The sequence below is a fragment of the Triticum dicoccoides genome, chromosome 5B (genome assembly GCF_002162155.2).
Source record: "Triticum dicoccoides isolate Atlit2015 ecotype Zavitan chromosome 5B, WEW_v2.0, whole genome shotgun sequence".
In the NCBI taxonomy this organism is placed as follows: domain Eukaryota; kingdom Viridiplantae; phylum Streptophyta; class Magnoliopsida; order Poales; family Poaceae; genus Triticum; species Triticum dicoccoides.
The window spans coordinates 200,870,651-200,942,739 of record NC_041389.1 but is presented as its reverse complement, the minus strand read 5'-3'; positions in this window follow the sequence as shown (position 1 = coordinate 200,942,739).

Genomic DNA, 72,089 nt, shown 5'->3' with positions numbered 1-72,089 from the left:
GGAATCATCCCAAATCAGTCATGCATACGTGCGAAGTATTCTGTGGTTTGGAGACTTGCAACCTTCATTCCATATGTATCCCTAGCACACCAAGTCACTAACTGATTTGTTCAAGGAGAAGAAGTTCCTTCATAAGAGCTAATCATATGACTTATGCAAGGACTTCGTTATCCGCGGTGATGGTTCCCAACCAGAACTCGGTAGCATTTTATTGTAAGACTACCCCATGGTCATGCTTGTCTAGGACATCGTGTTCACATGTGTGTAGCAGAACCATCTCATGCCTCGGAGTTTGCTATCGTAGTTCATTTTCCGAGAATCTCGCAACGTCATCTCATCGCTTTGTGTTGCAAACTTTCTTTTCTAGACTTGATGAGTCTGGAATATCCTGACGCCAACCAGATCTGAATCTCAGGCAGATATGATGGTTGGAACGTGTCCCAAGAACTATAAAATTGTTCTCTCTGTAACTCGGTAAAATGGATGTCGTGGCCAACACACCCAACCGGAAGACCCATTGTTGTAGTATCTTGATTGAGGAAGTTGGCCACCTCCCCATAAGGATTTCGTAGGGTTTTACTCCCTAGTTGCTCCTTATGGATCCTTGAGCTCCCGAAGTCCGACCTTTTACTTGATGTTCTAGATACCAAACCAGATGAATGGGTTACGCTAGTACATCAGGGAAAACATTAGAAGCGGAGTGCTCAATGTCTCTCGGTCAATCATCCAGATTTTGTTTCCTTGGCCTCGCTAAGGTGAAATCTGAGAAGCTGTTATCTTCCTATGCATCTGGATCGTCCACCACTATTCATCATGGTAGTAAGATGTGTTGCCAGGATCCTTGACACGGATGTTGGTAGAACTATGATGATTATGGAAATGCTCAAGTTCTTAAGAGCATACACAAACGCTAAGTGTTATCTTCGGCACTAACTGGGTTTGCTCTCAGTTTCCTTGATTATGCTATAACTTTTCAAAACAGTGGACTCACTCTCTACTGTTGAGCTTCTCCCCAGTTACTAAAATCGTCCTTTGTGTTGTTTTCAACAAGGTAATCCACATCATCCCTTCTAATCTGGGTATGCCATTCCTTTGCACCCCGCAAATCGATTGTTGGTGAATTGCCTTAGGCTGGTATGAAGAGTTTCGATGATTTTTAAATCAAAGGTAATTCTTTTTACCACCTAAGGGGATATATCTACGAGTCACCATCCCTAAGGTGTCTCGTTTTGGTATCATGACAACTCAACTCCTCCCTACGTTGACAACTGTTCACCACCCTCTTAAATGTGGAATTGTTGTCTACCTAGTGAACCGTCAACATCTGTTCCACTCCATTCGTTTGGATGAATGTTCGTGTCTCAACTCGAAAGAGGTTGCTATGTCTCATTCTTTGAGTTAATTCTGAGTTGTTCGATATTCGAGAAGATCGACCCTTCTAGAGTCTCCTTTCTTCTCTCCATGTCATGTTGGCAGGAGTTCTCAGAGCAAGACTTCAAGACAATGATGGTGATCGAATCAACTCCCCTATGAAGTGCAACCTGGATCGTGAAGATTGTGTTAGTTGCGTCCCCCCTTCATCTTACCCTACGCTTGAATCTCGAGACGAGATTCTTGTTTAGTGGGGGTGAGTTGTCACATCCCTAGCTTTGCTATGCACTTGGGATAGCTTGGTTGCTGCATCATGTCTAAATTTCTTTTAAACTTGAAATGGGGATGACAAACCCTAGCACTAAATAAAATGCAATTAGGATCAAAATAAAAATATTTTAAATGAACCCAGAATACCCTTTAGAGAAGTTCATTATTTTTGTTAATGGTGAAAACCTCTGCCAAAAATGATGCACATATTTCTAGGCCATTCTGGATTTTTGAATTAAATCTTATTGTATTTGACTTTGGGCATTTAAATACTATAAACAATTTAAATGTTCAAATAAATGTTGGAAATTGTTAAGGGTCACTGAAATAATTCAGAAAGCACCCATAATTGTTTGCAGGATTTTATGAAATGGTTTGGTATTATTACTAAATCAAAACAAATAGCAAAAACTAGAAAACAGAAATAAATAGAAAAAACAGAGAGAGAGATAGTACCTGGGCCACTTACCTGTGCGTCCCAGGAGCCGCCTAGCCCACCTGGCTGTGGCCAGTCGTCTCCCACCTCTGCCAGTAGGCAGAGGCAGAGACAACGCACGGGCGTGCGCGAGCGCCACGCCACCAGGCTGCCTGCCTGCGTCCGAGGACAGCGCGACACCGCGAATCTCCTCCTCGGTGTCGTCCCAGTCCGTCCAACTCGCTCACTCGATCCCCTGTTCTGTCCCTCGCCCTCCAGTCCCTTCCTCGAGCGCGACCGAACGTTGCCGTCGCTGCCACCGACGATCACCGTAGCCATCGTGCACCCTAGGCCTCGCCCCGTGTCCAGCTGCTGAGAGAAGGTCGTCCTCATCTGCGCGCTCAAGATCAGAAGCCCGGGGCGCACTACATCGCCGTCAGCATAATCGTCTTCCTCGCCGGCAACCATGGATCCCCGCCGTCGATTCGCGCCAAAGAGAGCCTCCCCGAGCCGTCCGAGCTGCTCAACGACTCCGCTGTGAGGACTCCTTCGTTTTCCCCCTCCTCTCCTGCTCGTTCCCGTGTCGTAGCTGCCATCCCCGCAAGCACCGAGCTCCGGCCATCGCCATTGCCGGCGAACCTCGCGCCTCGGAGCTCTTCCGCTCACTTTAGTAGCTCCCGCGTGCTCGCCCAGTCCCTAGGATCCCGATGCGCCTCTCTGCTTTCTGGCTAATGCGCTGCAGCCCTCGCGCCCGTGCAGTCGTAGCTCCGGCAGCCACCCGGCTTGTCACCACCGCCCCTACACGCTGCCCCAGCACACACCGCGGTCACCACTGGATGCGCCGCATCGCGGGCTTTCTAGCGCGCCCAGCCGCTCGTCCAGCCGACGCCAGAGATGGCCGGACGAGGAGCGCCGCCGCGTCTGCCTACCGCCGGCGATTAGTCGCCGGATTAGATGACGTGGCCCAGGCTTAATTAGCGCTAACCACCGATTAGTTAACCCCTAGAGTCATTGACAGACGGGCCCCACCCGTTAAATATCCACAGGGTTATTCCCTATTTAATTTAAGCTAATGCCCGTGGCCCCACAGGTCAGTTTGACCTGGCCACGTCACCGGTTGACCTGACCCCACAAGTTTGTGACCCAGACAGCACTGTTCACTGACCAGTGGTCCCCACTGGTCAGGTTGACCCGAGGCAGCCTTGTTCACTCTGCTGAGGTCAGCATGACGGCATGCTGACGCAATATTCCTTTTCTGGAATTTAGTTTATTTTATAAATAACCAGGAAATTCCAGAAAATAGCTGAAACTTCAATAAATCATAGAAATTCAACCGTAACTCCAAATCAAATAATTTATATATGAAAAATGATCAGAAAAATCCAATTTATCCATCTGTACTATTTTCATGCATGTTAGAACAACTTTTGTTCCTGTTTGGGTCAAATCAATTAAATGGCATTTGAATAATTACATATGGAGTTTGAATTTGAACCTAGGGTTCAAACCAACTCCATTTAACTTGCTGCTAGTTGCATTAGCTCAAACCACAGCAAATTGCCATGTCACATTCATGCATCATATTGTTGCATTGCATTGATTGTGTTTCTTCTTTATTTGCCGGTAATTGTTCCCTCTCAGTAGACGTGGTTCCGACGATGAGTTCGATGACACCGATGAAGAACTATATTATCTTAAGAAGTGCTAGGCAAGCAAAACCCCCTTGTCATACTGATACAATCCCACTCTCTCGCTCCTGCTCTATGTTACTGCATTAGGACAACAACGATACAACTGTTATTTGCCGCGGTAGTTGAACCCCTTTATCCTCTGCATGACCTGTCATTGCCACAGTAAATAGATGAAACCCACTAGCATGAGTAGGAGTTGTTTGAGCCCTGATGTGCCTACTCATTCATGGTTGTTTGTCATGCCTGCTATTTCTTAGAGTTGTGTCAGGTCTGATTCATCAGGGATGAATCGGAGGTGTGTGAACATGTCCTACTGTGTGTGAGCTAAGTGTGTGAACACGATTTGGTAAAGGTAGCGGTGAGAGGCCATGTAGGAGTACATGGTGGGTTGTCTCATTGCAGCCGTCCTCAGGAACTGAGTTCTGTGTTTGTGATCCATGATCAGTTACTACCACACATTGGGCTCCAGGCGCTCCAAGCTCTCTCAACTTATTAATCAACATGATCTCTGTCCAGGAGTTGCAACTAGTTTCTGGTGTTTGTAGGTAATGTTAGTAGTCTACCAAGTGGCATTCGGTACAGGTGGGCTTGGGACAGACTAGGCACAGTGGCACGGTGTACCAAGTGGCACCCGGATGGTGGGCTTGGGAACCCTGCTCACATCGTTTGGGGCCGTGAGCGACACCCCGGCCGGATCTCCTTGCGGATGGAACCCGAATAGGTGATAAACCTGGACGAGAGACTTGTGTGGTTAGTCAGGTCGTGGACGACACCCTCGCTGGGCTTCCGCTTGAAGGTTGCCGAGTACATGTCGTGTAAACGGCGGTAAGTGGTGAGAGCGTGTGTGAAGAAGTACACCCCTGCAGGGTTAATATGATCTATTCGAATAGCCATGTCCGCGGTAAAGGACTTCTGGGTTGCCTGTACAGTTCATAGACAAGTGAAAGTGGATACTCTAAAATGCGCAAGATAAGCGTGAGTGCTATGAATGGCATTCTCGTAGGGAGACGGGAGCAGATCCATAGTGGTGTATTGATATGGTGAATATGTGGACTCGTGTGCGCCACCTTAAAGAGTTAGATTGCAGTCGTAGTTCAAGATAGCCACCGAGTCAAAGCTGGCTTGCTGCAGTTAAACTCCACCATCCCCTTTGTTGACAATGATGCATATGTAGTTAGTTCTGATGTAAGTCTTGCTGGGTACATTTGTACTCACGTTTGCCTATTTTATGTTTTTGCAGAGAGACTTCAGTCTCGCTAGTAGTTCCACATGGACTTCGATGTTTAGCTTGTTACCTCAGCTACGATCTTGTGCCCTCGGCACGATCGGGTAGATAGTCAGGCTTCTCAGCCTTTTTCATTTATAGATGTCTGTACTCAGACATGATAGCTTCCGCTTGTGCTTTGACTTGTATGCTCTGAATGTAGGGTCATGAGACCCATGTTTGTAATATCTTGCTCCTCGGAGCCTAATGAATAAAATACTTGAGTCGTAGAGTCATGTTGTGATGCCATGTTGTATTTGCACATATCGAGCATATTGTGTGTATGATATTGAAATGCTTGGTATGTATGGGATCTGACTATCTAGTTGTCTATCCTTGGTAGCCTTTCTTACCGGGAAATGTCTCCTATTGTTTCCACTGAGCCATGGTAGCTTGCTACTGCTCCGGAACACTTAGGCTGGCCGGCATGTGTCCTTGTTCGTTCCTGTGTCTGTCCCCTCGGGGAAATGTCACGCGATGAATACCGGAGTCCTGTTAGCCCGCTACAGCCCGGTTCACCGGAGTCCTGCTAGACAGTGCTATAGCCTGGATTCACTCGCTGATGACCGACACGTTCGATGCTGGGTCATGGATGCCTGTCCCTATAAGTTTGTGCCACTTTGGGTTTACGACTAGCCATGTCAGCCCGGGCTCCTTATCATATGGATGCTAGCGACACTGTCATATACGTGTGCCAAAAGGCACAAACGGTCTCAGGCAAAGGTAAGGCGACACCCGTGGGATACCGTGCGTGAGGCCGCAAAGTGATATGAGGTGTTACATGCTAGATCGATGTGGCATTGAGTCGGGGTCCTCACACCCAAACCTGGGTAAAACTACCTGTGTGATCTTTGCTGTGCTGCATCACGCTCGTCTGCTCTCTGTGCAAGGCAACGTCCCTCTGCCAAACCAGCAAGGGGCCTCCTGGTCCCATAGGTGGCTGTGGTTTATCGCGACACCTCGTAGATGAGGTTGAGGCCGCTGCCCCCGTCCATCACCACTTTAGTCAGCCGAAAACCATCGACAATGGGGCCGAGGACCAATGCGGCCGGTGCGTGATTGCTATGAGGACTTGGCTCGTCCTTCTGATTGAAGGTAATAGGCGGGGCTGCCCACAGTTGTGCGTCCATCACTTGATAAATTTGGTTGAGCTCTCATAGAGCCTTTTTCCTTTTATTGTTTGAGGAGAACGTCTCGTATATCGTAAGGACATTATGGTCCCGTGGTGAAGTCGCGGACTGCATATCTGGAGGTGTAAGTCCCAAGATTGGCTCGCCATATTTGGCCACTTGTCTTACCACCCAACAGGATCGAAGTTTGTGGGTCGGGTTTGCGTCTAGCAACACCGAGTGTGTTGGGCATGGTTTATCCAGCAACTCGTCCATCACTAATCTAGGTATTGTTTTCTTTTTTTCGAGCTCTGTCGGTGTACCAAAGTAGGGGAGCTCCTTTGTACTGCTTATTTGTGCACGGGCAGTCAGAGCTGCGCCCAATGACGCACTTAAGTAGGGGCAGAGATAGGAAATCAAAGCCACGGGATGGCCAAAGCAACGCCAAGACAGAGGCATAAGGAGCAAGAATGCGAAGTGGTTTCCCCCGGCAACACCCTTGCCGGGGCGGCCTCCACAGCCCCGACAAGGACCTTGCCGGGGCTGCCTACCTGACGCCAGCAGGGCGCGCCACCCTTGGGCCCTAGTTTCTCCAGCGTCCCCAACCGCGTTGGGACCGGGCCTCGGGAGGCGCCTCCGTGATGGCATGCAGATCTTTCTGAAGACAAGGGCATTCCAAATCAGAACAGGATTAGAAGACGACGAAACTCGGCGAGATCCTTGCCGAGGAAACCGACAAGACCCCCGGCAAGATCCTTGCCGGGGACGACCGCAACGCCACGGCAAGACCCTTGCCGGAGCCCCGGCAAGTCCCTTGCCAAGGACGTCGACGAGGCCACAGCCAGGCCCGCACCCGCCAAGCTTCTGTCACCGCTCCCATGCAGCTGCCAACCCACTAGCTGGGCAGGCACCTGCGTGTCGGCATGAGGCTTCTCGGCCAACTCAGCGCATGCCTACATGGAGGCATGCAAATCTTCGTGAAGGCCCTATCACCGTGCCACCTCAGCAGCCTGCCAACCTACATGGTGCTGACCGCCTCGCTGGCCCAGGCGCATGTCGAGGCAGGGCGAAGCGGCGGTAAAGTGGAGGGGACACGTCAGGGGCACATTAAATGCGCCTTGTCCCGTAATGGCAAGCGATAGGCTTAATCACAGTACCCCGATGCCACCTCTTGTGTGCCACTGTGGCGATCCCCATGCCTATAAAAGGAGACCCAAGGCATCCAGGAGAAGGATTCGTACCTTTGGACAAGATACGCTCATTGTAGCTAGCTCAAGAACTCCAAGAACACAGATATACACATCAAAGCAGGACTAGGGTATTACGCATTCTCGCAGCCTGAACCTGGGTAACGACCCGCGTGCTCGTACTGACTGCTAATCCCGATCTTCTCACCACCCCGCGCCCCGCAATCGTAGTAGGGATTCTTGTGATCCCATAGGTGTCATTTCCCACTGGCATATTTGGCGCACCAGGTAGGAGGGTCTCAGTAGTGAGAATTTGGTTTAGCAGCTGGTAGCATAGTTCTTCGTCGCCATGGCTCCCAAGAAGAAAACGACCACGGCGATCGGTTCATCCGGGACCGAAGTTCTGTACCAGTGCGAACCAGTAGCGGGCCAGTCGCGGAAAGAACCCGTGGTGCGGCCCGCGAACATCCACACCACCCTGGCAGCCCGGGCATGGTGAGCGGCGCCGTTCGTACGCCAGGTGACGAGCCACACGCCACAAACTCCAGAGACGGAGTTGGGCCCCCCGCAGGCGGCGCAGGGCCCTCCAGCAGCGTCGTTGTGCCGCCAAATGGTGGTGCAGCGACCTCCAAGACACCAACACCAGCACCCACAGCGCGCTCTTCTCAGGTTGTGTGCGATGAGCAGTGCCGCCCTGGTGGTGACCCTGGGCGCCGCCCCGGGAAGAGTCACGTGCGCCCTTCACATGACGAGGAGGGCCAGCATGCACGCCGAGGTGCTGGTGAAAATGGCGGACAGCCGCAAGGCCGTGATAGGGCTCCTTCTAACGTGCTTGGAAGTCGAAGCGCATCACGGTCCACGCAGGTTTTGCTGCCGCTCACACCAGAAGAAGCTCTGGCGCGCGCAGTTGCTCCTCGACTTCCCTCCTGCTGCGTATAAGCTCGACAAATGGAGCGTCTGGAGCCTCGTCGGCATCGCCAACAAAGATGACCCGCGACTAGCGGGGCCCGTAGGCCATCGCTCCGTCTAGCCACCGCATGCCAGCGGTGGACGGGCCAGGGGCGATGCAGCCACGGTGCACTCTCCTCCTCCACACCGGCCACCACGGGTGTCGACCCATCGCGGCGACGCTCGTGATGATATCTCCATAGCGTCGTCCGATCCGCGGACCCACTGCAACCAACGTCAAGTTCTTCAGGAGCGAGCCCATGAAGACGCCCGAACCACCATCGAGCGCCGGCGTGATGCGCGCCACCAGTCGGACAGGCGGGCAGGGCCCGCTGTGGACCACCCAGCACTGGGAGGCTACGGTGGCCTACCCTACAAGGTGGGTTGTCCGGCATTCACCCGTGAGCTACGGTAGTTCCAGTGGCCCTCCCACCACACGTTCAAGCCCGATGTTGGCGAGAAGTACAACGGCAAGACTCACCCGTCGGAGTTCCTTAGCATCTACACCATCGCGATGCAAGTTGCTGGGGGCCTTGACGATAAGGTGCTTGCCAATTACTTCCCGTTGGCACTCAAGCCTAATGTTATGTCATGGTTGATGCACTTGCTGGTGGACTCCATTTCTTCCTGGTCGGAGCTATGTCATGAGTTTGTTGGCGCCTTTACTGGAGGCCACCAAGCTCATGGCCAAGCGAGTGATTTGCATATCATCCCCCAGATGGGAGGAGAAAACTTGCGCAAGTACATCCAGAGGTTCAGCCGAGTGCAGTACAACATCCCAGACGTTCATCCTGCCGCCGTGATCAGTGCATTCCATCAGAATGTGCGCAACCGCAAGATGCACGAGGAGCTGGCGATGAACAAAGTCAAGGATGTGGCCGAACTTTATGTTCTGGCCGATCGGTGCACTCGAGCTAAAGAGGGGAGGAAGTACCCCGGTAAGGATGCCGGCGCGGAAACCGACTCCATGGATGACACCGCCGCCCCAGCAAAGAATGGTCGGCGCCGTAACAGGAAATGCAAGGGCAAGATCGTGCTTGCCGTTGAGGGTTCCGACAACACCGGCACTGCCAAGAAGGCCAAGGCAAGTGACCCCGGCAAGGAGGTTGCCAGGTGTGCCGATTGCCGGACCTTGGCGGCTGCCGACAAGTCAGGGGGCTCCGACAAGTAGTATTGCAAGATCCACCGCGCCAATGGCCACGACCTCCAAAACTGCCGGCAAGTTGAGCTGCTCGCTGAGAAGCAGAAAGCCGAGTATGACTGGGGGACAAGGAGAAGGGCCAAGAGGGTGCCGAAGGATCCGGCAAGAAGCGTGGCGGCCAAGGAGGCCGCTGCGGAAAGGATAATCAGTAGGAGAGGCCCGCCCGGGGCCGCGACAAGAAGTAGGTGATAACCCACAAGTGTTGGGGATCAGTTGTAGCCTTTTTCGATAAGTAAGAGTGTCGAACCCAACGAGGAGCTAAAGGTAGAACAAATATTCCCTCAAGTTCTATCGACCACCGATACAACTCTACACACGCTTAACGTTCGCTTTACCTAAAACAAGTCTGAAACTAGAAGTACTTTGTAGGTGTAATATGATAGGTTTGCAAGATAATAAATAACACGTAAATAAAAAGTAGAGGCTGTTTAGATAAAGAAGTAATAAAGTAAATATAGCGAGTGTGGAAAAGGGGTGGTAGGAGTTGTGAAATTGTCCCTAAGCAATTGACTACTTTACTAGACCGATAGCAAGTTTTATGTGGGAGAGTCATAAGCTAACATACTTTCTCTTCTTGGATCATATGCACTCATGATTGGAACTCTAGCAAGCATCCGCAACTACTAAAGATCATTAAGGTAAAACCCGACCATAGAATTAAAGCATCAAGTCCCCTTTATCCCATACGCCACAACCCCTTACTCGAGTTTATGCTTCTGTCACTCAAGCAACCCACTATAAGCGAATCATGAACGTATTGCAACACCGTACAGCGGGAATCCCTCACGCTTGTGCGACACGGAGGGCACAATAGGATAGCAACATAACCACAAGCAAATTAAACCAATCATAGCAATTCATCAATCACCGGTAGGACAACGAAAATCTACTCAGACATCATAGGATGGCAACACATCATTGGATAATAATTGAAGGATAAAGCACCATGTTCAAGTAGAGCGTACAGCGAGTTGCGGGAGAGTGGACCGCTGAATATAGATGGGGGAAGGTGATGGAGATGTTGGTGGAGATGATGGAGGTGTTGGTGTAGATCGTGGTGATGATGATGGCCCCCGGTGGCGTTCCAGCGCCACCGGAAGCAAGGGGGAGAGAGAGAGCCCCTTCTTCTTCTTCTTCCTTGACCTTCTCCCTAGATGGGAGAAGGGCTTCCCCTCTGGTCCTTGGCTCCCATGGCTTGAGAGGGGAGAGAGCCCCTCCGAGATTAGATCTGTCTCTCTGTCTCTCTCTGTTTCTGCGTTCCCAGATTCTGCCCTTTCACCATTTCTTTTATAACGAGAGATCCGTAACTCTGATTGGACTGAAACTTTCACCCAGATTTTTCTCCGAAAATTAGCTTTCTTGCGGCAAAAGAAGTGTGTCAACCGCCTTATGGGGTCCCCACGAGGGTCAGGGGCGCGCCCCCTGCATCGTGGCCCCCTCGGGCACCGTCTCGCATTGGCTTTTCTTCCCAAAAATCATAAATATTCCAAAAAATAATCTCCGTCCATTTTTATCCCGTGTGATCTTCGTTTGATATTGGGTTTCTGCGAAACATAAAACATGCAACAAACAGGAACTGGCACTGGGCACTGGATCAATATGTTAGTCCCAAAAATAGTATAAAAAGTTGCCAAAAGTATATGAAAGTTGAATAATATTGGCATGGAACAACCAAAAATTATAGATACGACGGAGACGTATCAGCATCCCCAAGCTTAATTCCTGCTCGTCCTCGAGTAGGTAAATGATAAAAAGAGATAATTTTTGATGTGGAATGCTACCTAGCATAATCTTGATGATATATCTAGTAATGGCATGAATATTAAGACATGAGTGATTCAAAGCAATAGTCTATCATTTGACATAATAACAATAATACTTTGAGCGTACTAATAAAGCAACCATGTCTTTTCAAAACAACATGGCCAAAGAAATTTATCCCTACAAAATCATATAGTCTGGCTATGCTCCATCTTCATCACACAAAATATTCAAATCATGCACAACCCCGATGACAAGCCAAGCAATTGTTTCATACTTTTGACGTTCTCAAACCTTTTCAACTTTCACGCAATACATGAGCGTGAGCCATGGATATAACACTATGGGTGGAATAGAATATGATGGTGGGGGTTATGTGGAGAAGACAAAAAGGGAGAAAGTCTCACATCAACGCGGCTCATCAACGGGCTATGGAGATGCCCATCAATTGATGTCAATGCGAGGAGTAGAGATTGCCATGCAACAGATGCACTAAGAGCTATAAGTGTATGAAAGCTCAAACTGAAACTAAGTGGGTGTGCATCCAACTTGCTTGCTCATGAAGACCTAGGGCATTTGAGGAAGCCCATCATCGCAATATACAAGCCAAGTTCTATAATGAAAATTCCCACTAGTATATGAAAGTGAAAGCATAGGAGACTCTCTCTATGAAGAACATGGTGCTACTTCGAAGCACAAGTGTGGTAAAAGGATAGTAACATTGCCCCTTCCCTCCTTTTCTCTCATTTTTTTTATTTTCTCTTTTTTGGTGGGCTTCTTTGGCCTCTTTTTTTTTATTTGGGCTTCTTTGCCCTCTTTTATTTTTCATAAAGTCCGGAGTCTCATTCCGACTTGTGGGGGAATCATAGTCTCCATCATCCATTCCTCACCGGGGCAATCCTCTAATAATGATGATCATCACACTTTTATTTACTTACAACTCAATATTACAACTCGATACTAGAACAAAGATATGACTATATGAATGCGTCCGGCGGTGTACTGGGATGTGCAATGATCTAGCGTAGCAATGACATCAAAAAATGGACAAGCCATGAAAACATCATGCTAGCTATCTTACGATCATGCAAACCAATATGACAATGAATGCTCAAGTCATGTATATGATGATGATGGAAGTTGCATGGCAATATAAGTCGGAATGGCTATGGAAATGCCATGATAGGTAGGTATGATGGCTGTTTTGAGGAAGATATAAGGAGGCTTATGTGTGATAGAGTGTATTGTATCACGGGGTTTGGATGCACCGGCGAAGTTTGCACCAACTCTCGAGGTGAGAAACGGCAATGCACGGTACCGAAGAGGCTAGCAATGATGGAAGGGTGAGAGTGCGTATAATCCATGGACTCAACATTAGTCATAAAGAACTCACATACTTATTGCAAAAATCTATTAGTCATCAAAACAAATTACTACGTGCATGCTCCTAGGGGGATAGATTGGTAGGAAAAGACCATCGCTCGTCCCCGACCACCACTCATAAGGATGACAATCAATAAATACCTCATGCTCCAACTTTGTTACATAACGGTTCACCATACGTGCATGCTACGAGAATCACAAACTTCAACACAAGTATTTCTACAATCCAGAGTCACTCACTAGCATGACTGTAATATCACCACCTTTATATCGCCAAACTATTGCAAGGAATCAATCATATCATATTCGGTGATCTACAAGTTTTATGTAGGATTTTATGACTAACCATGTGAGCGGTCAATTCCTGTCATCTCTCTAAATAGATATAAGTGAAGCAAGAGAGTTTAATTATTTCTACAAAAGATATGCCCACGCTCCAACAAATATAAGTGAAGCAAAAGAGCATTCTACAAATGGCGGTTTTCTATGTGAAGAGAAACAGGCAATCCAAACTTCAAATGATATAAGTGAAGCACATGAAGCATTCTATAAACCCATACTCAAAAAGATTTAAGTTAGGTGCAATGAGCATTCTATAAATCAACCAAGGACTATCTCATACCAGCATGGTGCATAAAATAAAAGTGAAAACTAAATGCAGAAGACGCTCCAGGACTTGCACATATCGCATGAACGAAACAAATCCAAAAACATATCGATACTTGTTGAAGAAAGAGGGGATGCCTTCTGAGGCATCCCCAAGCTTAGACGGTTGAGTCTCCTTGAATATTTACTTGGGGTGACTTGGGCATCCCCAAGCTTGAGCTCTTGCCTCTCCTCCTTTTCCTCATATCGAGACTTTCTCGATCAAACACTTCATCCACACAAAACTTCAACAGAAAACACGGTAAGATCCGTTAGTATAATAAAACAAATCACTACTCTAAGTACTATTGCAAACCAATTCATATTTTGTTTTTGCTGCAATATAACTTTTTCATTGTTTAATCCACAGATATAAATTGATAGTTTCATCAAAACAAGTAAACTACGCATCAGAAACAGAATCTGTCAAAAACAGAACAGTCTGTAGCAATATGAACATTCACCATACTTCTGTTACCCCAAAATTTCCACCAAAATTAGGAAAAATAAACAATTTGTATATCAAGACAGTGCAAAAAGAATCATAACCGTTTGACGTTCCAGTAAAAAATTGTAAAATCGCGCACTACAGCCAAAGTTTTTGTTCAGCACCGTACAAACCAACAAGCGTTGTAAACATGCCAAAGGAAAACCTTGGCACATTATTTTTATAATAAAATGGAATAGCACAAGGGGATAATTATTTGTTATGAAAAGTTTCTGTAATTAAGATTCACAAAGTTTTTGTGAGCACGAAAAAAGTTCAAGGAGCTCCCCCACTTCAACAATGCTTGTCCCTCTCACTTTCACTTTCCTTTTTGAAAAGTTTTGTGTTCCCCTCTTTATTTTGTGTTTTTAAACTGTATAAAAGCACTTCAACAGAAATAAATGACTCTCTAAAACTTCCGGGTTGTCTCCCTGGCAGCGCTTTCTTTCAAAACCATTAAGCTAGGCATAAAGTGCTCAAGTAATGGATCCACCCGGATCCCAAGGTATATCAAAGCCAATTTTAATTAACAATGATTTGTGATTTAGTAGTGAGCACAAAGTAACATATATCATGCAACAATGAAGTCTAACTCTCTTCCTATGCATCGGCATGTCATAGAAGAACAATTCATGCACACCAAGTAAAGGCCAATGCATAATATAAGCAGTTTCTTGCAATTTTATCATGTTGGAAACATAGAGAGGTGAAGATATAGTTCCTCTCTCATAATAATTGCAAGTAGGGGCAGCAAGCACATGCATATCACATTCATCAAAATTATCATGTGCAATGGTAAAAGGCAACCCATCAATAAAATCCTTAATAAGCACAAACTTCTCTGATATAGTGTAGTCGGGAGAATTCAAAAAGATAATAGGACTATCCTGCGTGGGTGCAATAGCAACAATTTCATGTTTAACATAAGGAACTATAGCAAGTTCATCTCCATAAGCATAATTCATATTGGTATCTTGGCACAAGCATAGCAAGCATCATCAAAAAGGGGTATTTCAAGAGAATCTACGGGATCATAACAATCATCATAGCAATCATCCTTCGGTAAGCATGAAGGGAAATTAAACAATGTATGAGTTGAAGAGTTACTGTCACTAGAAGCTGGGCATGGGTAGCTAATCCGCTCTTCCTCCTTTTGTTCTTCGCTCTCCTCTTCATCTTTTTAATCCAATGAGCTCACAGTTTCATCAATTTCTTCTTCCATAGACTCCTGCAAAATATTAGTCTCTTCTTGGACAGCGGAGGAGTCCTCAATATATGGTTTAACATAGGCATTAGAAGCATAATTATCATAACAATATTTAAATGTGGCAAAATTTTCAGATTTGTAGAGAGTAGCATCATAATTTTCAATCAAAGAAGCAATTTCATAAGCACCCTTAAAAGCAACAGATTCTTCAATTTGTTAAACATCATAGTAATTATAAACACCCTTAGCATACGAAGATACAATTCCATTATCACTAAACTCACATTGGGAGGGAAGGTGTTTCTTAGGGTTTTCAGAACAACAAGTAAAATCATATATTTCACATAAATTCCAAGCATAGCATTGCAAACGATGACTTTGATCCAGTAAAAGTTACCCTTTTTCAGATATACGGTGTTGCACATAACAAGGATGCTCATCTAAAGATTTGCCCTCAACTAAGCTAGTGGGGGTTTCAGCACGAGCACAAAGGGATCGAAGATGATCCAAGTAAAAAGCTTTAGGAGTGTGATAGATTTTGAGTGGTTCTTCAACCAATGGTTCAGTAGGTACAACTAATTTTTTTTGGTATTTTGCGTTTCCTACCCATAACTAAAGATAGAAAACAACTAAGAACAGCAAATAAAAATTACTTAGTGATAAAGAAAACAAGCACACACGAGAATATTCACCCCACGCTATGACTCCCCGGCAACGGCGCCAGAAAAAGGTCTTGATAACCCACAAGTGTAGGCTATCAGTTGTAGCCTTTTTTGATAAGTAAGAGTGTCGAACCCAACGAGGAGCTAAAGGTAGAACAAATATTCCCTCAAGTTCTATCGACCACCGATACAACTCTACACACGCTTAACGTTCGCTTTACCTAAAACAAGTATGAAACTAGAAGTACTTTGTAGGTGTAATATGATAGGTTTGCAAGATAATAAATAACACGTAAATAAAAAGTAGGGGCTGTTTAGATAAAGAAGTAATAAAGTAAATATAGCGAGTGTGGAAAAGTGGTGGTAGGAGTTGTGAAACTGCCCCTAAGCAATTGACTACTTTACTAGACCGATAGCAAGTTTTATGTGGGAGAGGCATAAGCTAACATACTTTCTCTTCTTGGATCATATGCAGTTATGATTGGAACTCTAGCAAGCATCCGCAACTAATAAAGATCATTAAGGTAAAACCCAACCATAGCATTAAAGCATCAAGTCCCCTTTATCCCATACGCCACAACCCCCTTACTCGAGTTTATGCTTCTGTCACTCAAGCAGCCCACTATAAGCGAATCATGAACGTATTGCAACACCCTACAGCGGGAATCGCTCACGCTTGCGCGACACGGAGGGCACAATAGGACAGCAACATAACCACAAGCAAATTAAACCAATGATAGCAATTCATCATTCACCGGTAGGACAACGAAAATTTACTCAGACATCATAGGATGGAAACACATCATTGGATAATAATATGAAGCATAAAGCACCATGTTCAAGTAGAGGGTACAGCGGGTTGCGGGAGAGTGGACCGCTGAATATAGATGGGGGAAGGTGACGGAGATGTTTGTGGAGATGATGGAGGTGTTGGTGGAGATCGCGGTGATGATGATGGCCCCTGGCGGTGTTCCGGCACCACCGGAAGCAAGGGGGAGAGGGGCCCCCTTCTTCTTCTTCTTCCTTGACCTTCTCCCTAGATGGGAGAAGGGTTTCCCCTCTGGTCCTTAGCTCCCATGGCTTGGGAGGGATGAGAGCCACTCCCAGATTGTATATGTCTCTCTGTCTCCCTCTGTTTCTGCGTTCCCAGATTCCGCCCTTTCACCGTTTCTTTTATAACCGGAGATCTGTAACTCCGATTGGACTAAAACTTTCACTAAGATTATTCTTCAGAAATTAGCTTTCTTGCGGCAAAAGAAGGGCATCAACCGCCTTACGGGGTGCCCACGAGGGTCAGGGGCGCGCCTGCCCACGTGGGGCGCGCCCCCTGCCTCGTGGCCCCCTCTGACACCGTCTCACGTTGGTTTTTCTTACCAAAAATCATAAATATTCCAAAAATAATCTCCGTCCGTTTTTATCCCGTTTGGACTCCGTTTGATATTGGGTTTCTGCGAAACTTAAAACATGCAACAAACAGGAACTGGCACTGGGCACTGGATCAATATGTTAGTCCCAAAAATAGTATAAAAAGTTGCCAAAAGTATATGAAAGTTGAATAATATTGGCATGGAACAATCAAAAATTGTAGAAATGATGGAGACGTATCAGCAGGAAGACGATGATCATGACAAGGACGATGAGTACGGTGACCACGAGTTCCAGAAATCTACAGAGGCCATGTGCGTCGATGCTGGCGCCTTGCTACATATATCCCACCGCAAGCTCAAGCAATGGGCGCGTGAGATCACAGCGGTGGAGCCGTCACTCGACGCATGGAAGCCACTGAAGTGGTCCAGCACGCCTATCATCTTTGACACCGAGGACCACCCTGACCGCACTACTGCGGTCGGGTGCTTGCCATTGTTGGTTTCGCTAACAATCCGCAACCTGAAGGTGATAAAGATGCTGGTTGACGGCGGGGCCAGTCTAAACTTGATCTCGCCTATTCTTATTAAGAGGCTATAGATCCCTGATGGGGACCTTGAGAAGATGGGCACGTTTCAAGGGGTCAACCTGGGGAGGAGCCAGGCAAAGGGAAAGGTCACGCTGCCCGTGATGTTTGGGGGTGAGTTGAACTACAGGACGGAGAGGATCGTCTTTGATGTAGCCGAGATCACTTTGCCTTACAATGGGATCCTCGGCCGACCGGTGCTGGCCAAGTTCATGGAGGCTTCTCTCTATGCCTACAACACACTGAAGATGCCCGGGCCGATGAACATCATCATTGTCCCCTCCGACAAGAAAGATGCGCTGATTTGCGTTGACCAACTCTACTGGGAAGCATTTGCAGCAGCTGCCGCCAAGGCACCTGCTCCTGCCGTTGAATCCCCGGGAGGAAAGAAGACCGGTGAGACTCCTCGCACCCACTTCGGCAAGCGCACCTCTTCGGGGTGTTGCGCTCCCATTGAGGCCATTGAGGACGTGCCAGAGAGATCCACCGGCAAGAGCAAGAACTCCAGAGATGCACCACCAGAGACCAAGAAGGTGTCCGCCAAGGAGGACGGCACGGGAGGAGGTTTTACCGTAAGCTCCACCCTCCACGGCAAATAGGAAAACGAGCTCGTCACTTTCCTATGGGCGAACGTCGATGTGTTTGCATGGCAAGCATCCGACATCCCCGGCGTTCCCAGGGAAGTGATTGAGCACCATCTTGATGTTTGTCCTCATGCACAGCCCGTCAAGAAAAAGGTCAGGAAGCAAGCTCTGCAGAGGCACGAGTTCATCACGGAAGAGATCAGAAAGCTAGAGGCGGCAGGCTTGGTAAGACGGGTGCTCCATCTGACGTGGCTGGCCAATCCGTTAGTGGTGCACAAGGCAAACAGGAAGTGGAGGCTGTGTATTGATTACACAGATATCAATAAATCTTGTCCAAGAGATCCTTTCCCGTTGCCGCGCATCGACCAGATTGTTGACTCCAGGCCGGGTGTGACCTGCTATCATTCCTCGACGCCTACTTAGGGTACCATCAGATCTTCATGATAAGAGAAGTTAAGGAGAAGACATCATTCATCACCCCATGTGGTACGTATTGCTTTTTACGGATGCCTTTCGGGTTGAAGAGTGCTGGCTCGACTTTTACAAGAGCAGTGCAAATTGGTTTTGAGCCCCAGCTACATAGAAATATGGAAGCTTATATGGATGACATAGTGGTCAAAACCAAGGACAAAGCGACATTTGTGCAAGATCTAGAGGAGACATTTGCAAACCAGCGCAAGATCAGCCTCAAGCTGAACCCTGAGAAGTTTGTCTTCGGTGTCCCATCCGACAAACTTCTTGGGTTCTTTGTGTCACAATGTGGGATTGAGGCAAACCCATACAAGATCGAGGCCACCGAGTAGATTGAGGCACCTAAGCGGATCAAAGACATGCGTCGGCTCACTGGCTGCATTGTCACCATGAGCAGATTCATCTCCAAGTCCGCTGAGCGTGCCCTTCCCTTTTTCAAGATCTTAAAGAAGGCGGGCCCAATGGAGTGGACCCCGGAGGCCGAGGCAGCGCTGCAGGATTCGAAGAAATACCTCTCCTCTACCCTAGTGCTGGTTGCGCCTAAACCACAAGAACTGTTGTTGCTGTACCTAGTGGCAACGAATTAAGTGGTTAGCGCCCCACTGGTGGCGCAGAGAGAGGTCGACGAAGATGTTGGATTTCGGGTTCCGGCAGACCCTTGAGGTTCGAACTCTGGGGTGCGCACGAAGATCTTTCCCCTACCAGCTCACGTCTCGAAGCCTCGCAAGGGATCTAAGCTAGAAAGAAGAACACACAAGGGACACGAGGTTTATACTTGTTCAGGCCACCATTGTGGTGTAATAACCTACTCCAGTGTGTGGTGTGGTGGTTGCCTCAGGGGCTCATGATGAACAATACAAAGGGAGAACAGCCTCGTGAGGGGCTATTCTTGAGCTGGTGCGATGAACTGCTTGGGTGAGTTCAGTCGCCTCTATCTCTCTAGTCTACCCGAAAACTCTCTCTCCCTCACTCTGTGGTGGCTATCTCTATTTATAGAGGGAGGCCCTGGGCCTCTTCCCAAATAATGAGTGGGAAGGGCACCAACAATTGGCAATTTTGAAGGGGAACATCTAGTACACTTATCCTGACTAAAGTTGGTCTCCGACTGCCAAAGACTTTGATGGTGACGCTGTCCTGGGCTCCACGATGACCTCCATCCTGCCGTTCTGCTGGTCTTGGTCTTGTTGCACCAAAACGGTAACCTTTGTCTGATGCCTTGGCCTGTGCTTGCCCCCTTTGCACCGAAGGGGAAGCAAGGACACTACGCAGGCCGACGCCCGCCTGGCGCCCGCTTGGTCTCGACCGACATGGCTTGTGTCACGGGCACCTCGCGAGGTACCCTCCCTTGATCTCTCTACCTCCTCGCGGGCCCGCCTGATGAGGCTGCTCCTGAGGAAGCTTTCTGTCATCCGCCCCGCGAGGCTTGGCCCCTCGCGAGGGTCTTGAGCTTGAGCTGATCAAGCTGGGCTGCACTGGGCCTCCGCTTGTGCCACGCCGCAGGCTGCAGGCAGGCAAGTTTGGGGACCCCCGTTCCCAGAACATCGACAGTAGCCCCCGGGCCCAAGGCGCGCCCGGACTTGGCTTAGCATAGAAGCGAAGGGGCAAGTGCGAAGCGCCGTGGGCCCCAATAGCCTGCGGCCTTGGGTGCCGCGTGGCGATTGATGGGATGTGGGCGTCTCCGCTTCCCCATGATGCCTCATTACGAGCCCGGCTAGATGGACCCGTGGTTGCACACAGTTGTTCCCCTTTCGCCACTCGCAGGCTTCCTACCCTTCCTTCTTCCTCGGGCTCCAACCTCCGCCTCCAATCCAGCTTGAAGTCTCCCCCCTTTCCATCGCCATGGCGGCAACAAAGAAGGAAAGGGGGAAGAAGCCCGCGCCATCGCCCCGCTCATCTCCGGTGGCGGCCCCTGCCGTTGATCGATCAATCATACTCAACCCGAAGCCTTGAACAAGGTCCGCTCTGCTCTTGCCTCCATCTTCAACGAGTGCGGCAGGACCACGGTCTGGCCTGCGTCCCATGACTCCTTTGATAGGGTCGTCACGGAGGTCCGGTTCTTCCCCGATGCCCTGTGGGCGGGCCTAGTTCCTCCCTTTTCCACTTTCTTCAATGTGGTGCTCTCCCATTATCAGATCCACATGATGCACTTGGGGCCTGAGTCCATTACCCTCCTGGCTGTTTTCGCCTTTGTTTGCGAGGCAATGGTGGGCATTCATCCTTCCGTCGCCCTCCTACGCCACTTCTTCTCTTTGCGCCTGAGCGACCCTACTCAATGCTCGGGGTGTGTGAGCTTCCTTATCGTGCCAGAGATGGTTGCTTCGGGGATCGAGTTCGTCCTTCCTCCTTATGAGGCCTGGTTCAGAGAGCGGTGGCTGTATGTGGATGTCGGAGTGCCCAGTCCCCTGCTCTCGCACCCAACCTTGCCCGTTGTTCCCAACTCAGGCTGGGATCATGAGATGCTCGCGAGCCCTTGGCTCGCCTTCGTCTGGCGTCACTTCCAGAGTTTGAGGGCGCTCGACGTGACGGCGCCCAAGGTGGTGATGGAGTTCCTCCAACGTTGCATTGCTCCTCTCCAGCGCAACTCCCGGCGGATGTGGGCCTTTGCGGGGCACAAAGACCGCATGCGGCTCCTAGAGGAGGATCTGGCGCATGAAGTGCTGAGGACGGTGCTCAGGGTCCTCACTGGCGATCCTTCCCCAGGCAGCCTTCGACACGATGCTGCCCTCTTGTATCTTTGCTCGGGCAGGGCCGATTTTGTGAGGCAAATGACCAGCTTTGACGAGTGGGGGCTACATCCGGTTGGCCTCACGGGGCCCCGCGAGAACCCAGTTGCTGTGGTTGCTCTTTCGGTCGCCCACGGCGGTTCTGCCTCAAGTGATGGAGCGGGGAGATGAGAACCGCCGAGAGCTGAAGGGGCCGATGTCGAGATGCTGACGCCGCGCGGAGCCCCGAAGGCGGCATCTCCCGAAGCCTATCCTGGAGCAGTGGCAGGCGAGGAGTTGCGACCTATGGCTCCCGAGGCTGGGGCTTCCGAGGCCCCGGCTGTTCCTCACGAGGCGGCGCCTGGCGATGTCCCCCAGACCGGTCCCCTTGGCGCTGATCACCTTGACACATCCTCCATGCCGTAGGCTAACCCTTGCACCGAGCGCTTAGGCCGGTTCCATGTAGACTTCGAGACCCTCCGCAAGAGGGAGGAGGCCTTGGGTGGCAATGATTGCCCTTGCCGCCTGTTGAAGCGCAGAAAGTACTTTGTCGTGGATGAGTAAGTCGTCCTCTCTATCTGCTCCTTTACCTCACTGTTCTTGTAGCTGATCGCGGCCTTTCAGCGCCCTTCCTGCCGAATTCGCGGAGACGGCCAAGGAGCCACCCACCCAAGCTTTGTCTTCACCACTGACCCTGGGCGCGCCGAGCTCGAGCAGCGCCCCGCCGCCGGGCCGGTCGGAGAAGTGGTCCGTCCCGCTGGGCACCTCGAGCCTGCGCGCCTACTGTCCTCCCTTCACGAGCTCTCCTGGGGCACAACTAGCTTGCCCCGTGCTCCTTCCTGATCGTGGATGGTTCCTGGCATAAGTCATACTTGAGTTCCTCCTCTGGGGACGGACCGGCGCCAGGCCGGATTCCCGGCAAGGTCCGTCCGGCGATTGCTGGGGCGCCAGCCCCCAGTCCCACGCCGGGAGGGGGCGTGCCACCTTAGGGCCCTCCGCATGCACCAGTGGCAGAGGGTGATGCGAAAGACGTGCTCAGGCACGCTCGGGAGTGTCGCGCCCTTTGTCAAGAGTTCCTCCAGGGGGCGGCGGATGCGGTGAGCCGGATCGGCGCGGAGCTTGTTGGCGAGGATGCGCGCCTTGAGGCCGAAGGCCTCCGCCTCGCTGAGGAGAGGTGCAAGCTGAAGGTAGCCGTCGCCCTTGCGCGTCACCAGCGTGATCTTGATAACGCAAAGGCTGAAGCGTCGCTGGAGCCTCGCGAGAGGCCTGCTCCCAAGCCATCAAGAAGGCCCAGGAAGCAGACCAACGTCGCAAGGATGCGGAGGAGCGAGCGTGGGAGCTCCAAGCCTGGAGAAGCTCTCTGGAGCGGCAAGTGGAACTGCACCAGGAGGCCCTTGTGTCGCTGAAGGGGGCTTCCGTCAACCAGGCGGAGCTCCTGAAGCGCGAGGAGGCGCTGACGCTGGAGGCCGCCAAGCACAACCTTGACCTTGAACGGTTGGAGACGAGGGAGCGCCTGGTGACTCAGGCGGAGGATGACGTCACCGCGCGGGAAGCCCGAGTCCAAGAAGAGGTCAGATCTTGAGCGCGAAGACGAGGTGAGGTTGGAGCTGATCAGGGCCGAAGCTGAGGGTAGGACCACGGCCCTCAGGGCCAAGCTGGTTGAAGCGACGCGGAGTGCGGACTCCTTCACAGCCGCCCTCGGCGCAGCACAGGCAGAGCTGGCCTCCTCCCGTGCTGAGCTGCTTCTTCTCCAACAGAGGGTTGATGGCGTCGAGGCCATCGTGCGGCGGAATGAGGACGAGATCCTTCAGCGGCGGACTCTGGAGCATGAGCATGCCCCCATGCTCTAGACGCTCAGGGAAAGGGCCAATGCGGCCCTGGGCAACATTTGTGAGGCGGCTGTTGCTGAGCCTTGCGTGACCAACTATGCTGGCAACCTCCAGTTCTTCACGGATGTGGTGACACAGCTGGAGACCCACTCTGACAGGGCCCGTTGGCTTGTCGAGGAGAGGAGCCGAGCCTTGCTTGGGCGCGCCTTCTCCCGTGTCTTCAGCTATCTGCAGGACAGAGATCCCCACTTTGATTTCGATGCCGCCATCGCACCGGTGCCCGTAGCCATTCGGGACGACCTGGCGCAATGGGTGGAAGATATCGTGGATGCCCTCGTCAGCGCCTTCGCATCTGATGATGACGGCGTGATCGTGGCCACCGATGAAGGTGGCGTTGTGGACGAGCCTGGCGTTGATAGAGGTGATGGCGGTGGCGGTGACGATTTCAGCGATGCCAGCGACGCCTCCGGAGGTGCCCCAGAAGATGCGGTGAGCGACATGTCCGACTGATCGTGTGTCGCCGCTGTTTACCCTGTATAAAAAAGGTTCGGGCTCGGCCCTGAAGATTGTAAGAGCATTTTGGGAGGGGGAGCCCCTCATGCAAAGGTTTGCGATCATTATCCTTGCAAACATAACACCGCGTGTGAGCTTAAGCTAGGCCAGCCTGGCGATGGGTCAGCTGACTTGTTTACCTTTTGACCCTGACGGGCCCCGAGCGAGCCTGTGGGAGCCGGAGCGCCTGGGTGAACCCATTGATCCTGCAATGAGAACCTCCTGAGAGGGTGCGACCACAGTGGTCCGGATTGTAGACGTGCTTGGCCTGGCCCGACTCGCGAGGGGCTCGCGAGGGGAGGCAGCTGACGCTAACTTTGGACGCAAAGCCGAAACCAGCACACGAGAGATTGCTCGAACGAGACTAAACACCCCTTCCCCAAACACATTCAAGTCTCAAGCTCAAATCCAACTTAAATTCGAATCGAAGAACATCGACAACAGAGGAAAATGCAAAATGCAAAAAGCCGCGTCCGGCACCTAGTCTAGTCTTCGACGTCTTCTCACCAGCGCGGAGCTAAGTGCTGCCACTGGGCGTTGGCGGGAGCCCCCGAGGCCCGAGGGCGGCTCTCCGGAGACTCCGGGGCATGTACAGCCCCACTCATTATTACGTGAGAGTATCACGGGCGGCGAGCTTCACAGGCACTGGGCCTTCTTCACAGGTACCGGCCTTGCTTCATATCGCCAGGCGAGGGCCCCGCCTTGCGCCATACTCTACCGTCATTGACGGCGACCGGAGACCAAGGACGACGCCAATGGGGTAGAGCGGTCGCCAGCGGTTCCCCCGACGACCACGGGTCCTCTGCCGGGAGCAGGCCCTGACGCACCTCCCCGGAAGAGGGCCTACCTCCTGAGAACGCCTTGCTCCGAGTGCCGCGGAGGCGAACCCGGATCTCAGCCCCTCTCCTGCAGCCCCCGGTGCCCTCCTCCTGAGGGGTAGGAGGCTGCAGCATTGGGGCAGCCATCTACTGCGACGACTTGTACCTCCTATGACCCATGGTTAGCATAAGCTTGCTCTTGAGGAATTAGTGGTACCCGATAGTTGTTGCCACCAGCGCGGTTGTCGAGGCTCTGTTGGGGTTCCTGAAAGAGCTCAGCTTCTGGTGTCTCCTCGCCCCAGCCTAGCCCGAGGAACGAGCCATGGTCTTCTTCCAGTGCGCACTCTTGATCCACCATGTGGGGCACATAAGCTTCTGGGGCCACCGCCCCGTGGGCCTCGCCGTAGTGCCCCATACGCCATGTAGTTTGGCTTGGAGCGCTGTCTTGGGGGTGGTGGCTTGGTGTCCCACTGAGGCCAAAGGCCGCGGCGTGCACTCCTTCGCCGGCCGGGGATGGGGCCAGCGCGACTTGTCGCCCGGTGCTGACGACCGGGTTGGCATTGGGTAGGCCCTGGAATCCGCTCGGAGTTGCGTGGGCACGTATGGGGCCGCCATACGGCCCGCCCTGGATCTGGGGTGGCAGCTAGACGTAGAAAGGAGGTGCTCCCGAGGCGGCGACGTCTAGGAGCTCGGCCACTCGCTCCAGCAGCACGTCGCGACCGCCCTCTAGCAGCCTGCACCGCAGCAGCTCTCGGGCTACTGTGAGCACGGCCCTTGAGTTCGCATGCTCCCGTCGGATGTGCGATACTGTGGCCGCGGTGTGGCTTGAGGCTCTTGCTGCTGACCGCACCTGGCGCGGTGTGAGGGCAGGCGGTGTTTGGCCGCGTCGCCCGCGCCCCGCAACGCCTTGCAGAGCGCGAGCTGCCTGAGACGCGAGGTTGAGGTTGCCCTAGGCCGGCGGCACGGCGTGGGCAGGCCACACCGCCCAGCGGTCGGCGTTGGCAGTCGGGTCGCTAGACATCAGAACGGCGGGGCGACGGAACGCGAGGCGGTGGAAGAGGGATTCCGGCGCACCCCTACCTGGCACGCCAAATTTCGGATTTCGGGTTCCGACAGACCCTTGAGGTTCGAACAATGGGGTGCGCACGAAGATCTTTCCCTACCAGCTCACGTCTCGAAGCCTCACAAGGGATCTAAGCTAGAAAGAAGAACACACAAGGGACACGAGGTTTATACTGGTTCAGGCCACCATTGTGGTGTAATGCCCTACTCTAGTGTGTGGTGTGGTGGATTGCTTCAGGGGCTGATGATGAACAATACAAAGGGAGAACAGCCTCGCGAGGGGCTGTTCCTGAGCTGGTGCGATGAACTGCTTGGGTGCGTTCAGTCGCCTCTATCTCTCTAGTCTACCCGAAAACTCTCTCTCCCTCACTCTGTGGTGGCTAGCTCTATTTATAGAGGGAGGCCCTGGGCCTCTTCCCAAATAATGAGCGGGAAGGGCGCTAACAATTGGCCATTTTGAAGGGGAACATCTAGTACACTTATCCTGACTAAAGTTGGTCTCCGACTGCCAAAGACTCTGACGGTGACGCTGTCCTGGGCTCCACGATGACCTCCATCCTGCCGTTCTGCTGGTCTTGGTCATGTTGCATCGAACGGTAACCTTTGCCTGATGCCTTGGCCTATGCTTGCCCCCTTTGCACCGAAGGGGAAGCAAGGACACTGCGCAGGCCGGCGCCCGCCTGGTCTCGACCGTCATGTCTTGCGTCACGGGCACCTCACAAGGTACCCTGCCTTGATCTCTCCGCCTCCTCGCGAGCCCGCCTGATGAGGCTGCTCTTGAGGAATCTTTCTGCCGTCCGCCCCACGAGGCTTGGCCCCTCGCGAGGGTCTTGAGCTTGAGCTGATGAAGCTGGGCTGCACTAGGCCTCCGCTTGAGCCATGCCGCAGGCCGCAGGCAGGCAAGTTCGCGGACCCCCGTTCCTAGAACACCGACAGAAGAGGCAGAGGCAACGGTAGAATCAACGGATGGCGAGCCGGAATCCACCCCGGCATGGCTCGGTCCCGGCAAGACTGAGTCCCCGGCAAGGGCTGACACCAGTGCAATAGGGTTCGCATGACTAGGTGAAGTGGTGCAGAAGAAGAAAATGGTGCAGCACCCAGTTGACTTCGTCAGCTCCCTCTTGCAGGGGGCTAGGTCGAGGTACTCCGGTGTGCAGAAGTTGCTCTTCAGTCTCCTTATGGCCTCGAGGAAGCTGCGTCATTACTTCCAAGCGCACGAGATGATCGTTGTCACCCACCTCCCGTTGCAACGGATACTACATAACCTAGATGCAATAGGGAGGATTGTGGAATGGGCCCTGGAGATGTCAAGTTTTGGTTTGAAGTTCGAAAGCACCTCGATGATTTAGAGCAGAGTCTTGGTGGAGTTCATTGCTGAATGGACCTCGATGCCCGACGAAGAGGTCCAGGAGACCACTCTCCCCGGCAAGGAAACGAGTCACAACTGGATCATGTACTTTGATGGAGCCTTCTCACTACAAGGCGCCGGCGCTGGTGTGCTGCTCGTCACACCCACCGGAGAGCACCTCAAGTACGTGGTCCAAATGCACTTTCGCAGGGAGATGTCGATGAACAACACCCCCGAGTACAAGGGATTGCTTGCCGGTCCCAGGATCACGGAAGACCTCGGAGTCAAGAAGCTCATCGTCAGGGGTGATTCACAACTTGTCGTCAGGCAGATCTACAAAAATTATCATAGCCCATTGATGCAAGCTTACGTAGATGAAGTGAGTAGACTGGAGGAGCGCTTTGACGGTATACAGGCAGAACATGTCCCCTAGATGAAGAATGACATCACCGGCTACCTATCAAAGCGCGCTGCCCTCAAGCTACCGTGGAACAAGGTACTTTTGTGCTTCGGTTAACTCAACCATCCGTTGAACTGTCAACAGAGCAGAATAAGCGAAGGAAGTCAGGCCCCGGCAAGTACTTCCCTACCGAGCTCCCTAGGGCCGTCGGCGAAGGAGTTGCCGTGGACGCCGAGCCTTCCATGGGATAGCCGACTCCGGCGGGGCGCCAAGCCCTTGCCGTGGAGGCAACCGTTCCCACGGCAGAAGAAATGCCTTTGGTCCTTGCCATCGAGCCACAGGCTCCAGCATGGGTGAGGGAGTCCTGGATAAGGGGGTCCTTGGACAGCCGGACTATATACTTTGGCCAGACTTTTGGACTATGAAGATACAAGATTGAAGACTTCGTCCCGTGTCCGGTTGGGACTCTCCTTTGCGTGGAAGGCAAGCTTGGAAATTCGGATATGTAGATCTCCTTCTCTGTAACCGACTCTGTGTAACCCTAGGCCCCTCCGGTGTCTATATAAACCGGAGGGTTTAGTCTATAGGACAACAACAATCATAATCATAGGCTAGCTTGTAGGGTTTAGCCTCTATGATCTCGTGGTAGATCAACTCTTGTAATACTCATATCATCAAGATAAATCAAGCAGGAAGTAGGGTATTATCTCCATCGAGAGGGCCCGAACCTGGGTAAACATCGTGTCCCCCGCCTCCTGTTACCATTAACCTTAGACGCACAGTTCGGGACCCCCTACCCGAGATCCGCCGGTTTTGACACCAACATTGCTGCTTTCATTGAGAGTTCAACTATGTTGTCACGGTAAGACTTCATGGCTCCTTCAATCATCTTCAACGATGCGATCCAGGGTGAGGTTTTTCTCCCCGGACAGATCGTCGAATTCGGCTGTTTCGTACTGTGGGCCAACTCGCTTGGCCATCTGGAGCAGCTCGATAGCTACGCCCCTGGCCATCAGGTCAGGTTTGGAAGCTTAAACTACACTGCCGACATCCGTGGAGACTTGATCTTTGACGGATTCGAGCCCATGTCAGGTACACCGAACAGTCACGACGAGCATGACTTAGATCTGCCATCGAGCAGTGTTCGGGAGATCACGCATGTGGCTGCCCCGGCCTTCAATCCGGAGCAGATCATGCCATCCGAGGACAGGCGGATGGACCCCACCAAGGAGGCCGCACCCACAACGGCGATAGAGCCGAACACTAATCTCACCTCCTATGAGGCCGGTGTCATCGGACTCTCGGACTCGTCTCCGGCTACAGGCTCCGAACCGCGTGCGTCCATGCCTATCGAATCTGATTGGGCACCGATCATGGAGTTTACAGATACATCTCCAACGTATCTATAATTTATTAAGCATTCATGCTATTTTATTATCTGTTTTGAATGATTACGGGCTTAATTATACACTTTTAAGTTACTTTTGGGACTAACCTATTAACCGGAGGCCCAGCCCATATTGTTGTTTTATTACTTGTTTCAGTATTTCGTAGAAAAAGAATATCAAACGGAGTCCAAACGGAATGAAACCTTCGGGAGCGTGATTTTTGGAATGAACATGATCCGGGAGACATGGAGTACAAGCCAGAGAAGCTTTGAGGAGGCCAGGAGATAGGAGGGCGCGCCCACCCCCCTGTCTCGTGGGCCCCTCGAGGCTCCCTCAACCGACTTCTTTTGCCTATATATTCCCATATACCCTAAAACCGTCACAGACGACAATAGATCAGGAGTTCTGCCGCCGCAAGCCTCTGTAGCCACCAAAAACCTCTCGGGAGCCCGTTCCGGCACCCTGCTGGAGGGGGGATCCCTCACCGGTGGCCATCTTCATCATCCCGGCGCTCTCCATGACAAGGAGGGAGTAGTTCACCCTCGGGGCTGAGGGTATGTACCAGTAGCTATGTGTTTGATCTCTCTCTGTCTCTCTCGTGTTCTTGATTTGGCACGATCTTGATGTATCGTGAGCTTTGCTATTATAGTTGGATCTTATGATGTTTATCCCCCTATACTCTCTTGTGATGAATTGAGTTTTCCTCTTGAAGTTGTCTTATATGATTGAGTCTTTAATGATTTGAGAACACTTGATGTATGTCTTACCGTGCTTATCTGTGGTGACAATGCGATATCACGTGATCGACTTGATGTATGTTTTGGTGATCAACTTGCGGTTTCCACCCATGAACCTTTGCATAGGGGTTGGCACACATTTTTGTCTTGACTCTCTGGTAGAAACTTTGGGGCACTCTTTGAAGTACTTTGTGTTGGTTGAATAGATGAATCTGAGATTGTGTGCTGCATATCGTATAATCATGCCCACGGATACTTGAGGTGACAATGGAGTATCTAGGTGACATTAGGGTTTTGGTTGATTTGTGTCTTAAGGTGTTATTCTAGTATGAACTCTATGATAGATTGAACAGAAAGAATAGCTTCATGTTATTTTACTACAGACTCTTGAATAGATAGAACAGAAAGGATAACTTTGAGGTGGTTTCGTACCCTACCATAATCTCTTCGTTTGTTCTCCGCTATTAGTGGCTTTGGAGTGACTCTTTGTTGCATGTTAAGGGATATTTATATGATCCAATTATGTTATTATTGTTGAGAGAACATGCACTAGTGAAAGTATGAACCCTATGCCTTGTTTCCTACCATTGCAATACTGTTTACGCTCACTTTTATCGTTAGTTACCTTGCTATTTTTATATTTTCAGATTACAAATACCTATATCTACCATCCATATTGCACTTGTATCACCATCTCTTCGCCGAACTAGTGCACCTATACAATTTACCATTGTATTGGGTGTGTTGGGGACACAAGAGACTCTCTGTTATTTGGTTGCAGGGTTGTTTGACAGAGACCATCTTCATCTTATGCCTCCTACGGATTGATAAACCCTAGGTCATCCACTTGAGGGAAATTTTCTACTGTCCTACAAACATGTGCACTTGCAGGCCCAACAACGTCTACAGAAGAAGGTTGTGTAGTAGACATCGAGCTCTTTTCTGGCGCCGTTGCTGGGGAGGCCAGGTAAGCGGCAATCACACCCCGTCAACTAAGCTCTTTTCTGGCGTCGTTTCCGGGGAGGTGAGTTCTTGAAGGTATATCTTTAGATCTTGCGATCGAATCTGTTTGTTTCTTGTTTTATCACTAGTTTAGTCTATAAAAGAAAACTACAAAAAAATGGAATTGAATTTTTCTCATACGCTTCATATTTTTAATATCTTTCGTGAGTATGATGGAAAAGAAAATTTTGCTCAAGTGCTAGAAGAAGAAATCTATAAAATGCTCTATACTAAATCTTTGAATGATGAGCATAATTGCAATGTTGTTAGTATGAACTCCTTGAATATCCATAGTACTAATGATAATTTCACTAGTTATGATGAAAATGTCTCCTATAAGCATGTCGATTTTTGTGGAGAGCATTTGGTTTGCATAGATACACCAAATAGAGAAGATAGATATTGCAAAAGGCATAATCATGTAGAAACTAAATTGTTGCAAGAAAGGCTAAGGGTGAGTGCTGAAGAATTATATTTCCTTGATCGTACTTGTGAACTTTGCAATGAAAGTGGTCATTTACATCTCCGATGCAAGTTGTTTCATGATCGAATCGTGTCCAAAAATTGTGATGATTTGATTTCCCTTGCACATTATAATGAACTTAGTTTGCTTATGGGTTATGAAGAAATGAAACGTTTAACTAAATTTCGTCCAGAATTTTCCCATTATAACCTTCTTGATTTCGATCTAGAGACAATTTATATGTTTTGTGCGGTGAATTTCATTGAAAATCCTTATATTGCAAATTACCTAAAGAAAAGAAAGCAAACAGAAGATGAAGAGAATACTAATGAAAGGGAAGAAACTTCCCATTATCTTCCTATTATTTCTTATGATGAATCTGGTAACGAGGAGGAGCTTTCTATTCAACCAATCTCATCTATAAGGAGCTCAAAGAAGAAGGTTGAACCCACACATAATGTGAAGAAAAAAAAAAGGATCAACAAAGGTAAAAAGGTATCCCTCCCAAATGATGTTGCTCCTACTACTCATTGTGATGATGATAATTGCTATACTATTGGTGCTATCCATACTATTAATGATGGGAGTGATTGTGCTTATGATATGAAAAGGCCCAAGATTGGGGAAGCTATGTTTGATGAGGATGACATATTTGAGAATATATTTGCTAAAATTAATGTTTGTCCCAAGCTTGGGGATGCTATGTTTAAAGAAGATGATATTTTTAGCCTCCCAAGTTTTGATATGCAAAGTTGTTATGATGATAGCATGCCCCTTACCTATGATGATTATATTGATGAAAGTGGGTTTGGAAGAGTGTCAACTTTAGGAAGTAGTGATCCCACTATTTTGGAGGATGTTGAATTTTATTGTAATGAATATGAAAATGGATTTGGAAGTGTCAACTTTATTTAGTGATGATTCCACTATCTTGGGAGAGGTTTCAATCGATTATGATGAGAACGAAGTTGCTACTTATGATGATTATTGTGATGAAACATATGCTATAAAAAGTAGTGATGATTATATTTATAAAACTTGTCATGATCATGATTACCCTTTTTTGAACATTACTCTTTTAATGTGGAAACAATTTATAGTATTCAAGTCTTTTATGATACTCCCACTATTCCGATTGAGAAGAATTTTGCTTATGTGGAAAGTAGTAAATTTTCTATGCAAGTAGATCATGAAAAGAATGCTTTAGGTGCTGGTTATATTGTTGAATTCATTCATGATGCTACTGAAAATTATTATGAGGGAGGAACGTATGCTTGTAGGAATTGCAATAATATCAAGTTTCCTCCCTATGTGTTGAAAATCTTGAAGCTATGCTTGTTTTACCTTCCTATGCTAGTTGATTATTGTTACCATAAGTTGTTTGCTCACAAAATCCCAATGCATAGGAAGTGGGTTAGACTTAAATGTGCTAGTCATATGCTTCATGATGCTCCCGTTATGTTTCAATTCTTAGCTTTTATGTGAGCATCATTGTCATCATCATGCCTAGCTAGAAAGGCATTAAAGAAAAGTGCTTGTTGGGAGACAACCCAATATTTACCCTTATGGTTTTTTTGTTCACATGATTATGCTATTGTAATAATCATGTTTTATAGCTTTTGTTTCAATAAAGTGCCAAGTAAGACCTTTAGGACAGCTTATGGTGATAGTTGTGTTGATCCTGCTGAAAAGCAGAAACTTTTGCACCCAGTAAATTAGTTTTATTAATTCACGGAAACGTGCTCGTGATCTGATTCTTTTTGCTATGGATTGGTACACAAATTTCTTAGGACTTCGTAATTTGGTAGGATTTTTTGAGTTCCGTATACGTTTCATACAGATTACTACAGACTGTTCTGTTTTTGACAGATTCTTTTTTCTATGTGTTGTTTGCTTATTTTGATGAATCTATGAATAGTATCGGCGGGTATGAACCATATATAAGTTTGAATACAGTAGATATTACACCAATATGAATTTAGAATGAGTTCATTACAGTACCTAAGTGGTGGTTTTATTTTCTTATAACTAACGGAGCTTACGAGTTTTCTGTTGAGTTTTGTGTTGTGAAGTTTTCAAGTTTTGGGTAAAGATTCGATGGACTATGGAATAAGGAGTGGAAAGAGCCTAAGCTTGGGGATGCCCAAGGCACCCCAAGGTAATATTCAAGGTCAACCAAGAGCCTAAGCTTGGGGATGCCCCGGATGGCATCCCCTCTTTCGTCTTCGTTCATCGGTAACTTTACTTGTAGCTATATTTTCATTCACCACATGATATGTGTTTTGCTTGGAGCGTCATTTTCTTTTGTAAGTATTTTCTTGATGTTATTTAGAATAATGTTTTGCATCTTTATTTTCAATAAAAATGTCCAGGATAGCCTTTGCCATGCTTATTTTGCAAGTATACATGTTGCTGTTTGAAAACAGAAAGTTTACCGCTGTTGCAAAAATTCCCTAGAAAAGTCAGAGAATGATATAATGTTGAAACTTTTTGCATATTGAGATCTGACAAATCTTCTACAGCTTAGTATTTGTTTCATAATTTTTGGAGTTAGGGAAGTATGATGAATCTTGCATTCTTTACAGACTATACTGTTTTTGTAGATTGCTGTTATGGTTGCATTGTTTGCATATGTTTGCTTGTTTAATGATTCTATTTGAGGATAGGAGTATTAAATATGTAGAGGCATTTAGTATGCAATGTTTAATACTAATTTTAGTGATTTGTTAAAGTAGAAAATGATAAGGTTTTGCATTGGTTTATACTAACCTATCTCACGAGTTCTTGTTGAGTTTGGTGTGGATGAAGCTTTTGATGAAAAGAGAAACCATGAGATGAGAGGAATTAAGGAGACACAAAAGCTCAAGCTTGGGGATCCCAAGGCACCCCAAGATAATATTTCAAGAAGTCTCAAGCATCTAAGCTTGGGGATGCCCCGTTAGGCATCCCACCTTTCTTCTTCAACAACTATCGGTTAGTATCGGTTGAACCTAAGTTTTTGCTTCTTCACATGAGTTGTGCTATCCTTGCAATGTCATTTTATTTTGTTTTGCTTGCTGTTTGCATACAATACCAAGATCTGAAATTCTTAAATGAGAGAGAGTCTTCACATAGTTGCATAATTATTTAGCTACTCATTGATCTTCACTTATATCTTGTTGGAGTAGTTTGTCATTTACTCGTGTGCTTCACTTATATCCTATGAGTAAATGGTTGAATGAGTTTAATGTCATAAACCTGAAATTATATATGTTTCATTTGCTTATCCCATGGGGAGTAATGACTTCACATCTAAGAAGTAGAGCTTGTAAATTTATTGAAGGATAGCAAGCATTGTATTGGTCATTTGAACAATTCATGAAAGAATATTGAAGGAAGAGAGATTTCACATACAAATATGCTATCTTAGACATCTTTTATAATTGTGAGCACTCATTAAGTATGACATGCTAAAGAGTTGATGTTGGACAAGGAACACAACGTAATGGGTTATGTTTTCTCACATCTCAGTTAAAGTATATTGTCATGGATCATTCAAACATGTTGAGATTGCCTTTCCCCCTCATGCTAGCCAAATTCCTTGCACCAAGTAGAGATACTACTTGTGCTTCCAAATATCCTTAAACCCAGTTTTGCCATGAGTGTCCATCATACCTACCTATGGATTGAGTAAGATCCTTCAAGTAAGTTGTCATTGGTGCAAGCAATAAAAATTGCTCTCTAAATATGCATGATCTATTAGTGTGAAGAAAATAATCTTTATACGATCTTGTTATGGAAGCAATAAAAGCGACAGACTGCATAATAAAGGTCCATATACAAGTGGCAATATAAAGTGACGTTCTTTTGCATTAAGATTTTGTGCATCCAACCATAAAAGCGCATGACAACCTCTGCTTCCCTCTACGAAGGGCCTATCTTTTACTTTATGTCTTTTACTTTATGCAAGAGTCAAGGTGATCTTCACCTTTCCCTTTTTCATTTTATCCTTTGGCAAGCACCTCGTGTTGAAAAGATCCTCATATATATATTATGACGCCCTCGATTCAATCGTACACTAATCATACACGCAAATGTGTACGATCAAGATCAAGGACTCACGGGAAGATATCACAACACAACTCTAGACACAAATTAAAATAATACAAGATTTATATTACAAGCCAGGGGCGTCGAGGGCTCAAATACGTCAGCTTGAATACAAACGAGTTAGCGGAAGGAACAATATCTGAGTACAGACATTAGTTAGACAAGTTTGCCTTAAGAAGGCTAGCACAAAAGCATCTACGATCGAAAAGGCAAGGCCTCCTGCCTGTGAGCCTCCTAACTACTCCTGGTCGTCAGCGGTCTCCATGTAGTACTAGGCACCGGCGGTGGCATCTGGCTCCTGGGCTCCGACATCTGGTTGCATCAACCAGAAAGAAAAAGAAAGGGGGAAAAGGGTGAGCAAAGCAACCGTGAGTACTCATCCAAAGTACTCGCAAGCAAGGATCTACACTACATATGCAACATTATCAAAAGAAGACTGTATATGTGGACTGTGCTGCAGAAATGCTAGAATAGAGAGAAGACCTAGTCTTATCGAAGACTAGCATCTTCTGGAAACCACCATCTTGCAGCAAATAGGAGGGAGTAGAGGAGCATAAAGTAAAGTAGTAGTAGTGTTATCAACCTCGGCCAGAGATCCTTTCTCGACTCCCTGCGAGAAAATAATCGTAGAGCCATACTATCCAATTGTCATCACAATCCAATTCTCATCACAAGTATCTAGTTCTAGTTGTATCGATAGGGATACAACTCCAAGTGTCCGTTACCGTAGGACAGGCTATCGATAGATGTTTTCTTCCTTGCAGGGGTGCACCAACTTACCCACCACGCTCAATTAACTCCGGCCGGACACACTTCCCCGGGTCATGCCCGGCCTCTGATACGTCCATTTTGCAACATGCTTTTATATCAATATTTATTGCATTATGGGCTGTTATTACACATTATATCTCAATACTTTGGCTATTCTCTCTTATTTTACAAGGTTTACCATGAAGAGGGGGAATGCCGGCAGCTGGAATTCTGGATGGAAAAGGAGCAAACGTTGGTAACCTATTCTGCACAACTCCAAAAGTCCTGAAACTCCAGGAAACATCTTTTTGGATTTAATAAGAATTTATGAGCGAAAGAAATAGGCCAGGGGGCTCACACCCTGTCCAGGGGACAGGGGGGCGCGCCCCCCCTGTAGGGTGCGGCCCCTATCTCCTGGGCCCCCTGGTGGGCCTCCGGCGTCCACCTTCTGCTATATCATCACTTTTACCCTGGAAAAATTCGTGGGCAAGCTTATGGGACAAAACTTCGTCGCCACGAGGCGGAACCTTGGCGGAATCAATCTAGGGCTTTGGCGGAGCTGTTCTGTCGGGGACACTTCCCTCCGGGAGGGGAAAATAATCACCAACGTCATCACCAACTAATCCTCTCATCGGGAGGGGGTCAATCTCCATCAACATCTTCATCAGCACCATCTCCTCTCAAAACCCTAGTTCATCTCTTGTATCCAATCTTGTATAAAACCACAAATTGGTACCTGTGGGTTGCTAGTAGTGTTGATTACTCCTTGTAGTTGATGCTAATTGGTTTACTTGGTGGAAGATCATATGTTCAGATCCTTTATGAATATTATTACTCCTTTGATTATGAACATGAATATGCTTTGTGAGTAGTTACGTTTGTTCCTGAGAACATGGGTGAAGTCTTGCTATTAGTAGTCATGTGAATTTGGTATTCGTTCGATATTTTGACGAGATGTATGTTGTCTTTCCTCTAGTGGTGTTATGTGAGCGTCGACTACATGAAACTTCACCATTATTTGGGCATAGAGGAAGGCATATGGAAGTAATAAGTAGATGATGGGTTGCTAGAGTGATAGAAGCTTAAACCCTAGTCTATGCGTTGCTTCGTTAGGGGTTGATATGGACCCATATGTTTAATGATGTGGTTAGGTTTACCTTAATACTCCTTTTTGTAATTGCGGATGCTTGCAATAGGGGTTAATCATAAGTGGCATGCTTGTCCATGTTAGGGCAGTACCCAAGTGCTGGTCTACCCACATATCAAATTATCAAAGTACCGAACGCGAATCTTATGAACGTGATGAAAACTAGCTTGACGATCATTCCCAATGTGTCCTCGGGAGCTCCTTCTTCATTATTAGTACTTGTCCAGGCTTATCCTTTGCTACATAAAGGATTGGTCCACCTTTCTGCACTTTATTTACTTTATTTACCTTTTGCTCGTTACTATTTATCTTATCACAAAACTATCTATCACCTACTATTTCAGTGCTTGCAGAGAAAACCTTACTGAAAACCGCTTATCATTTCCTTCTGCTCCTCGTTGGGTTCGACACTCTTACTTATCAAAAGGACTACGATAGATCCCCTATACTGGTGGGTCATCAAGACTCTTTTCTGGCGCCGTTGCCGGGGAGTGTAGCGCTTTTGGTGAGTGGAACTTGATAAGGAAACATTTATATAGTGTGCTGAAATTTTCTGTTACTTGTCACTATGGAAACTAATCCTTTGAGGGGATTGTTTGGGGTATCTTGACCCCAACCAGAATAGCAAAGAGATGCTCCTCAACCTACTGAACTTTATGAAAATATTCACTTTGAGATTCCTTCGGGTATGATACAAAAACTGCTAGCTAATCCTTTTGCAGGAGATGGAACATTGCATCCTGATTTACACCTTATCTTTGTGGATGAAGTTTGTGGATTATTTAAGCTTGCAGGTATCCCCGATGATGTTGTCAAAAGGAAGGTCTTCCCTTTATCTTTGAATGGAGATGCAATGACATGGTATAGGCTATGTGATGATACGAGATCTTGGAATTATAAGCGATTGAAGTTGGAATTTCACCAGAAGTTCTATCCTATGCATCTTGTTCATCGTGATCGTAATTACATATATAATTTCTGGCCTCGCGAAGGAGAAAGCATCGCTCAAGCTTGGGGGAGGCTTAATTCAATGTTATATTCATGCCCCAATCATGAGCTCTCTCGGGAAATGATTATTCAGAATTTTTATGCTCGGCTTTCTCTTGATAATCGCAACTTGCTCGATACTTCCTGTGCTGGTTCCTATATGTTGAAGACTATTGATTTCAAATGGGACTTATTGGAAAGAATTAAAGGCAAATCTGAAGATTGGGGTTCCGACGATGGTAAGGAGTCAGGTATGACACCTAAATTCGATTGTGTTAAATCTTTTATGGATACCGATGCTTTCCGTGGATTTAGCTCTAAGTATGGACTTGACTCTGAGATAGTAGCTACTTTTTGTGAAACTTTTGCTACTCACGTTGATCTCCCTAAAGAGAAGTGGCTTAAATATAATCCTCCTGTTGAAGTGAAAGTAGTTGCACCTATTACAGTCGAAGAAAAGACTATTACATATAGTGATCCTATTATTCCTACTACTTATGTCGAAAAACCTCCTTTTCCCGTTAGGATAAAAGATCATGTTAAAGCTTCGATTGTTGTTCATAAGAGTAATACTAGGACCTATACACCTCTTGAGCAAATTAATGTAGAACCTGGTATTGCTATGATTAAAGATCTCTTGGATGAGGACTTAGATGGGCATGTTATCTCTTTCTTGGGTGAAACTGCTCATATTGCTAGGCCCGATAATAAGACACGTAGACCTATTGTAGGCATGCCCGTTATTTCTGTTAAAATAGGAGATTATTGTTATCATGACTTATGTGATATGGGTGCTAGTGCTAGTGCGATACCTTATGATCTTTATAAAGAAATTATGCACAATATTGCACTTGTTGAATTAGAAGACATTGATGTTACTATTAAGCTTGCTAATAGGGACACCATTAAACCTATTGGGATTGTTAGAGATGTTGAAGTCTTGTGTGGGAAGATTAAATACCCTGCTGATTTTCTTGTTCTTGCTGCCCACAAGATGATTTTTGTCCCATTATCTTTGGTAGACCCTTCTTGAATACTGCTAGTGCTAAGATTAATTGTAAAAGGAAGGTCATCACTATTGGCATAGATGGTATGTCTCATGAGTTTAATTTTGCCAAGTTTAGTAGACAACCTCGTGAAAGGGAACCACCTAGTAAGGATGAAATTATTGGTCTTGCTTCCATTGCTGTTCCTCCAACTGATCCGTTAGAACATTATTTGCTAGACCATGAAAACGATATGTTTATGAAGGAAAGGAAAGAAATAGATGAAGTTTTCCTTAAACAAGAACCTATGCTAAAATATAACCTTCCCGTTGAAATTCTAGGGGATCCCACTCCACCCAAGGGTGATCCCGTGTTTGAACTCAAACCTTTACCTGATAATCTTAAGTATGCTTATCTTGATGAAAAAGAAATATATCATGTTATTATTAGTGCTAACCTTTCAGAGAAAGAAGAAGAAAGATTATTGAAAACTCTGAAGAAGCACCGAGCTGCTATTGGATATACTCTAGATGATCTTAAGGGCATTAGTCCCACATTATGTCAACACAAAATTTCAGTGGATAAAGATGCCAAACTAGTTAGAGATCCTCAAAGACGATTAAATCCCAAAATGAAGGAAGTGGTAAGAAAGGAGATACTAAAGCTCCTTGAGGCAGGTATTATTTATCCCGTTGCTGATAGTGAATGGGTAAGCCCTGTCCATTGTGTCCCTAAAAAGGGAGGTATTACCGTTGTTCCTAATGATAAAGATGAATTGATCCCGCAAAGAATTATTACAGGCTATAGGATGGTAATTGATTTTCGTAAGTTACATAAAGCTACTAAGAAAGATCATTACCCTTTACCTTTTATTGATCAAATGCTAGAAAGGCTATCCAAACACACACATTTTTGCTTTCTAGATGGTTATTCTGGCTTCCCTCAAATAATTGTGTTCGCGCAGGATCAATCTAAAACTACTTTTACTTGCCCTTTTGGTACTTTTGCTTATAGACGTATACCTTTTGGTTTATGTAATGCACCTGCTACCTTTCAAAGATGCATGATGGCTATATTTTCTGATTTTTGTGAAAAGATTTGTGAGGTATTCATGGATGACTTCTCCGTCTATGGATCCTCTTTTGATGATTGTTTGAGCAACCTTGATCGAGTTTTGCAGAGATGCGAAGACACTAGTCTCGTCCTGAATTGGGAAAAGTGTCACTTTATGGTTAATGAAGGCATTGTCTTGGGGCACAAGATCTCCGAGAGAGGTATTGGAGTTGATAAAGCTAAAGTTAATGCTATTAAAAAGATGCCATGTCCCAAGGACATAAAAGGTATAAGAAGTTTCCTTGGTCACGCCGGTTTTTATAGGAGGTTCATTAAGGACTTTTCTAAAATCTCTAGGCCTCTGACTAATTTATTGCAAAAAGATATTCCTTTTGTCTTTGATGATGATTGTGTAGAAGCATTTGAAACACTTAAGAAAGCTTTGATTACTGCACCCATTGTTCAGCCACCAGATTGGAATTTACCTTTTGAAATTATGTGCGATGCTAGTGATTATGCTGTAGGTGTTGTTTTAGGGCAAAGAGTCGATAAGAAATTGAATGTTATCCAGTATGCTAGTAAGACTCTTGATACTGCCCAGAGAAATTATGCTACTACTGAAAAAGAGTTCTTAGCAGTTGTGTTTGCATGTGATAAGTTTAGACCTTATATTGATGATTCCAAAGTTATTATTCACACTGATCATGCTGCTATTAAATATCTTACGGAAAAGAAAGATGCTAAGCCTAGACTTATTAGATGGGTTCTCTTGCTCCAAGAATTTGACTTGCATATTATTGATAGAAAGGGAGCTGAGAACCCCGTTGCACACAACTTGTCTAGGTTAGAGAATGTTCTTGATGACCCACTGCCTATTAATGATAGTATTCCTGATGAACAATTAGTGGTTGTCAATGCTTCTCGTACTGCTCCTTGGTATGCTGATTTTGCTAATTACATTGTTGCTAAATATATACCGCCTAGTTTCACATACCAGCAAAAGAAAAACTTCTTTTATGATTTAAGACATTACTTCTGGGATGATCCACACCTTTATAAAGAAGGAGTAGATGGTATTATTAGACGTTGTGTGCCTGAGCATGAACAGGAACAAATCCTACGCAAGTGTCACTCTGAATCCTATAGAGGACACCACACTGGAGATAGAACTGCACACAAGGTACTACAATCTGGTTTTTATTGGCCTACTCTTTTCAAAGATGCTCGTAAGTTTGTATTATCTTGCGATGAATGTCAAATAATAGGTAACATTAGTAGACGTCAAGAAATGCCTATGAATTACTCTCTTGTTTTTGAACCGTTTGATGTTTGGGGCTTTGATTATATGGGACCTTTTCCTGCCTCCAATGGTTATACACATATTCTAGGTGCTGTTAATTACGTTACAAAGTGGGTAGAAGCTAATCCAACTAGTAGTGCTGATCATAACACTTCTATTAAAATGCTTAAAGAAGTTATTTTTCCGAGGTTTGGAGTCCCTAGATATCTTATGACTGATGGTGGTTCACACTTTATTCATGGTGCTTTCTGTAAGATGATTGCTAAGTATGATGTCAATCATAGAATCACATCTCCTTATCACCCGCAGTCTAGTGGTCAAGTAGAGTTGAGCAATAGAGAGCTCAAATTAATTTTGCAAAAGACTATGAATAGATCTAGGAAGAATTGGTCCAAAAAACTTGATGATGCATTATGGGCCTATAGAACTGCATACAAAAACCCTATGGGTATGTCTCCATATAAGATGGTTTACGGAAAGGCATGTCATTTACCTCTTGAACTTGAACATAAAGCATATTGGGCTATTAAAGAGCTCAATTATGACTTCAAATTTGCCGGGGAGAAGAGGTTGTTTGATATTAGCTTACTTGATGAATGGAGAACCCAAGCATATGAGAATGCCAAGCTTTTCAAAGAAAAAGTCAAACGCTGGCATGATAAGAGGATACAAAAGCGTGAGTTTAACGTAGGTGATTATGTGTTATTATTCAACTCTCGTTTAAGATTTTTTGCAGGAAAACTTCTCTCAAAATGGGAAGGTCCCTACGTTATCGAGGAGGTCTATCGTTCTGGTGCTATAAAAATCAACAACTTCGAAGGCACAAATCCGGGGGTGGTAAACGGTCAAAGAATTAAACATTATATTTCAGGTAATCCTATCAATGTTGAAACTAATATTATTGAAACCATAACCCTTGAGGAATACATAAGAGACACTTTCCAGAAGGTTCCAGACTCCAAAAAGGCATAGGTACGTGGTACGGTAAGTAAACCGACTCCAAAACAACTCTAATGGCAATTTTTATCAGTTTTGGATTATTTAAGAATTTTAGGAAGAAAGAAGTAGTCCGAAAGGGACACGAGGCTCCCATGAGAGAGGAGGCCGCCCCCCCCCCCTGTAGGGCGCGCCCCCTGTCTCGTGGGTACCTCGTGTGCCTCCCGGACTCTGTTTTCTTGTATGTTACATATTTTGGTCGGTAAAAATTCATTATATATACTCCCGAAGGTTTTGACCACCGTATCACGCAAATATCCTCTGTTTTCGTTTTGAGATGTTTCTGTTTTAGATCTAGAGCATCATGTTGTCTCCAAGCGCTCCCAAGGACAAGTTTTTCGACAGGGTTATCAACCCCTATCTTGCGGAGGTGCTGCATCATCCTCAAACCATTGACATGGGTGAGGGGGTGCTGCAGATCCGCGATGTGGAGGGACCAAGCCATACCGGGAGCATGGAGACAAAGCTCGAAGCCATGGATCAAGAAGTTTTCAAGTGTCAAGGGATGGTGGAGCGTGGACTCTACGCCAACCAGATGATGATCACGGAGTTCACCAACAACCACAAGCTAGATGCCAAAGTCATTGGGAGACCATCTTCAAGCTTCAAGAGAAAATCGAGCACCTCCAAGCCCAGATTTATAACTTGCAAAACCAGAACTGTGAGTATGAATATAGATTCAAAAGGATGAGTTTGGCTGCAGATTTAAGGATCCCGGAGACTCGATCATCCTTTTATGATGGAGAGCCTATGCCTTGGAAGATGGACGACAAGCCTTCATCATCAACAACTCCTACTTCACCACCTCCGAAGAAATAATCACATGGGTATGGGCACTCCCCTTGGCAACTGCCAAGCTTGGGGGAGGTGCCCGGGTATCGTATCACCATCACACTCCTATTTTTACCGCTTTATTTAGTTCGATCATTTTAGTAGTATCTTGATCTAGTAGATTGAAGTTTTGATATCAAGTAGTTTTGAGTTTTGCTTTGTGATCTCTTTATGTAAGCGAGTCCGCGTGCTATCTATAATAAAGATTAGTGTTGAGTCAAGGGCTTTGCTATGTTGCTATGATCTTGAGAAAGTAGAAAGAACAAAAGAGTTCATATTGATCTTATGGATAGTGATAACTTCACACATAGAAAGTATGAGGCATAAAAATTGTTGAGAGTTGATGAACTTAGCCTTGGTCATCGTTGCAATTAATAGGAAGTGATAAGGGAAGAGGTGTTCACATATAAATATATTATCTTAGACATCTTTTATGATTGTGAAGCACTCATTAAGTATGACATGCTAAAAGAGTTGACGTTGGACAAGGAAGACAACATAATGGTTTATGTTTTCCGACATCTCGGTTAAATTATATTGTCATTGACCTTCCAAACATGTTGAGCTTGCCTTTCCCCCTCTTGCTAGCCAAATTCCTTGCACCGAGTAGAGATACTACTTGCACTTCCAAATATCCTTAAACCCAATTTTGCCATGAGAGTCCACCATACCTACCTATGGATTGAGTAAGATCCTTCAAGTAAGTTGTCATCAGTGCAAGCAATAAAAATTGCTCTCTAAATATGTATGACTTATTAGTGCGGAGAAAATAAGCTTTGTACGAACTTGTTGTGGATGTAATAAAAGCGACAGACTGCATAATAAAGGTCCACATACAAGGGGCAATATAAAGTGACGTTCTTTCGTACTAAGACTTTATGCATCAACCCTAAACGCGCATGACAACCTCTGCTTCCCTCTGCGAAGGGCCTAACTTTTACTTTATGTTTTTACTTTATGCTTGAGTCAAGGTGATGCTCACCTTTCCCTTTTTATTTTTATCCTTTGGCAAGCTCCTCATGTTTGAAAGATAATGATACATATATCCAATTGGATGTAAGTTGGCATAGGCTATTATTGTTGACATCACCTAAAGGTGAATACGTTGGGAGGCAACACAATAAGCCCCTATCTTTCTCAGTGTCCGGATGAAACTCTATAACCACAAGTATTGCGTGAGTGTTAACAATTATAGGGGACTATGAGATAGTTGAGTATGTGAGCTTGCTGAAAAGCTCTATTATTGACTCTTCCCGATGTTACGATAAATTGCAATTGCTTCAATGACTGAGACTATAGTTTGTTCCCAATGAAGTTTTTGAACCATACTTGACCTTGTGAATTGCTTATTAATTGAGCATAGGAAATCATATGACAAAATCCATATATGTTACTGTTATTAGAATGATCATGATGCCCTCATGTCCATATTTTATTTTTATCGACACCTCTATCTCTAAACATGTGGAAATATTTTTTCGATTTCGGCTTCCGCTTGAGGACAAGCGAGGTCTAAGCTTGGGGGAGTTGATACGTCCATTTTGCATCATGCTTTTATATCAATATTTATTGCATTATGGGCTGTAATTACACATTATATCTCAATACTTATGGCTATTCTCTCTTATTTTACAAGGTTTACCATGAAGAGGGGGAATGCCGACAGCTGGAATTCTGGCTGGAAAAGGAGCAAACGTTGGAAACCTATTCTGCACAACTCCAAAAGTCCTGAAACTCCACGAAACAACTTTTTGGATTTAATAAGAATTTATGAGAGAAAGAAATAGGCTAGGGGGCCCACACCCTGTCCAGGAGACAGTAGGGCGCGCCCCCCCCCTATAGGGCGCGGCCCCCTATCTCCTGGGCCCCCTGGTGGGCCTCCGGCGTCCACCTTCTGCTATATCATCACTTTTACCCTGGAAAAAATCGTGGGCAAGCTTACGGGACGAAACTCCACCGCCACGAGGCGGAACCGTGGCGGAATCAATCTAGGGCTCTGGCGGAGCTGTTCTGCCGGGGACACTTCCCTCCGGGAGGGGGAAATCATCACCAACGTAATCACCAACGATCCTCTCATCGGGAGAGGGTCAATCTCCATCAACATCTTCACCAGCACCATCTTCTCTCAAAACCCTAGTTCATCTCTTGTATCCAATCTTGTATCAAAACCACAAATTGGTACCTGTGGGTTACTAGTAGTGTTGATTACTCCTTGTAGTTGATGCTAATTGGTTTACTTGGTGGAAGATCATATGTTCGATCCTTTATGCATATTATTACTCCTCTGATTATGAACATGAATATGCTTTGTGAGTAGTTATGTTTGTTCCTGAGGACATGGGCGAAGTCTTGCTATTAGTAGTCATGTGAATTTGGTATTCGTTCAATATTTTGATGAGACGTATGTTGTCTTTCCTCTAGTGGTGTTATGTGAACGTCGACTACATGACACTTCACAATTATTATGGCCTAGAGGAAGGCATAGGGAAGTAATAAGTAGATGATGGGTTGCTAGAGTGATAGAAGCTTAAACCCTAGTTTATGCGTTGCTTCGTTAGGTGTTGATATGGACCCATATGTTTAATGCTGTGGTTAGGTTTACCTTAATACTCCTTTTTGTAGTTGCGCATGCTTGCATTAGGGGTTAATCATAAGTGGGATTCTTGTCCTTGTTAGGGCAGTACCCAAGTGCCGGTCTACCCACATATCAAATTATGAAAATACCGAACGTGAATCTTATGAACGTGATGAAAACTAGCTTGACGATAATTCCCAATGTGTCCTCGGGAGCTCCTTCTTCATTATTAGAACTTGTCCAGGCTTATCCTTTTCTACATAAAGGATTGGGCCACCTTGCTGCACTTTATTTACTTTATTTACCTTTTGCTCGTTACTATTTATCTTATCACAAAACTATCTATCACCTACTATTTCAGTGCTTGCAGAGAAAACCTTACTGAAAACTGCTTATCATTTCCTTCTGCTCCTTGTTGGGTTTGACACTCTTACTTATCGAAAGGACTACGATAGATCCCCTATACTTGTGGGTCATCAGCCTCGGCCAAACAATACGCCGCAACCCGACCTAGGCTAAATAGAGAGGTCAGCACGTCGGACTAAACCTATGCCCCAGGGGTCATGGGCCATCGCCCCGGGAAATCCTGCACGTTGCGTGCGCGACCGATGAGTAGACCTAGCTACCTCCTTTAAAAAGGCAGGTGCTTACCAGTCCAACCCGGCGCGCGCCGCTCAGTCGCTGACGTCTATTAAGCTTCGGCTGATGCATACGACACAGAACGCCCATACTATGCCCACGTGATGGTTAGTGCTATCAGGCAAGAGGCCCCTCAGATCAAATATCCAAATCATAGTGGATTAGGAACGCGCGGTAACAAGCAGAGACTGACGAAAGATGTGACCCCGTTGCCCCGTCTCGAGGACTTGCGGCAAGGGCTAAGAATGCCCGGCCACGCCTCGTAATTATCTCTGGGGCACCTTCCAGGTCAACCCAACTACACATCACTCGCAATTATGATCGCGCGGGTACCCCTCAGGGTTGACCCATCTTTAGTAACATGGTTCAGTGTAAAGTCATAGTAATCATAGTAACTGTGTGTCTAAACATCAAGGGGGAAACCCGAGGAATCACCCCCGGTGAATTCCACTCGATGTAATCAAGGTGAACGTAAGAGGAATCACCCCTGAGGTTCACACTTGAGGGGTTGCACGACAGAGTCGTATCAGAAGTGGTTAAGGCGGAATCACCCTCAATGACCACGACCGAATAGCTACACTATAGGGTTACCATCAGAAGTGCTGTAGAGGTCTCACCCTCGGCACTCGATAGTAACCCAGCAGTGTCGAGTAACTAAGGGGAAAGTGATGTGTGGTGCCGGGGCCTGGTCTTCGATCCCGTTGATCGGGTCTTCAATGATGAAGCAGGGGCAACAAGGACAATGTGGGGGGTCACTAATGAATCACTAACCAACCTATACTAAAAAGTTTAGGATAAGCAGCTAAGGTAACAATAAGCAGGTTACAAAAGCAGGCTATGCATCATAATAGGAGCAAACAATAACAATAGCAAAATCGAATGCAAGCATGGGAGAATGGAATGGGCGATATCGGGATGATCAAAGGGGTGGCTTGCCTGGTTGCTCAAACAAGGAGGAGGGTCGTCGTCGACGTAGTCGATCACAAGGGCATCAGCAGTGGTCTCGGGGTCTACCGGAGAGAAGAGGGGGAAGAAACAGTAAATACACGCAAACATATGCATAACGAGACAATAAGTGGGGCTAGAGGTGTTCTAACGCAGCGTTAGGCCATACTGGCGAAGGGGGGAAACATCCGGGGAAGTTTTCCCAGTTCCGGACGTCTGTCAGACATATGAACCGAAGGGGAAAGGTTGCATGATCGCTATGCTAGGGACGTGTGGCGGACGAAAGGACCGCGTGTTCGGATTCGTCTCGTCGTTCTGAGCAACTTTCATGTAGAAAACTTTTTCATCCGAGTTACGGTTTAATTTCTATGATTTTTCAAAGATTAAACCATTTCCTAGATTTATTATTAATTTCGAGAATACAAAGCAAAATTACTTTTTGTACCAACGGACAGCTAGACCTAGAGGCTTACATGTGGGGCCAGGGTCTGAGTTGACCCGGTCAATATTTGACTTGACTGGGCAACTGGTGAACAGTGCCAGTGAGGGCACAGTTGTCATAGACTATGTTTTATTAAGCCAGTTAATTTGAGATAATCATCAGGGGTGGCTCACATATTATTTTCTACTAAACTAAATTAGCAATGGATTAACTCTAACTAATCTAGTTTAATTAAACAAGGGCCGGCCGTATTGGACAGTGGCCTGGCCGGCCACAAGCACACATGCATACAACATATCATGGCCATGGCCATGTTCAGTAGCAGCAGCACCCACGGCAATTGAGCAGCAGCTAGTAGCCATAGTACTGAGGAGCAGCATCGCACCAACCTAGCGGCAGCGGCTCTAGGCAGCAACTGAGCAGCGGTAGTAAGCAGCAAGCAGCAGGAATAGCACACAGGATCAGTACGCGGCAAGCAGCAACAGCACCACATCCGACAGTTAGGTGTGGCGGCAGAAGAAATAGAGCAGCAGCGAGCGGACGCGAGGCCACGGCGGCATGCAGAAGCAACAGCAGTACAGGGAGCAACAGAATAGCAGCAGGGCCACGGGCGGCTACGGCGCGGCACGCGTGGATGCGCGGCCGGGCGAGCCGGCAGGCGGCCGGGCCAGCCAGCGCGCCGTGGCGCAGCAGACACAGGACTGGGCATGGCCAAGGGCGCGAGGTGCGGGGCGGCTGGGAGTAGTCGACGGCGGCCGAGCCAACGACAGTCAGAGGTGAGGCCAGGGCGGGCACACACGAACGTGTGAGAGGGCGCGGTGGCGGCTACAGGGGAGCGCGCGAGTGGGCGGCCTCGACGTGCTGTGGGGAGTGGAGGGGGACGGACGCGGCCATGGCGGTGGGGCGGTGATATACAGCGCGAATTAAGGTCGACGCAAGGGGGAACGGAGGAGGCTCACTGGGGGATGGCTGATGGCGAGCTCGGACGGGTCGGGGGCTGATTTTAGCAAAGATGATGAAAACGTAAACTCACAACCATTTATGCGCTGGAGAGACCGTTTTGTCTTTTGTGCCGAAGCTATTTATAAATCACAGGCCGAAACCGATGAAATCAAGGGGCATTACTTGAATGCGACTTGCCGGAGCGTGGATCCGTGGCGAGGCAGCGACAACCATAGGCGATAAAGCCTCCTGATCCACGCGATGTATGGACTCCGAGCTCGAGCTCGTGGACGGAGAGGGAGCGGCGGACATTGATGGTGCTCTTGGCACGTTCCTAGGCGGCGGCCACAGAGCACGCGGGCGAGGTCGGACTTGGCGACCATGGCGGCGGTTTGCCGCGGGGAGAGAAGAGCGGGCGAGGAAGAGGGGTGAGTGGGGGGGTTAGGGTTCGTTCCAGGGGCGATGATGCGGTCTTATCGCGCGGGGAGACGGTGAGGAGGTGCGGGAGACGGCTGCCCCGTGGAGGATCCGGCCATAGACAATGTACGAACGTCCACCGCGACCGATGAACAGGAAAGAAGACAACAGAGGGGAAGTTGGGTTGGGCCTGCACTGTTGCTAGCAGGCCCAAGTGCACAGTGTAGGCTTTCCAGATTCCTTTTTCTTTTTATGTATTTAACTTAGCTACTGTTTTGTATTTGTTTGAGCACCAAATGACTTTTGTAAAATATGAAACTGGTCTAAACAAATACGAGGCATTATTTAGTACCGCCACAAAAGGTTTGAAGTTTGTTTGAATTTATTCAAATTATGTTTGCATTTAAAATGGCTCAGTTAAGTGTTGTTGGGCCACTTATTAATTTCCAAGGGATATAACTGGGAGTCAAATGAAGTTGGTTTCATCACGGCAATGATTAGGGGGATTTATAGAATAGTGTGAACATTTTAGTTTTACTGTTTTCAAAAAATTATAATTTGACGCATTAGAATTTGGATTTGAGTTTGTTTTGGAGCAAAGTGAGGATTAGCAAAATAATTATGATGACATAGCATCATTAGGTATGAGATTACTGTAGCATGACACTGGGGGTGTTACAAATCTCCTCCACTACAAGAAATCTTGTCCCGATATTTAAGTGGTGAAGTAAAGAGGAACTTCGCGAGAACTGACCCTTATAGGGTTAATTATTTGGTGAACAATTCAGGGAATGAGGCAGAAGTATCTCTCGAGTTGAAACTTAATTAACATCGAGAGCAAAGTATGAAGGTATAATAGGAAGTTTCAAGCGAATGGGCAAACGATTGATACCTGAACGGAGTGTGAGGAAGGGGCTCAGAGCATCGGGAACAGATCATCTCTCGAAAGGGTGGCTCGTGATAACACACAAGGCCAAGAGCATAAGATACTTCAGCATCAAGGTTGTACAGGAGAGTCAGGCTTCGATCCTGTGGAACTATGGGTCATGGGCCCATCATGTGGGTAATAAGTAGGAAGGCATTGACATCTTGCACAGTCATGATAACAAGGCATGTCAGAGAATAACCTATTAGTTATGTTGGCAACAATGTTGGTACCAAGGGCGAGGGACGAAGAGAACCATTTTCCTGCTCGTTAGACGAGGCGGACCAATAGGCAAAGTTCTCGTCCATCGGTGGTTACTGAAATGTCATCAGCAATAGTAACAGGGTCTTACTAACAGAGTTGTACACCGAGGTGCTTACTTAAGCAGAGATTTATCTCTGCTCAGACAAGTTAGATTACAAGAAAGGTGAAAAAAAACAATGGAAAGGAAAATGTGATTATTATGATAATCAGACCAATGGAAAGGAAAGGTGTTTATACCAAGTATTGGAGTATAACTTTCCCAAGGAAAGGAAGAGCATGATAGGGTTCCAAGTATTAAACCATTTAGACAAAGGGGCAAGGAATTTATGAGGTTTACCCATACAACGGTGTCCGGATGATAGATCCAGAACCTTTGGTAATGTGCTACCAATGTTCTTGTCAATATTTGGAATACCACAGTCATGCTTCGTGGTAGCATTGAGATGGTGTTCCTTGCAAGGTTGGATCTAAAGATCACAAGAGATACAAGGGAACATTTGCAAGTTTATCTTGGAACGTAAGGAATAACTGAACACAACCAGGTCTGTGTTGGCAGAAAGTCAAGGATGTCGTCGATGATATCACAAATCATCGAAGAGTAAGGATGGTAATTCTCAACATGAATCCGATTGACATCTCTGAAGAAATCAAAGTGTTGACGGTGATCACGACAAATTTTGTCGGGAGATTCTAGGAAGATGTCATCGAGCAGTGACGAGAACAAACAAAAGGGTAGAAGAAGTGAAAGGCCATGAGAACCACGGATTCGACACAAGCTCGAAACCAAACTTGTTGTTCGAAATGCAATGATAGGATGCGGAAGATCGACGCAAGCTTTGCTCGTCGTCGGAAGTTGCTCCGGGCATAAGGACCAGGTAGCACAGTTAAAAGTTGACACGATAAAAATATAGCCGATTAGGCTAGGAATGACTTGAAGGATTATTAAACTCGTAAGCAACGAAAATTACCTAGAGTTGTTGAATTAGAGCGCGGGATCGATTCTCTTATCAGTGTTCTCGAGTGGTTGATAACTCAGAACCCTGGGGAAAATCTAAAATCGGTGAGAAGTAAAAAATATTCATAGGAAGCAACTCAGTTATTTGATATTCTCAAGATACCAGGGGTAATACTCGAAGGTAGACCATATTACAGTTTGGGCATGTGTATTGATGTGCAGAAGGCAAGCACTTCAACTTGTCCGAGAAAGGGGATCAAAGAAGAAAATCTCGGTTGGAACCACGATTGCAAAGCCCAAAATCACAGATACAGGATCAAATTATACCAAGGGAATAATTATTGTTATGAGAAGCTTCCATGATAAGATCTACATCGTTTCCATGGGCATGAACACAAAGTTCAAGGTCGACCACCACTTCTTCAATGCATAGCCTCTCATTTACTTCTTGCTTTTGACGAAGTTATAGTGTAGAAATTTTATCCGGCGTAACACCAGTAGAGTATGACCCATAGAAGTTTCCAGGTTCACACAAATCAGGGAAAGCATTAGTTCAAACCGTCGGGGCATCTTAGGAACATTTGCAAAAACTTCAGAGGTAATTAACTCAAGCTCAGAAGCAGAGCAAGGTTGACAAAGCAGAGAATACAATTTACCAAAGGCAATATGTATCAGGGGAAGAGCGCAAAAAATTTTGAATATGAAGGAAACTGCCGCATAATAATCCAACAAAGGATTCAGCAGTCCTTAATGGATCTGATGTGAGTATCAGTACTCAATTAGAAGAAGGAAAGAATGCAAAGGCATTGGATTATAGAAACATCTGGATAATTCGATGCTTGAGTACAAAGGAGTTATGATTTCAAGTCAAAGGATTAGAAGTAGAGGCTCTGATCAAAAGATGAGTAAGTTCAATAGACTTAGAGGTGCACCCGATCAAATCTTGATTGGGCAAGAACCAGCTCATAACCGGAGCGATGTCGGAGCCGGAAAGAAAATTTCCAAGGATTAATTGATGATTGCGAGTATTCGCTCACACGTTGAATCCATAGGAACAGAATGACAACCACAAAGATTTTTAAAGAATATTGCTAGACATATGGAATTAATCCTAATGCAAGCAGGCAAGAAGAATCAAGAGCAATAGGCTGTAGAGGATTTTCGGAAGATCAAATAGTATTTCCAAGTATTTTGGAAAGCATATGAACAACTGGGGATGAACAGGTTCAGTGAATTATCCGTAGTGAAAAAACAAGCCGCAAAGCAGAAAGCACAAAGGATTCTCGGAACAACGGAGAGTACTAGGGGTATCTTGTAATAACAGGAGCAACTTGGGATTAAGGTACAAGCGGCAAGGATGTTATTCACGGGGATTAACGGTGGTCAAGAACTGCAAGGCAGTTGGCATAGTGTCTCGAGAAACATCAAGGAGTATCTGCAGAATCTTCTAGTGAAGCAAGCGATCATCGATAATGTCGGGGCTCTTCGGGAGGAAGTGGGTACGAGAGCCTAATGTCAGAGTTAGTAAAATGTTTAACCCGAATAGAAGAGAGATCAGAGTCCCAGAGTATAGACGAGGAATAAAAGATCCTAATACCACCCAATGGTGACATGGGGCCGTAAGCCGCACAGCCATATTAGTAAAAGTTTTTCAATGACTAGACTCGACTTCGGCCAAGCAGTTGGAAAGGAGGCTACCTACAGGCAGTCGGCTCTGATACCAACTTGTGATGCCCTTGATTCAATCGTACACTAATCATACACGCAAATGTGTATGATCAAGATCAAGAACTCACGGGAAGATATCAGAACACAACTCTAGACACAAATTAAAATAATACAAGATTTATATTACAAGCCAGGAGCGTCGAGGGCTCGAATACATCAGCTTGAATACGAACGAGTTAGCGGAAGCAACAATATCTGAGTACAGACATAAGATAGACAAGTTTGCCTTAAGAAGGCTAGCACAAAAGCATCTACGATCGAAAAGGCAAGGCCTCCTGCCTGGGAGCCTCCTAACTACTCCTGGTCGTCAGCGGTCTCAACATAGTAGTAGGCACCGGTGGTGGCATCTGGCTCCTGTGCTCCGACATCTGGTTGCATCAACCAGAAAGAAAAAGAAAGGGGGAAAAGGGGAGCAAAGCAACCGTGAGTACTCATCCAAAGTACTTGCAAGCAAGGATCTACACTACATATGCAACATTATCAAAGGAAGACTATATATGTGGACTGGGCTGCAGAATTGCCAGAATAGAGAGAAGACCTAGTCCTATCAAAGACTAGCATCTTTTAGAAACCACCATCTTGCAGCAAACAGGAGGGAGAAGAGTAGCATAAAGTAAAGTAGTAGTAGTGTTATCAACCTCGGCCAGAGATCCTTTCTCGACTCCCAGCGAGAAAAACAATCCTAGAGCTGTACTATCCAATTGTCATCACAATCAAATTCTCATCACAAGTATCCAGTTCTAGTTGTATCGATCGGGATACAACTCCAAGTGTCCGTTACCATAGGACAGGCTATCGATAGATGTTTTCTTCCCTACAGGGGTGCACCAACTTACCCACCACGCTCGAATAACTCCGGCCGGGCATGACCCAGGGTCCTGCCCGGCCTCGGCCAAATAATACGCCGCAACCTGACCTAGGCTAAATAGAGAGGTCAGCATGTCGGACTAAACCTATGCCCCCAGGGGTCATGGGCCATCGCCCCGGGAACTCCTGCACGTTGCGTACGCGACCGGCGAGCAGACCTAGCTACCTCCTTTAAAAAGGCAGGTGATTACCAGTCCAACCCGGCGCGCGCCGCTCAGTCGCTGATGTCTATTAAGCTTCGGCTGATGCATACGACGCGGAACGCCCATACTATGCCCACGTGATGGTTAGTGCTATCAGGCCAGACGCCCCTCGGATCAAATATCCAAATCATAGTGGATTAGGAACGCGCGGTAACAAGCAGAGACTCACGAAAGATGTGACCCCGTTGCCCCGTCTCGAGGACTTGCGGCAAGGGCCAAGAATGCCCGACCCCGCCTCGTAATTATCTCTCGGGCACCTTCTAGGTCAACCCTACTCCACATCACTCGCAATTATGCTCGCGCGGGTACCCCTCTAGGTCGACCCATCTTTAGTAACATGGTTCAGTGTAAAGTCATAGTAATCATACTAACTGTGTGTCTAAACATCAAGGGGGAAACCCAAGGAATCACCCTCGGTGAATTCCACTCGATGTAATCATCAAGGTGAACAGAGTCGTGTCAGAAGTGGTTAAGGTGGAATCACCCTCGATGGCCACGACCGAATAGCTACACTACAGGGTTAACATCAGAAGTGCTGTAGAGGTCTCACCCTCGGCACTCGATAGTAACCCAGTAGTGTCGAGCACCTAAGGGGAAAGTGATGTGTGGTGCCGGGGCCTGGTCTTCGATCCCGTTGATTGGGTATTCAATGATGAAGTAGGGGCAACAAGGACAAGGTGGGAGTCACTGATGGATCACTAACCAACCTATACTAAGCAATTTAGGATAAACAGGTAATGTAACAATAAGCAGGTTACAAAAGCAGGCTATGCATCAGAATAGGAGCAAACAATAACAATAGCAAAATCTAATGCAAGCATGAGAGAATGGAATGGGCGATATCGGGATGATCAAAGGGGGGGCGGGGGGCTTGCCTGGTTGCTCAGACAGGAAGGAGGGTCGTCGTCGACGTAGTCGATCACAGGGGCATCAGCAGTGGTCTCGGGGGTCTACCGGAGAGAAGAGGGGGAAGAAATAGTAAATAAATGCAAACATATGCATAACAAGACAATAAATGGGGAAAACATCCGGGAAAGTTTTCCCAGTTCCTGACGTCTGTCAGATAGATGAACCGGAGGGGAAAGGTTGCATGATCGCTATGCTAGGAACGTGTGGAGGACGAACGGATCGCGTGTTTGGATTCGTCTCGTCGTTCTGAGAAACTTTGATGTAGAAAACTTTTTCATCCGAGTTACGGTTTAATTTCTATGATTTTTCAAAGATTAAACCATTTCCTAGATTTATTATTAATTTCGAGAATACAAAGCAAAATTACTTTTTGTACCCCCGGACAGCTAGAACTAGAGGCTTACATGTGGGGCCAGGGTCTGAGTTGACCCGGTCAATATTTGACTTGACTGGGCAACTGGTGAACAGTGCCGGCGAGGGCCCACTTGTCATGGACTATGTTTTATTAAGCCGGTTAATTTGAGATAATCATCGGGGTGGCTCACATATTATTTTCTACTAAACTAAATTAGCAATGGATTAACACTTACTAATCTAGTTTAATTAAACAAGGGCCGGCCGTATTGGACAGTGGCTTGGCCGGCCACAAGCACACATGCATACAACATATCATGGCCATGGCCATGTTCAGTAGCAGCAGCACCCGCGGCAATTGAGCAGCAGCTAGTAGCCATAGTACTAAGGAGGAGCAGCGCACCAACCTAGCGGCAGCGGCTCTAGGCAGCAGCCGAGCAGTGGTAGTAAGCAGCAAGCAGCAGGAATAGCGCACAGGATCAGTACGCGGCAAGCAGCAACAGCACCACATCCGACAGTTAGGAGCGGCGGCAAAAGAAATAGAGCAACAGCGAGCGAACGCGAGGCCGGCGGCACGCAGAAGCAACAGCAGTACAGGGAGCAACAGAACAGCAGCCGGGCCGCGGGCGGCTGCGGCACGCGGCCGGGCGAGCCGGCGGGCGGCCAGGCCAGCTAGCGCGCCGTGGCGCAGCGGACACAGGACTGGGCACGGCCAGGGGCGCGAGGTGCGGGGCGGCTGGGAGTAGGCGACGGTGGCCGAGCCAACGACAGTCGGAGGGGAGGCCAGGGCGGGCGCACACGAACGTGCGAGCGGGCGCGGTGGCGGCTACAGGGGAGCGCGCGAGTGGGCGGCCTCGACGTGCTGTGAGGAGTGGAGGCGGACGGACGCGGCCATGGCGGTGGGGCGGTGATATACAGCGCGAATCATGGCACGTTCCTAGGCGGCGGGCACAGAGCACGCGGGCGAGGTCGGACTTGGCGACCATGGCGGCGGTTTGCCGCGGGGAGAGAAGAGCGGGCGAGGAAGAGGCGAGGGCGCGGTCTTATCGCGCGGGGAGACGACGAGGAGGCGCGGGATGGCTGCCCCGTGGAGGATCCGGTCATAGACGATGTACGAACGTCCACCGCGAACGATGAACAGGAAAGAAGAGAACAGAGGGGAAGTTGGGCTGGGCCTGCACTGTTGCCAGCAGGCCCAAGTGCATAGTGTAGGCTTTCCAGATTCCTTTTTCTTTTTATGTATTTAACTTAGCTACTGTTTTGTATTTGTTTGAGCACCAAATGACTTCTGGAAAATATGAAACTGGTCTAAACAAATACTGGCATTATTTAGTACCGCCACAAAAGGTTTGAAGTTTGTTTGAATTTATTCAAATTATGTTTGCATTTAAAATGGCTCAGTTAAGTGTTGTTGGGCCACTCATTAATTTCCAAGGGATTGAACTGGGAGTCAAATGAAGTTGGTTTCATCACGATAATGATCAGTGGGATTTATAGAATAGTGTGAACATTTTAGTTTTACTGTTTTCAAAAAATTATAATTTGACGCATTAGAATTTGGATTTGAGTTTGGTTTGGAGCAAAGTGAGGATTAGCAAAATAATTACGATGACATAGCATCATTAGGTATGAGATTACTGTAGCATGACACTGGGGGTGTTACATATATCCAATTGGATGTAAGTTAGCATGAACTATTATTGTTGACATCACCCAAAGGTGAATATGTTGGGAGGCAACACTATAAGCCCCTATCTTTCTCAGTGTCCGATTAAAACTCCATAACCATTAGTATTGCATGATTGTTAGCTAAATCAAAGCTCTAACATAGACCCTTCCTGAAAATAAGATGAATTGCAATTGTTTGATGACTAAGAATGAAGTTTGCTAGTTTTCAAGAAAGTTTATGGTCTATGCTTTAACATGTGAATTGCTTGTTACTTGTTTGTGAGAAGTTTTATGAGATGAATTGCTGTTATGACATATAATCATGCTAGAAATGGTGAATGAAATTATAATTGATCAAACTTGTGCACCTTCTAGCATTCACAATTCATAAATTCTTTCTTTTTATCATTTACCTACTCGAGGACGAGCAGAAATTAAGCTTGGGGATGCTGATACGTCTCCAACGTATCTATAATTTATGAAGCATTCATGCTATTTAATTATCTATTTTGAATGATTACGGGCTTTATTATACACTTTTATATTACTTTTGGGACTAACCTATTAACCGAAGGCCCAGACCAAATTGTTGTTTTATTGCCTGTTTCAGTATTTCGAAGAAAAAGAATATCAAACAGAGTCCAAACGGAATGAAACCTTCAGGAGCGTGACTTTTGGAATGAACATGATCCGGGAGACCTGGAGTACAAGCCAGAGAAGTTTCGAGGAGGCCGGGAGATAGGAGGGCGCGCCCACCCCCCTGGGCGCGCCCCATGTCTCGTGGGGCCCTCAAGGATCCCCCAACCGACTTCTTTCGCCTATATATTCCCATATACCCTAAAACCATCAGAGACAACAATAGATTGGGAGTTCCGCCGCCGCAATCCTCTGTAGCCACCAAAAACCTCTCGGGAGCCCATTCCGGCACCCTGCCGGAGGGGGATCCCTCACCGGTGGTCATCTTCATCATCCCGGCGCTCTCCATGATGAGGAGGGAGTAGTTCACCCTCGGGGCTGAGGGTATGTACCAGTAGCTTTGTGTTTGATCTCTCTCTCTCTCTCTCTCTCTCTCTCTCTCTCTCTCTCTCTCTCTCTCTCTCTCTCTCTCTCTCTCTCTCTCTCTCTCGCTCTCTCTCGTGTTCTTGATTTGGCACGATCTTGGTGTGTCGCGAGCTTTGCTATTATAGTTGGATCTTATGATGTTTCTCCCCCTATACTCTTTTGTGATGAATTGAGTTTTCCTCTTGAAGTTATCTTATCGATTGAGTCTTTAATGATTTGAGAACACTTGATGTATGTCTTGCCGTGCTTATCTGTGGTGACAATGGGATATCACGTGATCCACTTGATGTATGATTTGGTGATCAACTTGCGGGTTCCGCCCATGAACCTTTGCATAGAGGTCGGCACACATTTTCATCTTGACTCTCCAGTAGAAACTTTGGGGCACTCTTTGAAGTACTTTGTGTTGGTTGAATAGATGAATCTGAGATTGTGTGATGCATACCGTATAATCATGCCCACGGATACTTGAGGTGACAATGGAGTATCTAGGTGACATTAGGGTTTTGGTTGATTTATGTCTTAAGGTGTTATTCTAGTATGAACTCTATGATAGATTGAACGGAAAGAATAGCTTCATGTTATTTTACTACGGCTCTTGAATAGATAGAACAGAAAGGATAACTTTGAGGTGGTTTCGTACCCAACCATAATCTCTTCGTTTGTTCTCCGCTATTAGTGGATTTGGAGTGACTCTTTGTTGCATGTTGAGGGATAGTTATATGATCCAATTATGTTATTATTGTTGAGAGAACTTGCACTAGTGAAAGTATGAACCCTATGCCTTGTTTCCTACCATTGCAATACCGTTTACGCTCACTTTTATCATTAGTTACCTTGCTATTTTTATATTTTCATATTACAAATACCCATATCTACCATCCATATTGCACTTGTATCACCATCTCTTCGCCGAACTAGTGCACCTATACAATTTACCATTGTATTGGGTGTGTTGGAGACACAAGAGACTTTCTGTTATTTGGTTGCAGGGTTGTTTGAGAGAGACCATCTTCATCTTCCACCTCCTACGGATTGATAAACCTTAGGTCATCCACTTGAGGGAAATTTGCTACTGTCCTACAAACCTGTCCTGCAAACCTGTGCACTTGCAGGCCCAACAACGTATACAAGAAGAAGGTTATGTAGTAGACATCATTTACCTTCGCGGATATCTTTCAGCACTCGCCCTTGGGTGAGGTAATAAATTCATTGAGGTCTCTCTCCTTGTCAGGAGACTCTTGGCCGAACTATGTCCGGCTGGAGTGGGAAGCGGATGATGAAGAAATTCGTTCCTGGTGCGCTCCTTGGCCGCTTTGTCCTCGACCTCGGACAACGCCTTCTTAAGGGCCGCCACTTCAGTCGTGGCCCCTATTGACATTCATGACGCTTCTATTAGCATCAACAACCTTTCCTTTATATGGCATACAGACAAGGCATTGTGTACCTTTGTTCTCTTCGAGCTACCTCTTCACGAGCCGAGCTCTTCCTCGTTCCGCTCCAGGTCCCGCTTCAGTCTAGAGACCTCCGCAGTACGAACGGCAGCGGCCAGCAGCGACGCTTGCTTATTCACGTAGTCATACTCTTATTAGACTCATGTGGATGTTATTTGATCCTCTATTCGGCTTTTCTTTCCGAACACCAAACAGAGCATGAGGGGCTACTGTCTATGCTGTGGTATTCTCTCAAAATTTGATTGCTTACCTCAAAGCCTGCTAGGAGGCTGGCGCAGGCTTCGGTCAATCCGCTTTTGGCGGACCGAACCTTCTCAATCACCGTACTCATAAGAGTATGGTGTTCTTCATCAATGGAAGTGCCCTGAAGCGCTTCCAGAAAGTTATCCGATGCCTCTAGATGGACAGAGGTCATCGGCAAAGGCGGCTCGCCCCCCTTAGCGAGGGCCTGCCTGCCTGAATCTGGAACCACTGGAGGTTCCGGCACAGTATCCGGCTGGGGGCCAAACTTGCTGCGGCCTCCGTCATCAGAATCCATGGGGGTCTTGTTCCCCATGTGCCCGACGTCTGGAATTTCACCGCAGGGCGTCTCCAGAACTGTCTCCCCCTGGTCCAGTATCCTCTGAGACAACACCTCGTTGTCGTCCGCGGGCCGGGGGTGATGGCCGTCGGTAGCGAATTGCTGTTCATCGCCGACGCGCTCAAAGACCCATCCGATGAGGATAGGTCAATGCGGGCTTTGGATGGACTACACGATCATATTTAACATGATAAGAAGCAATAAAGCAAAGCATGATGGAACTAGTATAGTATCCGGATACTTACGACTTCGCCAAGGGCTTGTCCCTGGGCAGCCACTCCTCGTCGTTGTAGGCGGCTGTTGTGGAGTGGTCCGGAGCGAGGGTCTTTCCCTTCTTGGACCCTTCGGCCTCCCCAGATGGGGCGGCCTTCCTTTTCTTGTCCCCCCCGGTTGGTGGGGGAGGACTTTCCTCTTCCTCCTCCTCGTTTTCGTTTGAGGAGCGCGCCTCGGTGTCTTCGGACGATGAGTCCGATACAACCTTGCGCCGGAGACCTTTCCTGGTCCCCGTGGCCTTATTCTTGGCCTTCTTCTCCGGCACCTCATAGGGCGCCAGAAACAGCATCTCCGTTAAGAGAGCCATTGCTGGATCTTCAGGCAGTGCAGCTGGACAATCGATCCGCTCTGCTGTCGCTACCCAGTCCTGTTAAATTGGCGTGGAGGCTTAGATTCCCCCACAAATATACTAGGGAAAGGAACATCTTGTGAAATATAAAGAGCTTACCGGATTAGCAGGGCGCTTCGAGCTGAGTCCGCGATCCTCGGTAATGGAAGGAGGTACCTCGGCGGCCTTCAACAACACCTTCTAGACGTCCTTGTGCATCGTGTCGAAGAGCTCTCGCAGCCTCTGGTATTTGTCCGGATCGAACTCCCACATATTGAATGCCCGTCTTTGACATGGGAGGATCCGTCGGAAGAGCATGACCTGGATCAGGTTGACAAGCTTGATTTTCTTCTTTATCATATTTTTGACACAGTTTTGGAGTCCGGTCAGCTCCGCCGATGCACTCCAGGCTAAGCCCTTCTCTTTCTAGGAGGTGAGCCGCATGGGGATGCTGGATCAGAATTCGGGGGCCGCCGCCCAGTTGGCGTTGCACGGCTTGGTGATGTAGAACCACCCCGATTGCCACCCCTTCACGGTCTCCACATAGGAGCCTTCGAGCTAGATGACGTTGGGCATCTTGCCCACCATGGCGCCTCCGCACTCCGCTTGCTGGCCAACCACTATCTTCGGCTTCACGTTGAAGGTGTTCAGCCACAGGCCGAAGTGGGGCTTGATGCGGAGGAAGGCCTCGCACACGATGATAAACGCCGAGATGTTGAGGATGAAATTGGGGGCCAGATCATGAAAGTCTAGCCCGTAGTAGAACATGAGCCCGCGGATAAATGGGTGGAGGGGAAATCCCAGTCCGCGGACAAAGTGGGCGTGAAATACAACCCTCTCTTGGGGTTCTGGAGTAGGGACGATCTGCCCTGCGTCTGGGAGCCGGTGCGCAATGTTTGCGACTAGGTATCCGGCTTCCCGGAGCTTCGTAATGTTCTCCTCCGTAATGGAGGAGGCCATCCACTTGCCTCCCGCTTCGGACATGTTTGGAATGGCTTTGAGGAGAAGGTGAGAACTTGGGCGCTGGAGCACGAGCGTGCGAGAATGGATGGGCAGGGGAAGAAGAAGGCGTGGGTGAAAAAGAGGAATCCTTATCCCTTTATAAAGGTGGTAGAAACTGTGCGCCTCCCCACTTGCCCCGTAAAATCGCTTGTTCCCCAAGCGCCGCGATTGATGGCGCGGTTGGGTTACCCACACCCGTATTGATGAGAATCCCGTGATAAGGGGACACGATCTCTGCTTCGACAAGACGTGCCAAGGAAACCTCCTCGCAATATGTGCAGTAGCTGGTTGAGAAAAACGGTTCGAATAATGATCGGGCCGTGGCGTGATGTCACGCTATGAAAATTTGTCAACATATTAGATTTGTGGAATATTGTGCTCTCTATGGTGGTATGTGGAATTTGTTTTGCAGAGCAGGACACGATCCTTGTCTTCAAAATCTTCTATGGAGTATTCAGAGAAGGAACCCGCCTTGCAATGCCGAAGACAATCTGCGTGCCCGACTCATCATCATTGAAGCCTGGTTCAGGGGCTACTGAGGTAGTCCTGGATAAGGGGGTCCTTGGACAGTCGGACTATATACTTTGGCCGGACTGTTGGACTATTAAGATACAAGATTGAAGACTTCGTCCCATGTCCGGGTGGGACTCTCCTTTGCGTGGAAGGCAAGCTTGGCAATTCGGATATGTAGATCTCCTTCTCTGTAACCGACTCTGTGTAACCCTAGCCCCCTCCGGTGTCTATATAAACTGGAGGGTTTAGTCCGTAGGACAATAACAATCATAATCATAGGCTAGCTTCTAGGGTTTAGCCTCTACGATCTCGTGGTAGATAACTCTTGTAATACTCATATCATCAAGATCAATCAAGCAGGAAGTAGAGTATTACCGACATCGAGAGGGTCCGAACCTGGATAAACATGGTGTCCCCCACCTCTTGTTACCATTAGCCTTACATGCACAGTTTGGGACCCCCTACCCGAGATCCGCCGGTTTTGACACTGACAATGGGCGCAACATACCGTCCGATTCCTCCAAATAGGGGAGCTTCCTGAGGAGCAGGAAGAAGCGGAGAAAGTAGCCTGCCGGTCCGCCCTGCACCAGTTCGTTGACAACGTTGTAACGCCCCGAGACCGACGTTCCAGAAGACTTCCAGCTACTCCGAGTTTCGTTGTGTGATTTGTTTTGTTTGTTGCATCATTTGCATTGCATCATGCCATCATGTCATTTAATTTTTAAAAGCTCAACTAAATAAATTGTATGGATCTTTGATCCTTTTAAATCGAGGGAAGGGTGACTTCTCTTTATAACATATCCTCCCAATATTAGGGAGCTATTATAAAATATTCCATTGATGTGGAATTACCTTTGACACACTTGCAAAATAATTCCCCATGCCTTTGTTATCTCACTTCTTGACCTCAAACTTTGTCCAATAAATTATTTCGTCATTTTCCGGAGCCCCACCGAAATCCTCAACATTTTTGGACACTTCAAAAACCTAGTCCCAATTCAAACCCATTTGAATGATATTCAAATGAGTTTGAATTTACATCTTTCAATCATGCCTCTTTTATTTTCCTGGACCGAGCTCATTTTTGCGAGTTTGGGAAAATAATCCCCATGCCCAAACTCTCTTCCTAGCCTTTCTTTTCTTCTCCTTTTTTTCTTTCTTTTCTGCTAAGAGTTTAGAGAGAGAGAGATGTAGCCAGCCCACCAGCCCAGCAGCCTTGCAGCCCAGCAACCAGGCCCAACCCTAGCGCCTATCTAACCCTAGCCCCGATCCCCTCCTCTCGATCCCCTGGTCTCTCCCTCCTTCCCCGCTCGCGCCGCCAGAGAGGAGCGAGAGCCTCTCGCTCGATCCCGTAACGCCGCCACCTCACGCCCTCGATCTCCTCTGCCTCGTGTCGCCCTCCGTCGTCAAGCGCCACCCCTGTCCGGATCCGTCGGGCCCTGCCATGGCCGCGCCTCCCTGCTGCCGAGGCTCCGCCGCCAAGTCCCACCCGCGTCGTTCTGTCGAGCGCCGAGACGAACGGGAGCAGCTCCTCCTCGCCTCGTCCACGTCGACGAGAGCCGTGCTTTGGACCTCTGCACCCTCACCGGAGCGAGCTCGTCCCCGCCGTGCCAAGCCCCTCTCCATCGACCGCGACCAGTGCTGCGCCTCCACGCCGTCTTCCGCGCCTGGCCTCTCCCTCGCCTCGCTAGTACCCATCTCCGGCCACCACGAGCGCCACCAGCAGCAGCTTCAGGACGTCCCCGCTGCCAAGTCCCTCACCGCCTCTCTCTGCTACACCTTGTGCGACCTCCTGCCTCGTTCCCACGCCGCTCATCGCCAAAAACCAGCAGGAGGAGCCCGACCACACGACATCCTCTGCTGCACCTCCACCGGCCGGCGACCTCACCTGAACCTCGCTGGCAAGCAGCCCGCTAGGACAGGCCAGTCCCGCTCGGAACCAGCCTCCTCCACTCGCCAAGTACCACAACCATCGCGTTTTGTTTCACCACCATCAAGGCCGAGTGGACGCCAAGTACTAGGACGTCAAGTTCCTCGCCGGACCCGAACATCTACGAAATGTGTACCACTACTTCCACTACCGTCGCCCCGAAGATGTTGGATTCGTCAAGCGCCTCTTCGAAACGAACGTGTACAACTACTTCCACTACCGTCACGAGAACGACTACTTCCACTACCGTCGCCACGTGAACAACTACTTCCCACGACGACCCGTGAACGACTTCTTCCTCTACATCGTACCGAACCCGAACCGCTCCGAAAATGCACGGTTCAAAGGTATAATGACGAGACGACGCCCGTGAACGAATGCTTGTGTGTTGTATGAGATGCTCGAGTTTTGCACCGTGATCGATTTGTCTTTGCACGTTCCTCGTTTGCCATGCCACCGTCATGTGGGACACCCGGTATCCGGGATCACTCCCCATCTCTTGCGTGTTCCACACATCCGCACACTTCTCGTTTGCATCGGTATCTCACTCGAGTTACCGGGACCGGAATGTTGCCGTGGCACCATTTTCGTTTCGCCGCCATGGCACCCTTTTTCATTCCGCCATGGTGACCAAAATGCTTCATAACATGCTCATGTCAACATTTTCATAAAAATTGCATAAACTTGCATATGTCATCCGCATCATGATAACAACATTTAAATGCTTAAAATTGTGTTTGCATTAAACTATTAAAAGACATGTGGGGATTTACCGGAATTGATGTTTGTTGTTCCGGCCTCATTTAAACTTGCCTAAATAGTTAGTTTATTTATGCTTCACCTCTTGCCATGTTTTACAACACTTAATATTGTTTGGTAGCATAACCGAGAGAGAACTAAATAATTGATGTGGTGTTCCGTCAATATGCAACTCGTTGCGTATTGAGCTCCACTTAATTTGTATTATTGTTTGTGCACTTTGCCATGGCATGCCTCATTAAACCGGACATGCATCATACTTGTTTGTGCATCATGACATGTTTATGCTTGTGTGTTTACCATATTGTTTGCTTCTTTCCGGTTTGCTTCTCTCGTTAGCATCGGTTTCGTTCTGAAGTTGTGAGGATTCGTTCGACTACGTCCGTTTGTCTTCTTCATGGACTAGTTCTTCTTCCTTGCGGGATCTCAGGCAATATGACCATTACCCTCGATATCACTTCTATCTTTGCTTGCTAGTAGCTTCGTGCTATCTCTATGCTGCGCTACCTATCACTTGTTTACCAAGCCTCCCAAATTGCCATGAACCTCTAACTTTTGTCACCCTTCCTAGCAAACCGTTGTTTGGCTATGTTACTGCTTTGCTCAGCCCCTCTTATAGCGTTGTTAGTTGCAGGTGAAGTTGAAGATTGCTCCATGGTGGACAGGATTATGTTGGGATATCACAATATCTCTTATTTAATTAATGCATCTATATACTTGGTAAAGGGTGGAAGGCTCGGCCTTATGCCTGGTGTTTTGTTTCGCTCTTGCCGCCCTAGTTTCCGTCATACCGGTGTTATGTTCCTGGATTTTGCATTCCTTACGCGGTCGGGTGATTTATGGGACCCCCTTGACAGTTCGCTTTGAATAAAACTCCTCCATCAAGGCCCAACCTTGGTTTTACCATTTGCCTATCTAAGCCTTTTTCCCTTGGGTTCTGCAGACTCAAGGGTCATCTTTATTTACCCCCTCGGGCCAGTGCTCATCGTGAGTGTTGGTCCAACCTGTCAGCCGCCGGTGGCCACCAGGGGAAACTCTGGGATGGCCTACCGGAAGTTTGGACAATCCGGTGTGCCCTGAGAATGAGATATGTGCAGCTCCTATCAGGATTTGTCGGCACATTCGGGCGGCTTTGCTGGTCTTGTTTTACCATTGTCGAAATGTCTTGTAAACCGGGATTCCGAGACTGATCGGGTCTTCCTGGAGAAGGTATATCCTTCGTTGATCGCGAGAGCTTATCATGGGCTAAGTTGGGACACCCCTGCAGGGTTATAAACTTTCGAGAGCCGTGCCCGCGGTTATGTGGCAGATGGGAATTTGTTAATGTCCACTTGTAGATAACTTGACACCATATTCGAATTAAAACGCATCAACCGCGTGTGTAGCTGTGATGGTCTCTTCTCGGCGGAGTCCGGGAAGTGAACACGGTTTTGGGTCATGTTTGACGTAAGTAGGAGTTCAGGATCACCTCTTGATCATTTCTAGTTGACAACCGTTCCTTTTCTCCTCTTCTCGCTCTCACTTGCGTATGTTAGCCACCATATTTGCTTAGTGCTTGCTGCAGCTCCACCTCATTACCCCATCCTTCCTATAAGCTTAAATAGTCTTGATCTCGCGGGTTTTGAGATTGCTGAGTCCTCGTGACTCACCAGATACTATCACAACAGTTGCAGGTGCCGATGATACCAGTGCAGGTGATGCAACCGAGCTCAGATGGGAGCTCAACGAAGATCTTGGTCGTTGCTATGTTTTGTTTCATGTTGATCAGTAGTGGAGCCCAGTTAGGACGATCGGGGATCTAGCAGTTGGGTTATCTTCTTTTCTTTTGGCTTCGTCCGTAGTCGGACTATGTGTGTACTCTGAATGATGTATGAATTATATGTTCATTGTGTGAAGTGGCGATTGTAAGCCAACTCTTTATCCCATTCTTGTTCATTACATGGGATCGTGTGAAGATGACCCTTCTTGCGACTAAACCACCATGCGGTTATGCCTCTAAGTCGTGCTTCGACACGTGGGAGATATAGCCGCATCGTGGGTGTTACAAGTTGGTAATCAGAGCCATCCCCGACTTAGGAGCCCCCCTGCTTGATCGAATCGTTGGCGTTGTTGAGTCTAGAACAAAAATGTTTTGAGTCTTAGGATTATATATATTGGAGAGTAGGATTCTTTTTACTCCTCAGTCCCTTCATCGCTCTGGTGAGGTCTCCTGACGTAGATGTTTTGACTTTCCTCTCCTCAAGTTTCACTAAATTTTTTTAGGATCACGCGGGTATCTTGGAATCATTCCGATATTCTTATGACGAGAACATTGTTCTTGGTTCCTCCTGACATTTAGGGGTTGTGGCAGTGTCCCGGGGAGTTGAGCTCCGAGGTGTTGTCGTCATAATTTTATCGTTGCAGTTCTGGAATACCTGAGTTTTGCCGACATCGAAAATCTCTTTTATGCAGTTGTTGGTGAGATAACCTCGACGCCACCCAGTACTGGGGAGTTCGGGAGTATTGCCATAGCTCGTATAACGGATGCTTTTCGAAGGTTGAGGTACACGATTTCCGAAGGTTTCTTGGTTATGTGTTGACGGATGGATACATCTTGGATGTAGGAATTGTTAGTTTTGGGTGAGATATATATTGCTTCCCCTGTATCCCCAACACCAGATTGCATACCCAGAAAGTTTCGGGAGTTTTATAGGTGGCAATTCAAGTAGCTCTAGCTTTTTTTTTCCGATAGATGCATGATATGAGATTGGGGTTCGACGTCTAGTGGTCCGCCTATCCACGGTCGTTTTTTACAGTGGTCTCGTTGTGTCTTAAAGAACCCTTGGCTATGCTGGTTCGGGGACACTTCGTATGTCATGTGCACTGCCTTGTACGTGATGGTGCTGTACGATCGAGCCCGTGTGGGCCCCACCACGAAAACTTCGGACGAAATCTCTATCATATGTTTGTTCCGGCTTATTCTTCAAGCCAAATCCTTTGTTTTGTTTTATTTGTGGTATTCGAGTTGCTTCAAAGTCAAATGTTGAATCCATACCTTTCCTAAACGGTGTTCTCATATTGCTATGTGAATACTAATCCTTCTTGGTCATCGAGGTCGTCATGTTAATTCTTTTCCAACCAGCGTGCTTCTCTTCAAGTGGATCCGATCATTTCAACATTCGCGAGATCAATTCTAAGTTCATCCATTCCATCTGCCCGAGTTGCCTTTGTTTTCCCGCCCTCCCACCCTTTTCTTCAAGGACTCAGATTTCCTAATCAAGTATCCTTTTATTGATGCGAAGTCTCTACATTCTTTTCCGTCAATGTTCTTATCCGGTGATTCTCAGGAAGATACTAACGGAGCTTCAAGTTTATTATTCTTCGTCTCTTTTCTTCTCCGGTGGATTCAATTCAAGCTTTCGGTTTTCATCATATTCCTTTCCTCGTTTCTAATGCTTTCTCATGCCGATGCACCTCTTAATCATTCACTTCTCGCTATTCATTTGTTCCGGAGTGCTTAAGATTTTCTCAGAAGAATCATGTTTCCATTCTTCATCCGTTCGAGTACTTCGAGGTTTTTCTCTTATTCAAGCTATTTAATTCTACCGGTGCAATCTCTATTTCAAGCAATCCTTCAATGATGGTTCTTTCGAGTGGGCCCTAACCCATAGGTCTTTTCCCAGGATCTTACCTGACTCTTCTAATTTTCCCGGAGCTATTCTCAAATTCATTTCCAAGTTTGACGTAAGAATGATTTTCATCAGTCAGATGTTTTCCAAGATCGATTTCAAATTATTTTTCAGTGTTGGCTCAACCTCTTTGTTTTTCATTCTCCTGGAGTATCTCAACAATTCATGGTGGTTCTCATCATCATCCTCAACATTTGAAGACCGAAGAAGGATTTCTCTTAAATCTCGCTCCATTCTCTTCAAGATTCATGGTTCAAACTTGATGCCATCCTCTCATAATTGTTTTTGATTGTGAAAATTCTTTTCACCCATCCGGAGCATTTCATGAGTTGTTTCCATTTCTTTCCTCCGAAGGCCATCATGTCATAATTCTTCATTCTCAGCGTGTAGCTATCGTTCTCCAAATCTTACCGGTGCATCATTCTAGTATTCTCTAATCAGCTCGTGATCTCTTCGTTCACTTGTATCTAAATTCTCTCAAGTATATTCGTTCATTTTCTAACTCTTCCCACTGTTTTGCTATCTTTTCTTTGTTCATTTTAATTCTTACGGCAGTTTGTTCAAGACTCCTCTTCCTATGTTCTTATATTAATGTATTCGTTGTTTCAATCCTACCGGTGGTTCGTTGAAGACCTTCCCAAGTTGAGCAATATCTCTCTTCAATCCTTTCTACATGAATAAGTAGTATGCCAAATCCGCTGCTTGTCATCAATTAAATTTGATGAAGGATAAACATAATGTAAATCTTATTCTTATTTCCTTGAGGTGACACAATTCTTTTTCTGGAGGTTCAGCAAAATTATCGGTTTCAATTGTTTCATCTTTGTTTTTCCGGAGTTCCAGGTTTTCTCAGTTATATCATTGCGAAGCTCCATCCAATCATCGCAAGGCTTCCCCTTGTGTTTTCAACTTCTCCTTCTTTCCACCATCCTTTTAATACCGGAGTTTCTTCATGGTGGTTCATCAAGGATTTAATCCATTCTGGAAGTGTTCTTCAAGATTCTCGTTGGAGGAGTTCAACCATTCTTTATCTTGCATTCCAAAGTGCAATTCTTTCTACCTTATCTTTTGAGGTGGTGTTATATCATTCTTGACAATTTCCATTCAAGTTTTGCGATTCACATGTTGTCAAGAATGAGGTATTTTAAATCCACCAATCTCTTCGTTGGAGTTATGTTGTGTCATGTTTCACCTAAAGCCTTTCCTAAGGAATGTTGCTATTATGGTGCTTATCAATGATCCAAGTTTTCTCCTATCCTCTCGGCGAAAGCAACTTTCATCTCTTCGTTAATCTCAAGCAAGCAATTGTTTCCGTTAGTGGCCGGTTGTCACCTCATAATGTTGAGATGTTTCCATAAGCCCACTACAAACTTATTCTTTTCGTTGTTGGTCTTCCAACAACTCTATTCTAACCTTCTTGCAAGGATGCCTTCCAAATTCAATTGTGGTAGAAGTTGTCATTTTCTTCTCCGTCCCTTTATTCCAATGATCTATCTTCTATCCTTTCTTCCGGAGACATTGTGATGTTGCCCTTTTCACTCATCATCTCGATTGTGAGGATCGTGTTCTTTTCGTGCTTATCCATTTAAGCGAAGTTTTGTGTCATCTCTTCAAGTTCTTTCACCTTATCAAGTTTTGCCTCTCTTTTCAACCTTACTGCTGTCTGAAATCCTTCTTACCCATTGTGCCATTTTTTCAATAGTTCCGGAGGCAGTGTGTTGTTGATTTCATCAAGTATCATCCCATCTTGTCAAGTTCATGTTCTATTCCTTCAGTGTTCAACCGGAGTGCTGCCCGAATTCTTCCTCTCTCATCTTGTTTTAACCGGAGTGGTTTCGAATTCTATCTTGTCCATTAAACTCTTGATTCATGTCTTTGCAACCTTCAAGTCCTCGTAATGTTCCGTGTTTCTCGTTTCTAACGGATTGTTTGCAATCTCGTTCATCTCTATTGTACTCTTTCTTTTAAATTGCTCAACCTCTCAAGGTTCATGGTTTCACTCGTTCGTCAAAGAAGCAACTTAGTTTTACCTCTTCTTTTCCTCTTCCGTTTCTCTCCGGTGCAATCCTAGATCTCGGGACGAAATCCTCTTGTAGTAGTGGAGTGTTGTAACGCCCCGAGACCGACGCTCCAGAAGACATCCAGCTACTCCGAGTTTCGTCGTGTGATTTGTTTTGTTTGTTGCATCATTTGCATTGCGTCATGCCATCATGTCATTTAATTTTTAAAAACTCAACTAAATAAATTGTATGGATCTTTGATCCTTTTAAATCGAGGGAAGGGTGACTTCTCTTTATAACATATCCTCCCAATATTAGGGAGCTATTATAAAATATTCCATTGATGTGGAATTACCTTTGACACACTTGCAAAATAATTCCCCATGCCTTTGTTATCTCACTTCTTGACCTCAAACTTTGTCCAATAAATTATTTCATCATTTTCCGGAGCCCCACCGAAATCCTCAACCTTTTTGGACACTTCAAAAACCTAGTCCCAATTCAAACCCATTTGAATGATATTCAAATGAGTTTGAATTTACATCTTTCAATCATGCCTCTTTTATTTTCCTGGATCGAGCTCATTTTTGCGAGTTCGGGAAAATAATCCCCATGCCCAAACTCTCTTCCTAGCCTTTCTTTTCTTCTCCTTTTTTTTCTTTCTTTTTCTGCTAAGAGTTTAGAGAGAGAGAGATGTAGCCAGCCCACCAGCCCAGCAGCCTTGCAGCCCAGCAACCAGGCCCAACCCTAGCGCATATCTAACCCTAGCCCCAATCCCCTCCTCTCGATCCCCTGGTCTCTCCCTCCTTCCCCGCTCGCGCCGCCAGAGAGGATCAAGAGCCTCTCGCTCGATCCCGTAACGCTGCCACCTCACGCCCTCGATCTCCTCTGCCTCGCGTCGCCCTCCGTCGTCAAGCGCCACCCCTGTCCGGATCCGTCGGGCCCTGCCATGGCCGCGCCTTCCTGCTGCCGAGGCCCCGCCGCCAAGTCCTGCCTGCGTCATTCTGTCGAGCGCCGGGACGAACGGGAGCAGCTCCTCCTCGCCTCGTCCACGTTGATGAGAGCCGTGCCTTGGACCTCTGCACCCTCACTAGAGCGAGCTCGTCCCCGCCGCGCCAAGCCCCTCTCCATCAACCGCGACCAGTGCTGCGCGTCCACGCCGTCTTCCGCGCCTGGCCTCTCCCTCGCCTCGTTAGTGCCCATCTCCGGCCACCACGAGCGCCACCAGCAGCAGCTTCAGGACGTCCCCGCCGCCAAGTCCCTCACCGCCTCTCTCTGCTACACCTTGTGCGACCTCCTGCCTCGTTCCCACGCTGCTCGTCGCCAAAAACCAGCAGGAGGAGCCCGGCCCCACGACATCCTCTGCTGCACCTCCACCGGCCGGCGACCTCACCTGAACCTCGCCGGCAAGCAGCCTGCTAGGACAGGTCAGTCCCGCTCGGAACCAGCCTCCTCCACTCACCAAGTACCACAACCATCGCGTTTTGTTTCATCACCGTCAAGGCCGAGTGGATGCCAAGTACCAGGACGTCAAGTTCCTCGCCGGACCCGAACATCTATGAAACGTGTACCACTACTTCCACTACCGTCGCCTCGAAGATGTTGGATTCGTCATGCCCCTCTTCGAAACGAACGTGTAC